General features: G+C 39.7%; 2 long non-coding RNA genes across 2 annotated transcripts; one reads left to right on the top strand and one right to left on the bottom strand.

Moving 5' to 3' along the window:
• The first annotated feature begins 25716 nt into the window (after positions 1–25716).
• LOC143142024 (uncharacterized) lies at positions 25717–33657 on the top strand. The gene is made up of 5 exons (XR_012990858.1): positions 25717–26078; positions 27224–27304; positions 27624–27656; positions 29794–30067; positions 32075–33657. It is a non-coding gene; the product is annotated as an uncharacterized LOC143142024 (long non-coding RNA).
• A 1510-nt stretch (positions 33658–35167) lies between these two features.
• Positions 35168–44718, bottom strand: LOC143142594 (uncharacterized). The gene is made up of 5 exons (XR_012990951.1): positions 44358–44718; positions 43104–43184; positions 42760–42792; positions 40404–40680; positions 35168–38060 (listed from the first exon to the last, which is right to left on the bottom strand). It is a non-coding gene; the product is annotated as an uncharacterized LOC143142594 (long non-coding RNA).
• Between the last annotated feature and the right edge of the window lie 27371 nt (positions 44719–72089).

The following is a 72089-nucleotide window of genomic DNA, read 5'->3' as shown; positions in this document are numbered from 1 at the left end:
AAACTAGACACTCTAACGCACCTTATATGTGATTTTGGGAACTCTGTGATGAATGGAAATGAAATATATGACGATCGAAAACTCATGAAAACTGAGAGCTTAAAGTCTCACCTTTCAAACGAGCCATTGTATGTGTTCATAGCTATAACACAGAATATGCTGTGGCTGTACAAAAATCATCAACAATGGTCTACATTACTGGCACTCTAGGACAAAGCTTCCGAAAACAGCTTGGCATTCAATGAGTTAATGCAGCAATCTGATCATGGCCATCAAATAGTATTTGTCAACCCTGTACCTTGCATCTATCATATGACCTTTAGATGATAAAATTTCCAAATTCTTTGAGGAGCATTTTTCTTATATTGTTATATTATTTGCCGACACAATTTTTATGAATATCTCCACATCTTTACTTTTGAGGGCCTCTTTTTTGCCCTGTTCATAGTTAACCTAATTTGTTGTGAAATGTTCCTCCTTGTGTCCTTCTCCAGACTTTTGTTGCCCCATCCCAACTTGTTGCCCCATCCCAACTTGTTGCCCCATCCCAACATGTTGCTGGTATCAATATTTGTCATTGAATAGTCAAATGTGTCAATTTCTACATTTTATATATTGTCTGTCATCTTTTTGCAAATAAATATGGAAGTAGGGTTGTACTTTTGTACAATCTAAAAGTAAAAGTAAATCATACCGTAAAACAAAACTGAACTCAACCTGTTTATATATAGGACAGACAGCTATATGGGCCCTTTCAGGTCATACTTTTTCCTTGTCGCCGCCATGATGGCACTTTAACGCATACCGAGAATGGGTGAAGACTAAACAAAGAAAGGTCATGAAGCTCTTTGTTTTGTAGCCAGCAAGGTTACAAAAACAAGATTACCCAATGGCATGACAAGAGAAAATATTGTTAAGTGTAGGTCTGTGTTAGTAGGGTAAAGTCTGTTGAATAACAAAGTTATCAGGCAGTCAGCAATGGACTTCACAGGACAATATTCAGAACTTGGTTTTGATTTTTATTAAAAACAATTTGATTCTTTTGATTAGCGAACTAAAGAAATATAAACTAGATGTACCGCAGAGCGGTACAAAATATGACCGCCGCCCAGTCCAGCACATTTTTTCCACAAAAATAAATCACGCTGAAAGGCCTATATGATTCTAACTGTCTCACTAAATTGCATTATCCACACTCAATTCTCACTGATATCTGTACCAAATAAGTACCAAAACATGATTAGTTCATAGATTTCACATGTAAAATTCACTTTATACAACCCCACCTCCATCTTGCCTGTTCATAATTCTGAGAAATTCTTGAATTGTGTGCATGTGTGCATGTACATGTTTATGTTTATGTTGTGTGTGTGTGTGTGTGTGTGTGTGTGTGTGTGTGTGTGTGTGTGTGTGTGTGTGTGTGTGTGCGTGCTTGTGTGTGTGCCTGCGTATGTGCCTGTGCATGCAAGCGTACATATGTCTACTGTGTGAGTATGTGTCATACGCATGATTACTGTGAATGTATGTGTGTGTGTGTGTATCTGTTTGTGCACATGTGTGCACATGAAATGGGTTACCATGACCCCTGGAGGCAAACATACGGAAAAAAATGGTCATCCTAGTCCCTACAGTTCTCAAGATATTCACAGAGAACTGTGTCTGCCCTACCCTCCTTTCGGGGGGTCCAGTCCAGCGGGGGGGCTACAGATCAAAACGAAAAATGACGGTTCCATGCTATCCATGTGGGGGTACATGCCCACCAAGTTTTGTGTACCCCGGTCTTTCAGTGTCCCGGGAATCCTTGTTGGTGTACGTCACTAAATGTACACATAAATTATTTTATTGTAAGGCCCCCCATGAATGAAAGTACACAAAACTTGGCATGCATTCGGAGGGTGTCATAATGATCGTACACTTTTAATTTCTTGCAGTTTTGACCTTGTCAGCCAGAGATATTGTGATGAAAACACCTAATTTTTTGCTTTTTAATTTTTAACTAGGTGGCGCTATACATGAAATAAGTGGTAATGGCATGGGTTGACTTGCCCCCTTAAGACCAAGACACATAAAAAAGTTGGACCTCCTAGGCCCTACGGTTCTCGAGATATTCACAGGAAACTGTCTCCGGCCACCTACAGGCCAGTTGGTGTATAGTAACATAAATTAATTTATTGTGTGGCCCCCCATGAACGGAATTCCACGAAACTTGGCGTGCATACAGAGGGTGTCATAATGATCCTACACTTCCCATTTCGTGCAGTTTTGACTATGTTAGATCACAGATACCTGCGATTACAACACCTAATTTTTACTTGTTTGTGTTTAACTAGGTGGCGCTATACATGAAATGAGTGGTTATGGAATGGGTTGACATGGCCCTTTGAGATCAACATACAAAAAAAAATGGTCCTCCTAAACCCTACGGTTCTCGAGATATTCACAGAAAACTGTGTCTGCCCTACCCTCCTTTCGGGGGGTCCAGTCCAGCGGGGGGGCTACAGATCAAAACGAAAAACGATGGTTCCATGCTATCCATGTGGGGTTACATGCCCACCAAGTTTCGTGTACCCCGGTCTTTCAGTGTCCCAGGAATCATTGACAGAAATTTGGGCATGCGAAAAAGAAAAAAAAAGAAAAAAAAAATTCTGACTAAACCTATATGACCGCCGCTTCGCTGCGCGGCGGTCATAATAATGGAGGAATGGACACATATTCAGATTTTATGGCCACTTTATGTACGATGTAAGCGGCATTGAACTAGCTCAAGTGGGCGATCTGATGGGCTTTAAGAGGTTTTATACAACCAAAAAATACTTCCATAAATAAAAACTAGACGAGGATTCTAATTAACACCTGCCTTTATTTGTCCAAACCTGTAGCTACACCAGTCCTGTAAAAGGGGCCAGCGTTTCATTTGGATTCAGCTTTTAACCAAGGTTTTACAGTATACAAATTAAACTGTAACTGGTGACATTAATAAGTAACACTCTGTTACATAAATGTACCGTTTTCTTTTCAATTAACAAACAAATGGTCCTGATTTCTTGTCTGCAGACATGGTTTTGCTCTCTTGTGAGAGTTACCATCTGGTTCCACATAGCACAAGCCTTTGCATCTCTTGCTGTCAGAGATGGGATGACAGTCTTTTCAGACAGGAAGGGGGAGGGAAGAAATGGCCTGTCTCTTCCTGGGTGCTTTGCACATTGACAGTGGCCTGTGAGAGAACATCTGTGATTGACAGGTTGGGGATCTGTAAGTAAGGGCTGATTGCTTCCATGTCAGTCTTTGAATGCATAAGAGAGCATTCGCCGCAGGGCTTTTGCATGTCACCTTTGTCCTGTGGTATCTTGAAATGAATTTATTCAATGCATAATGCCAATAATGCAGGGGGTTCGATGCATCGCCCTTTGTGTGGCTGCTCTTATCAATTACAATGTAGGCTATACAGTCTGCATGCTTATTCAGTGATATAGACAAATACCCAAAGCACCTTCACTATACTATGATAGATGATAGGATCGTGTGGAATTAATATCCACACTCTTTGCAGTGAGCTCACTAGAGAACCTCAGCATGAAAGATATGCATTCAGTGAGGTTTTATTTCAGCTCAAAACTGAACACATTCAAGGGCTGGAGAACACACTGAAACACAAAATATAGCCGCAAGCGGCAATGGCGGGCCCAAGCACCTGTGGGCCGCAACCCGTGACATTTCAGAATCCAACAAAGCATCGACGTGGTGCATTTGTAAAATGTACATATTTGATGTGTGTGTTATTTGTTTTTGCATGTTATTTTCTGGCACATTTACTTGCTTGGCCAGGTGGGGGCGCAATGCAAGGCAGGCCCATTGTGTGTTATTCATCATAGATTATTCATTTTAAGCAAAGAACATTTCTGATACACCTTTTGGCCAGATGGTGGTGCTATATTAGGCATGCAAATTACACATGTGAATATCATCACAATAATGATATCCAATATTTTGTAAAGTTTCAGATCAATCACTTACGGCATTGTCCATTTCGGGCACATTTCCTACTTGGCCAGGTGGTGGCACTATGCCAGGCAGGCCCATTGGGTGTCTGGATATCATCATAATCATAATATCTATTAACCTGAGAAGTTTCAGACCGTGACCGTGACTTTATGACACATTTCCTGTTTATATGGTGAGATATTAAAATCATGACATATTACAACATATAAAAACTCCTTCACACTTTAACATCAGCATCATCTTGCCATCATATTTGCCAAATTTCACATGAATCTGACAAACCGTCTAGGAGGAGTATGTTCAAATCTATCATGTGACATCAGTGTTCTTGTCATTCTTTTTGTTGCCAGTGGGTGGCGCTATGCCAAATATGGATTATGAGCTTGTGAATCTGTGAAATTTAAAACATTTCAAGCCATGCATGGTGAATTAAGACACATTTATTGTTTATGTGGAAGGGTATTAAAATTCATAGTTTCGCCATTTCGTCAAATTACAACATATCAAAAAAAGCTTCACAATTTAGAATCAGAAGCATATTGGCATCATGTATACCGACTTTCACATGAATCGGATCAACCGTCTAGGAGGAGTACGTTAAAATTGGTCATGTCCACAACGCACAAAATCCCAATTACTTCCTGTGGGCGTGGCTAATGGCATGTGTTTTTGGGAGTTACACACACTCACCAAATTTGGTGTGTGTATCTAAAACTATATGCCAACCACAAGTCAGTGACATAAGGGGGCGCTATGGAGTTCCTGGGCCAAGCCCAGTGCCTGTGTATTCACGGTACCTCTTGATGTGTCTGCCAAATTTCATGCGTTTTTACCAATGGGAAGCACCTTTTTTGGCATCACAATTCATCACATTTCAGTCCGCACAAAATCCCAAATACCTCACTTCCTGCTGGGCGTGGCTAATGCATTGTACTTACGAAAGTTGTTCATCTTGGGGAGATACACATACCTACCAAATTTGGTGTGTCTAGCTGAAAGTATGTGCCAACCACTGGATCAATGACCTAAGGGGGCGCTACTGAGTCCCTGGGCCACGCCCGGGGCCAAGCCTTTGGGCTGTATTTTGGGCACCCGCGCATGGCGTAAAGTTTGTTTTTCACCCGCGCAAAGTTGACTTCGGTATTTTGCACGTTTATTTTTTAAGCATTGCGCCCAGGGGTGTGGCAATTAACAACCTAGGGAGGGTCCTAGCGCGTTGTCTAAAAATCGCTATCATACACCACCTAAACCTGGTCAGAAGTCAATGGCGAGTTGTTCATATGCTATTTTAAGAGCGCATGTCAACAGTCATATTGGCAGGTGCACGCACCATCCTTCTATCATTCATGAACGCACACCAGCGCACGTCTATGCAAAGCATTACAAATTGCACGATTACAATGGGAAACATAATTAGAATAAAGATATTACGAAATACCGTACATCTCATGATGAGTAGTTATTCACCATCATTTGCAAATTGGTAATGATGGTTAAAAGTGATTAGGGGAGAGGCGAGAGACAAGTATGGAGCACAGCTGAAGACGCACTGTCACGAGATATAAGCAACTCCTCTGCAGGATAAATGTTGTTTTATTCAGTCATTTGAGCAATATTAGGGTAAGTGTTGCTTTTTCCAGCCTATGTTTTCGGTGGTAACCTATTATCAGTCAATAGTGAAAGTAACTGCATATATCTGTCTTGTCGTTGACTGACTCCTTGGTGAAGTTAGTTTCACTTTGCCAATGAGTTCAAATAATAGACGAGTGCAAATGCGTGAAGGCTATGCTAGGTTTTAGTAAAGCATGGTTTAAGAATGACTATTCCATACGGTCTCGCAAGCAGCCTCCTTCAAATGCGCCGTTGAATGCCAAAATACCGATGCATTTATTTGACATATCGCGCGTTGCGCCATTAAAGGGAATGACATATGTCATTCTCATTGGTTTAAAATGATGTTACGCCCCAAACACACCCATATGACTGATTAAAAGACCTAGGAACACCTTGTTACGCCATGCGCTCCACTTTTGAGAACGAAACCCCTCCCAATGTGAACTGGACATCCTACTAAATTTGAATAGACTTTTGACGAGTGACGATGCACTTTAGAATGTCATGATAGGGCCCTTAGGGCTATATTTTGGGCCACCAGCGCATGGCGTACAGTTCGTTTTTCAGTCGCGCGAAGTTGAATTCGGTATTTTGCACCTTTATTTTTTAAGCATTGCGCCCAGGGGTGTGGCAATTAACAACCTAGGGCGGGCCCTGGCGCGTTGTCTAAAAATCGCTATCATACACCACCTAAACCTGGTCAGAAGTCAATGGCGAGTTGTTCATATGCTATTTTAAGAGCGCATGTCAACAGTCATATTGGCAGGTGCACGCACCATCCTTCTATCATTCATGAACGCACACCAGCGCACGTCCATGTAAAGCGTTACAAATTGCACGATTACAATGGTAAACATAATTAGAATAAAGATATTACGAAATACTGTACATCTCATGATGAGTAGTTATTCACCATCATTTGCAAATTGGTAATGACGGTTAAAAGTGATTAGGGGAGAGGCGAGAGACACGTATGGAGCACAGCTGAAGACGCACTGTCACGAGATATAAGCAACTCCTCTGCAGGATAAATGTTGTTTTATTCAGTCATTTGAGCAACATTAGGGTAAGTGTTGCTTTTTCCAGCCTATGTTTTCGATGGTAACCCATTGTCAGTCAATAGTGAAAGTAACTGCATATAACTGTCTTGTCGTTGACTGACTCCTTGGTGAAGTTAGTTTCACTTTGCCAATGAGTTCAAATAATAGACGAGTGCAAATGCGTGAAGGCTATGCTAAGTTTTAGTAAAGCATGGTTTAAGAATGACTATTCCATACGGTCTCGCAAGCAGCCTCCTTCAAATGTGCCGTTGAATGCCAAAATACCGATGCATTTATTTGACATATCGCGTGTTGCGCCGTTAAAGGGAATGACAGATGTCATTCTCATTGGTTTAAAATGATGTTACGCCCCAAACACACCCATATGACTGATTAAAAGACCTAGGAACACCTTGTTACGCCATGCCCTCCACTTTTGAGGACGAAAACCCTCCCAATGTGAACTAGACATCCTACTAAATTTGAATAGACTTTTGACGAGTGACGATGCACTTTAGAATGTCATGATAGGGCCCTTGTGTGGGGACATGAAGTACAACTCTATACAGCGCCTTAAGACATATTCATAAGTTATGTCACTACATCAAATCAAATAAAATTGAATTGAATTATGGCTGTTAGCAAACAACGTTATGAGGTTCCACATAATGAAATTTGAGTATGATTTAACATCATGTCCACTCTCCACAGTTAGACTAATACAACTATGCCATACACAAGTCATGGCAAAAGTCATGTCTTTTTAGATGAAGTCCCTCGGAGACAGGCCCACACATCCTATAAAAAAAATGGGCCTTTACTGCATATAGCATCAGTATTGTTTCTCTAATGTGAAGATGCTGACTACATCTTCCCTGTTTTAGGACACTGTTTTAATTGAATGCACTTTTGCAAATGGCCTGTCAGACTATTAACTGCTAATTGTCTCCAGGTGGGGTAATGGGTTAATTGGGCGACACCCACCCTGGTGCCTTACAAAAGGTCCAGGATTTTGGTGTGTGGAGGCAGACTGATGTAGATGTGCAAGTTGTATGTGTAACAGCCATTTTAAAACAGTTTGTTAAATTAAAAAAGACTTTTCAACAAACAAATAGCTGGACAGTGTTTAATCTTTTAAAAATGCAAGATGAAGGTCCATATTTTTCACATTTGGTGGCAGCGGTGGGATTATTCCTCTAGTTGTGTGGAGGGGACCCACATTTCAATTAATTTGGAATACGAAGGTGTACTGCGGAGATGGCAGGCCGATGAAGAGACCTGCTGGGTAAAGAGATCACTGGAGAAGTTGCGTTGCTGTCCTGTTGGGTTGGCCGAAGCCTGAAGGAGGAATAGCTTGGAAACTCCTTGTTGCTGACGTGAGCCTTGTGGGGAGCTATTGCCAAGCCTGGCAGAGCAGTAGTGGCTGAAGATTTCCTGAACATATCCAGTGGCAGACTGGCCTGTGGCCTTGGGAGTAGGCCGGTGCTCAGAGCCTGTTATCTGCTGGGATTGCAGAGGGCTGAGCAGTGTGGCAGGCAGTCTGGAGGCCTGGATGAGGAAGTTTCAGATGGGCTGTGTATGCTGTAAAGAAGAGTGCAGTGTTGAGCCAAGAAGGAGTGATCTTGGAATGAAGACTGGCAGTCACCTGAGACTTTTTGAACTGATGTTTTAAGCACTGTTGACTTGCACATTCTGTTTTTTTTACGCTTCAAACTGTGTTTGTAAGCTTAAAAGAAGGGGAAGGTAATGTGAAGATGCTGACTACATCTTCCCTGTTTTAGGACACTGTTTTAATTGAATGCACTTTTGCAAATGGCCTGTCAGACTATTAACTGCTAATTGTCTCCAGGTGGGGTAATGGGTTAATTGGGCGACACCCACCCTGGTGCCTTACAAAAGGTCCAGGATTTTGGTGTGTGGAGGCAGACTGATGTAGATGTGCAAGTTGTATGTGTAACAGCCATTTTAAAACAGTTTGTTAAATTAAAAAAGACTTTTCAACAAACAAATAGCTGGACAGTGTTTAATCTTTTAAAAATGCAAGATGAAGGTCCATATTTTTCACACTAATAATGCTTCTTGAGGGGTCATGAACTGAACAAACAAGCTATGATTTTTTTTGCTGTGAACTCCTAATGATTCAATAACCTTTCTCCACTATAGACTGTGTCGTTGGTGCTCAGACTAAGTCGTTGCAAAGCTTCAATTAGAATGTGTTCAACTTACAAATTTGCACAAACCTAATGGTTTTCCTAGAACAAGCCTCCATTCATGGACTAAATCCGAGCTGTTAACAGCATGACACATGAGGAAGGCAGTGATTTAGAGAGAGCATGAATGTGTTTCCACATGCTTTACGGTGAAGTGTTTTGAAGGACTACAAACACACCTTGATATGAGATTCAGTGAGGGCTGAGTCTTGAACATGGCCGGTCTGTGTATGATTGATACATGCAGAATATCAATAATACCATCAGAAGTTAGCAGCATACACCGTATGATTGTTGTCAATTCATTTCATGTAGTCTTCACACATATTCTTCCTGGTCAAACATAAGTGCCTATCACAACAAAACATTGGTAAATATGGTTGTTGTTCAATTCGTAAAGCAAAATGACAACAACCCCAAGATTGCATGCTTGATATACAGGGGGCAAACACTCTGAATCTGTATGATGCTGTATATCGATATATCTGCTTATAGATGCTGTAGGGACTTTGGATTAAAAGTGTATTCTAAATGTACACAGTACAAGTAGACTGTTATTTTGTAATCACAGCATGTGCAGTATTCAGAAGGATCCTCTTGCATGTCCCTTATGAACATCAAGAAGCCAATAGTTCTCATTAGTAAGTTCCATTAGGGGTGATATTGATATTTGGACTGCAACGAAAACATCTTAAACCTCAAAACTTTTTGCTGATACATCTCACATAGAGATGAAACATATAGTGAGACTAGTAAACCAAAAGTCTGCAAATGTATTAAAATATGAAACTTGGCCAGGGGCGAATAACATATACTTGATCAAAAGAGTCTATGCTCAGTCATCAGATTCGTTTTATATAATACTTATGTTGTATAGTCTATAGCATTTTCACCATGCAGCTTGAGGTGTATGGGCCCGGTCTAGTGTTATTTTATAGAGATGCTAATCAGGCCGTGTTTAGTGACCCGTTGTGCTTGTGGAAGTCGTTTAATTAGGAGTCTATCTACTGAGAACTTGAATGCAAATTAACTCACAGCCACTTTAAAGTAATTATACTTCCTCACGAGCAGTGCAGTAACTGTAATTTAAGTGTATTCTATGTTCAAATTTGGTCAACTGTTAAAAAAATATGCACATAGTGAATTTGTAAGTCATGCCATGCCAGCAGGTGGTTAGACCGCATCATGCTATCATGCTATCATGTATCATCAGCATCTGATCCTGTTGAATGAAAAAATAAAACCTGTCTTACTGTATAGTGTTATAGGTGAGAATAGTCAGTCAATAGGGCTGGAAGGCACTGTTCAGACTGCAGGCAAATGAGATTTGTTTCTCAAATCAGATGCGTTCAGATGACTGTGCTCATATTTATGCTAGTCATCAAGTTGGATTTGTGTTCAGTCCAAGACATCACCAACCAACTGTAGCCTATGTGCATGAGTTGCTGTGGTAACAGTGTAGGTTCTGCTCTTCGCAACATTCATTCCTGCACTTCCTTCCCACTGGATTTTGGTTGTCACGTTGTGTGGGGTGAGGCAAATGACACTTCTGAAATCTGATTTCCATACGGACTGTCAAAATCTGATTAGAATCAGATTAGAACCAGACTTGAAACCACCTTCAAATGTGCTTTGTTTTGTGTTGCTTTTCACTGTCCAGACTATATATATATATATATATATATATATATATATATATATATATATATATATATATATATATATATATATATATATATATATATATATATATATATATATATATATATATATATATATATATATATATATATACCACATATGTCACATATGTATATATATATATATATATATTAGGGCTGTCATAATAACGGATTAATTTCGATTAATTAATTTGAGAAAAAATAACTGATTAAAAAAAATAGCATATTAATCGATTCTGTATGACCTTTGACCCTAAGCCGTTCTAGTCAGTAACCATTAGACTGTAAAATGAAGGAGAGAGAAGAAAATGTACTGCCCTAATCATTGATTGGAACATTTACTTTTAAAAAACGGCCTGATGGTGTTGATAAAAATAAAGAGTTGATTAAAATAAAGTCCTCTGCAATGTCTGTAGCAAGGAATTTGCATATCACCGGATTTTGTCAACTCTAAAGTCGCACATCAATGCATAGAAATAGTGTTGACATTGAGGGGAGTGTTAATTTATTTTCATTGCGTCCCCTAGGTTATATCTGTGGCCTGAAATGCAATGTATGTGAAAAAAACTTCTTCCCGAAGCACTTTTGAATTTATTTCTTCAGCGTATTTGGTCATACCATAGATTATTATGGCCATTATTTGAAAGGTGAAAATAAAAATAAAAGAGTTTTTGAACTTTAATGCTGATTATTCAATGACTCATTTGAATTTAAATATTTAAAATACTTTCACAGCAAAAAATATATATGTGATTAATTTAGATTAATAAATCACAGAGTATGTAATTAATTTGATTAATTGTTTTAATCGATTGACAGCCCTAATATATACCACGTATGTCAATCTGGATGTGCCAAAACGGATTTGGTCTGGCAGTATGAACAAGGCCTTGTCTTACTTGGTATACATACAGTACATCAATACACTTGGTTAGATGCAGCTGATAAGCCAGCATTCTCCAAGGGCCTCATTCATTTTACATGTGGTGCCTAGCAGGCCTGTGATATCTGCCATTCTGGAGCGAGAGAAAAAAAGAGACAAAAAACAACAATTAGAGAAGAAAGCCTTAATGGGCAGCAGGCTGACTGACAAAAGAAATGGTGTCCATCCCTTTGGAAAGGTTTATTGATTTGTCTGAATGCACACAAACACAATTACACACACACACACACACAAACACACACACACACACACAAACACACACACACACACACGTGACTCGTTTGCTGACAGCTTCTTAAGGTCATTGTGGAGCTTTGTTGCTCGCACTGGCTGAATGCCTAATGCCACATTGCAAGCTTGTCTCTCAGGATAGAAGGCTGTGAAATGTTCCTCAACAAAGCCCAGCCTCATTTCATCCCCCCATTCAAATGTCAAGACAAAGTCCACAGACTATCATTTTGTCCGGCGTGGGGGGGGGAAAGCTTTTGTATTACAAGATTAGTTTCTTGATTTCCTTTTTTTTTTGCTTTTCTGTCTGTGCATCCCTTATGTGTCTCTCTATTCCAATATGCCTAATTTACAGCTTTTCTGTCTTTTTCCTACCTTTTATTCTGGCCTTTCGTCAGAGTAAGGCATTCCTGTGTGGTTTGATTGGTTATGGTTGTTCCCGTCATGCTTGAGTACTCACATAAATTAAGTGTGTTCAAATGGAACATGTCGATTTTAAATGGTTTCTCTTTAAGGGGTTTTGCTGAGGAGACGAGAAATTTGTTTTAAAAAAAAGAATCTTTTGTTACTTTCCATTTAAAAAATCTGTCAGTCCTGTTATTTTTATGTCAGTGCTTGCTTTATATTATATATTCCAGTACAATTTGTTTGTTGTTCTGTTATATACAAACACAATGTGTACATTACTGTCAGTACACCTTCCTTAGTTCATACCTACACCAGACAGGATTATGGTTACGACCCATTGGATGCTTCCTTTCCCTCCTCCAGAATGCCTGCAAAGATGTGTGACTCTCCAGACTCCCCCCCTCATTAAAGATCATTAAGCTTGGGGTGGGATCATTCTAGCCAGATATGATGGCCCCCTTTTTGAAAATGATTTAACCCAGGACCCCCACAATGACGTGATATTAAATACCTGTGTTGCTTCCGGGAGACCTTGTTAATCTCCCTGGTAGAAAATGTCACCTTGAAGGGTCAAGGATTATAACTGGAGGACATTTCAGAAATACAGCAGCCCTAATTGCTCTTTTGAAATGAAAAAAAGTCCCCTATTACCTATGTGTTTCTGACTTTGTTATTAAAATTCTATATGAACATCACTCAAGTAATCGCCGATCATAACTCAGTGGCACACTGGGTTTTTAAACCATCATCCATCACATGAATGTGATACATCTAGACTACCGGTGATCTCCCAGGACTTCTGTGCTCATGCTGTCATTTTATCTAACCCTCGCAGCACCCTGCATCCAGTCCCTCCGCCCCCCCGAGAGCGCCAAAATCAATGGCGGCTAATTAAAAGCGCTTGCATTATTTTCAGCTTGGGACAGATCCATCTATCAGCACTATGGGACTCTGCTGCTCCACTGCTGCTGTGAATCCCTTTTGTGTCGCGCAAACCCCCCACACACACACACCCACCCACATCCCCCTACCAATATCGCAGTGTGGCACTTCTGTGCCCGGGTACCACAACTCTGGAGCAGCCGTCTCCTCCACGGTCAATACGGAGCTCAGATCATCACACAGTCACTCTGGAGCTGGCCTTCCCGGGCAGCATACTGATGAGCGCTGGGGACCAGCTACCGCCGTGCTCAAAATGCCTCTCATACACACTGGGGTCTCACTTTATTTACATCTTCATCCAACGGCGGACTTGGTTGAAACCGGTTTTCACAACAGGGCACAGGACATGGACAGATGGGAATCCATAACAGTGGATGTGGGGAATTCATTGGTTATGCAGTATGTAGGCCTTTGTAGAGAGTCTGTCTATGCCATCTGCATATTTACAGTGCAATTGCATGGCCCAGTAACGTAAGACTACAGTCCAGTCTCCAAAGAAGGATGTTTGATAAGTGAATGGAATGGAAAAGTGTTAAAATGTCATTTAGATTTCCTGACAGATTGCACAGGACAAGAAACGGCTGCGTCGATGCAAAAAATGGTGATAAGCGCTGATGTGGCGAACATCACAGAGGACGACGGCGCGTTCAAAGAGGGCGCTATCACGGCAGTGGGAGGGCTAATCCGACTAAACCAATCAAAGGCATCCATTTCAGGCTGAGCGAAAACATGTCAGTGACTCCAACCCCGACGCTCAAACCATCAATTTGATCTTCCCAGATCAGTCGGTAAGACACAGCCCCAGTCATCTTCCATTCCACCTGCTCGCTTGTCACTCCCACTTCGTTTACGTGATCAAATAAAACACTGCTCTTGCACTCCCGTCTCTGGGTTTGACTCTGTGCACTTGAGCTGTTGTCACCTCCCCTCGGTGATAATAACTAATGCACTAGCTGGCATTAGTGGGTCACACATTTGCATCATCCAATCTGACAGGTGTGTGTGTGTGTGGGGGTCTTTCTGTGGTCTTGGTGAGCAAGCTAACATGACACGTGTCAACGCTGCCTACTTTAGCAGAGCCACTGCCAAGCGTAGCCTCAGAGGACGCCAGGAAGGCTTTCAGAACATGCCGTGTGTGTGTGTGTGTGTGTGTGTGTGTCTGTGTGTCTGTGTTCAGTGTGGCGGGGTGCTGTGCTCTGCTGTGTCGGGGTGAAGAGATGACGTGAGGTGTAAGCATGTGGAACGACTCACACTAGATACACATCAATAGACACATGCATACACAAACACACACACATACACCCCTGCACAAAGAATGAAGACAGAAAGAAAGAAAGAAAGAAAGATAAACAGGTAAGAAAGAAAGAAAGAAAGACAACTATGTCTGAAGCAGTGTGGGTATTACCATACAGAAAGTGAATTTAAATAATTTAGTTTAATAATTCAGTCACTAGACACATGGGATGATGGACATGTGCAATATTCCTTTAAGTGGGCTTTTGTTCTGTTATTGTTTTTCTTCAACCTCCCACTCACTCACCATGCACGGCTACTGAAGCCATGAGTGTGGCACACCCTCTCAGGCTTCTGTGCCATTCCCCCACACCATGACACATGCGGCTTCAATCAGAGTTGCACCGAGAGTGCTGAGCACTCAGTTCACAACCGAGTTACAACACACGCATAACACACAAACAAGGCATGGTCAGCAGGCCTGCACTTGAACTCGTAATTCGAAACACATGTCTCTCATAAATCTGTAAATCTGATCTTTGGGGCTTTCTATGCCAGGATTTCAACTGGAGTCAAGAGTACATGTTATATTGACTGGAAGCAAACATTAATTACATGGTTATATGGTATGTTTCGAGGCTCTGCTCTGTGTTCTTTAAATCAATAGACAGTTGTGCTCCAAGATCGGAATGACATACTTGGAGTCTTTGAGGTTGTTAGAAGCCTAGGTTTCAGTCATATGATGCATTCAAAAAGTGAATGCAATACATCCTGTGGTTTTGACTTTTTATACACAACCAACATAATTATACAGGAAAAACAGCAAAATCTGAATGTCAACATTCCACATTTATCAAAATACATAATGGTAAGGCAGACAATACTTTGTACAAACTGACCTTAAATTAAGAACAACTTGAGGCAATACAGCAACGTCTTCAACTTGGATCTTATAATTCACAATTTTGGACTATTTGTGGTATGAGAGTGCGGAAACGCCATGACCATTTGTTTTCGCCTTTTTTCCTAAGCACATCACAGTATTGACATCCACAAGGTCAGAGATGGTGTTCTCTGGGGGAACAAAACTATGACCTTGCTGTTGTTAGCATGTTACCAATGCGGCTCCAGCCAGCTTAGCATTCTGTGTACTCCCAGAGAATCATTCAATGTGGTGCCTGCAGAGGCTGGCAGAGTCCTCAGCTGCTCTGGGGAAGAGCTCCATCTACTCTATCAGGGGGAGGGAAGGGATGAGAGAAGAAGGGGTCATGGAAAAGGTCACACAACACGAACAAAAAAGAGTCACCGCTGAGTTCTCAGGGAGCACTGATGTGCTAATGTCACATATACCCCCCAAACCTCACCTCCTCTCAACCCCAACCACCTCCTCCATCTGTGATTCCTGATGGTCAGGGAAAGATGACTCACCCCACACATACACACACACACACACACACAATGATTGACCGTGCCCTGAGAAGAGAGTGACAGGACGTTCAAACAGGATTGTTCAACCAGGTCTAGGATGCTGTTGCTGCTCAGTGAAGTGGAGAAGTGCATGGGGGGCCAGTGAGAAGGGTTTTAAGAGCTTGGCTAAGAAACATCCTCAATTACTGGGATTGCAGTCCAATAAGGGGTTGTTCGCATAAAGGCACTGAGTCACTAATGTCACAAGAGGCACAAAGCAAAACAGAGATCACTCTTTAAAGTCCTGAAAATGGGTATGGGTACATCATCACAGTGTGCATGTCAGTCAGTCAGTTGGTCTGTGTTTTTTTTTGTATTATATTTCTCCTCCACAGAGTAAAAAGCCACTCAACTCAATTGCTCCCAGCATTCAAAGCTTGTCAGAGTCCGTACGGATCAAAACCAAGAACACTGAACCAGAACACAACAGCTTAAATCTGTGAGTTCAGGTAAAAGAGAAAAAAGGGGGGGGGGGGGGGGGGGTTGTGTATTTCATGTTTGTCTAAGATGACTTAAATGTGTGTCTTTTTTAAGATGATCTTAACTTAATGGGCTTTCGATGGCCTGAGTTGGAATTAAGTGTAGTTAGAGCAACCACTATTCTTATAAAAGGAACTCAACAAATGGAGACTAGAGGCTCCATCCCAAGTGCTCGCAGAAAGAAGTAATGGAGGCAGTTATAGCATTGGTTATGAGACAGTTTTGACAGGTAAGTGTGAACATATGTTTCCGCTCACATCCCATATGAGACCCCGGGAAGCTCACCTGTTTGAAGCTTTGAAGATTCATATTTAAAAATGGATGCCAGAGCAATAAATATTCAACTGAGTCTTCGCTATTTAGAAAAGGAATTCAGTGAATGCATATTATGATTCATGGCATTCTCTTAGATCATTTATGGAACGGTGAGAGAGGAAGAAAAAAGTTTTCCTTTTGAAGTCTTAACACATCAAACTGACTCTGTATGAAAAAAAATACAGAACTTCGTAAAACTGTTAAGTTCTTTCTTTCTTTTTTGTTTAAGTTAAGAGGCTCTTTAAAAAGCGCCAATGAGCAGAGCTGAAGGGAACTGACAGGGTGTTGATTTTAAGTCCAGACCCTCAAGATGATCCCCCTTGGAAGAGAAGCTGGTTTTAGATGACAGTTCATAGAGAAACCGAAATAATTCAGCACTGATAACAGTGTCACATTCCAATCAATAGTGATTAAGTCGGCCGAGTATGACCATAACCTTCTATTCCCTATTCTTATTAGCTGACATCATTGTGATTCACTCAGTGGGAAGAGATTGAGAATAATGATACATGAGACGGAGTGGTTTGTTTAATTTTAGTCAATTATTGCCAGCAGAGAATGGTCCAGTTAGCCGTGATCACCACTGGCTATTGGAGGAGCATCGATAGTTCTCTCATCCAAGTGGGATTGCAAAATGAATTATACAGACAACAATTTCAAATGATTAATGTGTCATACATACATTTTGATAATGTCTTCCAAATTCTGCCACCCTCCTTCCACTGAGTGTGTCCACAAATCCCCACAGAGAGACTTTGAGACTTCCCACAGTGCTCCAGAACCTAGTGCCCACTTCGGATTGACTAAGTCCTGAAGTCCCTGGGGTGCGGCCACTAATCCCTGCGGACACCAGGCTAATGGCCGGCTTCATCCGTCCACTTTACCTTGGCCCTCCCTGCGCTTGATTAACTCTGTGATCCATTAAAGGGCTCTGGGGACCAAGCAGTGAGGGACAGAGGGAAAGAGGGAGGGAGAGTGAGAGAGAGAGAGAGAGAGAGAAGAGAGAGAGAGAGAAAGAGAGATTTCCTATCACCTCTCTACCGTGTTGTGGGAGTGGATCAAGGAGATTCCACAATTCGACTATCAAACATCATCAAAGCAGCTCAAGGGAGGCAGTTATCTTTGCCAATGAATGACTGAAGCAATGAATAATGAATGTGAATTCAGCGCAGAATGGATAACTACATAGAGAACAAGACAGATATCAGAAGAAATAGGCATTGTTCATTTTCAAGTGTTCATGTAACGTTTCTTGTGTGAATTGTCTCCGAATGACAACTGAGAAACCCTCCTAAAATGTAAAGGGTTTTTGAAGCCAACCCTTGAAATGAATGAATAAATGTGTCTTGGAGGAACAACAAAATCTAACAGGGCCATAAGGTTTTTTTTTTTTAAATAAAAAAATAAAAAAAGCTAAACTATACCTCACTCAAAACCCCACGGGGTGGCATTGAACTAATATCACTTAGCTCCCATTCCATAGCGAGAAAGATAAGAACACACAAATGGCTCCAGATGGAGGGGCGAGGTGAGAGCTTCCGAAAAACAGATGGCGCTCGAAGGTTAACAGGTCTTCTGGGTACTCCGTGCTACACTATCCCTGCCTGACCCAAAGGTTTTTCAGCCACATCAGAGCAGGCCGCATCAGGCATCAGACCCTGGGAGATGGACAATGGGGACTATTTTACCTGGTGTTGGAATATATGCACTCAGTCTCTCAGAGGGCATTGCAAATTGATAGGGGAAGTGCACAGAAAGAGACAACACAGGAAACTAGTCTAAAAGCTTCACTAAAGAAAGGAAGTATTTACCCTTGGATAAGAGATTGAAATTTGGATTTGGAACACTTGTGCATTGATTTATTTTTGTACTTTTTATTTTTTTCTTTAAAACTTCTAATAAGATGTGCTAATCTATTTAGTTCAAAATTCATCTATCAACTCATTAATTACTGAAGTTAATATTCTTTCATAAACATATGATTTATTTATCTAGTTTTTCAGCCCAGTTTTATTTTCTATTTTTTAAATAAGTTTCTTTCTTGGTAAATGACAGTAGCTCATAAACTGTAGTTTGTGTTTTGGCCTGTAGTGTATGTGGTTGTGAGTTTCCTCCTTCACTCAGCAAGTCAACAAATGGTGTTATCACAGATCTGAAGTCTTAAAACTGCCAACAAGGACCCAGACGACCTCTATGCGACTGGCATCGCCTCTCTGCCTCTCTGCCACACTCCTCTCACCACTGTGAAAATGGTGTGACCTCGGAGGCAAAATAAAGCATCTGGAGGAAACAGAGGTGAGAATGAGATGGCAGATCAAGGAGAGCCAAGAGGGTGTGTGTGTGTGTGTGTGTGTATGTGTGTGTATATGTGTGTGTGTGTGTGTGTGTGTGTGTGTGTGCGCGCGTGCGTGTTGGTGTTGGTGTTGGTGTGTACACGAGGAAGCTGGATGAGCCAGCATCACACTTGGAGATGGCGAAGGCCCTCACGCACAACCAAGCCTGTGCTCCTAAATGAGTTTCCTAGTCTGGGCCTGTGATATATAATTAATGCGGCAGAGTTGAGAAGCTTTGGCTCATTTGCTGCGCGTCTCATTCATATTGGATGAGGCAGGAGTGGACTTCTTTGTCACAGCAAACTCGCTACACAGCGGCTGAGAGTTGCGAAATGCCATGTGCGCTCAGATAAAACAAATTCCAAGGCGCACCGTGCACACAAACCCGGGGCATCCTCCCAAAACAAATACAAATAAAAAAAGTGTCAGAAAAGTTCACAACATGCACCAATTCAAGCAGGTCCCTGGCACTGCACAAAGAAGGGATTCATTATGTCTTATTAGTATGAGAAACCCAATGCATCCCTCAACTGTCCCATTTGATAGTTAAGCAATATGGTATGAGTGCGAGTGGGGTCGTTAAAGCACACAAGATCTCCGTCTTACATAGATCTCCGTTTCTCGAGGTCACCGAGTACTGCTGGTACAAAAAAAAAAAACGAATACAGCGCTACACTCTGGGGGCTACATGTCCGTGAGCTCCCATTTACATGCCCACAGAGTGTAGCATTGTAGCTGCCTGGCTGCATTAGCTGCTGGCTGTAGCAACTCGAGCTAGGTAAAACTAATTGATTTCGGGTTTTTTCGTACCGACAGTACTCTGTGACCTTGATAAGTGGAGATCTATCTGAAAACAAGCCGGATTTCTCCTTCAAGGGATAGCCTATACCAGTGGTCCCCAAACTTTTTCTTCCGAGGGCCAGCTCACTATGCCTGGCTCTAAGAGACCTCAGTTGAATATTCCATTACATTTAATCTATAGGCTATTGCAATTTAATACCATTGTTATCTGTGTTTATATTGCCATCATGCCATATCAGTGTAAAATGTAGCTCAAATGAAATAATAATAATAAAACTCAAAACTATAAGCAGGGAGTCCCAAAAGTATATTTTGAACTCTGAACTTTGCATAGGCTACACAGCTCAAGTTGTGTACAAGCAATATCCTACAAATAATTTAAAGTTCTCAAACTATGAGTTTTATGAACTGGTGGCAGAAACATCTGAAATGACCACCATTCTAACTTTCACTCACCTGATGAGAACTTTGTGAACTCTGTATGAACATTTGAACGAGTGAATAAAAAATATAAACTAGATGTACTGCATAGCGGTACAAAATATGACCGCCGCTCAGTCCTGCACATCCATTCCGCGAAAATAAATCATATTAATTAATTTGTCTCCATCTTCTACTCCATCCCCCACTCTTGAAACTTTTGTGTATGCTTGTTTGGAATGTGTGTTTGCACACATTCCGCACACAAAGTAGCCTACTGGCGCTGCAAAGGTGAATAGATTTGTTTCTGGGCCAAAAAATCTGTAGCATTGTTATAAAACCTTTAAAATCTCTAAACAATCACAAGTAGGGCAGTTCATCACAGTCCATCCATTGCAACTGGACTGATGAAAGGTACACCTGTAGGCTACATTGTATTTGGGAAAAGCAGAAGGTAGCAGCATAATGTATGTATTTATTTATTATTAAACAAAACAATCCCTGTCAGTTCCATGCAGTTTTCAACAGCTATCAAGAAGAGAGGTCATGTCATGGATTTTTGTGAATGTTTCTTCTTCTACATATGCATAAGTTTAGTCATCTAGTTCAAATGATATTCAGGGGGTCGTTTCTAGAAAGCATCGTTTGCTAACTTGCATCGCAACCTTGGTAGTACGCTCCATCGTTCTTGGATTTGGTGTTTCTAGAAAGGGTAGTTCGAACTCTCAATCGCAAGGACGCAAAGTTTGGTCGTTTGAACTACTGCCCCTAGGCAGTCGCACTTGTGTCGTTCCTTGGTAGTTCCTGTTGGTGTCCGGAGCGCCTAACCAAAAATCACAACCGCCTAACCAAAATTTGCGAAGTGGATGTTTATCTCGTGACTCAATGATTGATCTATCCTGTAGCTTAATTTTGATTAAGACACTGACTCCCCTACTTGGCTCATTCTTGCTATTTATGTTAATTCAAGTATTGTCTTGCTTTTAGTATTATAATCTTCACAGTCCCTTACATCAGCAGTGATAAATAGTGTAGTGGCTAAAGCAGATTACTTATTATCCCAACGTTGTAGGTTCGATTTTCTTATGATGTGAGATTGTCCTCTTGCTTCTCGCTACCTGCAGGTGAACTAGTGTGACATTCAATTGATTTTGACTGATGTATTATAGGCCTACCTATGGTCTCTCGATGTAGAGTAACTATATACATAAATATGGTAAAAACCTATTGTTGTGTCTCGTAGGCCTACTCTTAGTCAGAGATGAAAAGAAGACATAGGACGCGAACTCCGGCCGAGCGCTCAGTGCACTGACGCGCTGCCGTTAAGCCACGAGACAGTTGATATGCTATGGGATACCCAGACATTTGTCCAGGCTATATATTTTTTCCAACATAGATATTCAACACAAATAATGACTCATATTGGTCTGCTTAAATTAACTGTTTTATATGCTTGCAATAGGTTTAGGTTTTGGCTGATGGCAATGACAATGCCAGTATTAATCACTCGGTTTAGATTAGAAAAGTGTCGACATAGGCCGTGACAGAACATTTCTAGGGGGTGGGGTATTATACGTTGCCACTGTTTCCACCAATGATATGTATCGCTGCATCATCAACAACGTTGTTGGAACTACGGTGTTCGAACGTCGGAGGTAGTGAATTGCGACACAGGTACGATGCTTTCTGGAAACAGGTGTAACAGTGTCGTTGTTTGGTCGCAAGTTGCGTCGTACCATGGTGGTTGAGCAACGTCGTTGCTAACTTTTCTAGAAACGACCCCCAGCTTTATTGTCAATGCACAAATTAAATACCAGTAGTCTAAAACAAAATGCCGTTTTACCCAGTGGTGCAAATAACTGACATGTCCAAAAGGGCCTTCATGAAATGCGTTGCGAGACTGCTCATACACATTTTAACAGGCAAAGTTGAATAGCTACTGTCCATTATTGTTTGTGCAAATAATATGCTGATTCATGTTCCCTTGCATTTTGCAACTATGAGGTCCATGGTTAAGCTCAATCTTTTGACGCAATCTTTTGATTTTCACCCAGCCTAGTCCATGGTAGGCGCCCGATAGAAATACTGTTTAATTTTGCGATTGAGATATCCACGCACTGGCGCCCACCCCCCCCCCCCCCCCCCCCCGCGACGTGTTCGCCCCCCGGTTTTAGAGCTATTCTAAATGCAAAAATGCATAGAGGGAGTTATGACAAAAGACTGTTAACAAACTATAAGCTATATAAGGTAGGCCCTATGCTAGTCCTATTACACAACACAAATTGTCACTAGGCTATGCTGGCGACCCAAATAAAATCTCCTTTGGAACCAATGGCTTACACCTTACAGCAGGGGTCTCAAACACCCGGCCCGCGGTCCAAATCCGGCCCGCGTCCGGCCCAATTCCGGCCCGCGACGTATGTCAAAATAATAATGTAATCCGGCCCTTGAGACTTTTTAATTGTGACAAACAACGATACTGATTAAAATAGACGATAGTTCCAAGTACGGTGACAAATCTCATTTGTACTCTGCTCCACTATGTGCTAGACATCCAGAGCTTCATTCAAACCCAAAATCGCTGCGCAAAGTTTTCAGGAAATACTTGTATTACACGCGAGAAACACAAAGACGTGCATTTGTAATGACGCGGAAGCGATGCAGGCCATAGTGTTGCATAAATTGAAGCAGAAATTAAGCAGAAATAGGCCTATACCAAATGTTGAAAAACGTTTACGTGTGATAAAGTCTTAGGTAGGCTATGTTATTCACCTATTCTAAATCTGAAGGAGAATATCCTTTTGGAGATTATGATCGATCGTCTATTGAATGGAGGTGCATCTGCGTGTATACGACGGTGTCCACTAAGCATACCATGCTTATTTCGACCCTCTGCCCAACATAGCTTGGAGGTTGCAGTGGTAATCGTGATGATAGTGTCCGTAATGGACGTGGTACAGACAGCAGGGCTAGTAGAAATAGGGCTCTAAACTACAAAGTCACCTGCAATATGATGCGAACTTCTGGGTCAGATTACCCGCGATAGGAACTGATTTAACCAGAATACTTTATGGTAGGCCTTGTGGTTTAGAAACCATATACATCTTAGGTGTTGGTATACATCTTAGGTGTTTTCCTGTTAATTTGTTACGTGGGTAATATGAAAAAAGTAAAGTAAACCTGCTCAAATATGTTCATCCAGTATTTATTGAAAGGTGCATAATTTGAGGTGCTTGCCATCCAGTGGCAAATTAGATGGGTAAATTTACCCCCTTCATAAACTTTTTGTTTTACTCAAAGATTTTTACATTTACAGTAGGACTTTATCTCTGACCACTTTCAAGCCATGGCCTTTTGACATTTTGATATAAAAATCCAAAGGTGTTGCTTTCTTAACCCTGACGCAGTTTGCCAGGTTTAAAAAAGTTATGAGAGGAAAATATTTTTATTTGGTGTGAAACACACACATACCTGTTTTTATGCTTTTCATTTATTTTATAATTTGTATTAATATTTATTTTATCATTATTTTATTTATAAGCTAAGGTTGCTAGCACAGGTGTCTAAAACTAGATAAAAACACTTGCACTTGCTGTTTGCAGTTTTGTGTGGTATTTGAAAAAAAGAACATTGCATTTTCAGAAATAGCCGGCCCTCCAATCAGATGACGTTGGCAGAATTGGCCCCCAGATCATTTGAGTTTGAGACCCCTGCCTTACAGTATCAAGCTGCCACCTCTTGGCGAAAAGTTAATAGTTTTGCATATCAGTAGTAATACATTTCAGGTAGCTGTGTGAATCATGGAAAGGGCGAATGAAGTGGACACTTCTAAATGGAACCCAACCCACTGTACAGTAGCTCAAGGTCTGTGGCTAAAGCAGCCATAAGCGTTATCATTGTTTGGATACTTCACACACACGTGTTTTTTAATCGCATAGACTACAACTACCAAGCTGGAATCAAAGCACATCGACTCCCCTCTCACACCCTAAACACGCACTTCGAGCAAACAAAAAGCGCCTCAGTCTCACGGAATAGCCATAGGCAAAACTGTATCTGACCGGTGTAACGTTGGTACTAAATCATCCATCGCCATGTTGCCAACTATTTAAAATGGAAAGTAGCTAAAGCCAGCTCCAAAAGTCGCTAAATGTCGCTAGATGACGTCACATACTAATTTGCATATCAATTACGTCACCATGTCGTGTGCCCCCCCCCAAAAAAAAAAAAAAAAAAAACGGTGATGGCCCTTTAACTCCCTTTTACACCTGTTTGCTTTTGTCCTACTCAAATAGTCAACTTTAAATATATTTCATTTACTATACTTGTATATTAATTGAGACACTTTACACTTCTGTACACTATCTCGTCATAGTCTACACCAGAATGAGCATCAAGTGGCTGAAAAGTCCAACCTATTCCCAACTGCTCCATCTGCTTTGCACTGCTTGAAGTCTGATTATAACTTCACCATAGGCTACACACAATTTAACCTTACTGGCTATATTTTGGATATATTTAGGCTTAATGTCACTAGGACAGACCAACAGATTTTTCCCCCCTCAGCTGACAGTCTGTCCTGCATTGACAACATTGAGGCTACATAGCCTAAACGAATGCTATATTTTCCTAACCTGTATGTTCGATTTTGAACTGCTTGTGAATGTTGTAGCCTAGGCTACTTTCTTTTGTTCAGTGTGGTTGTTGTCCTTGTTTCCCTGTCATCATGTCATTGCTCTCGTCTCGTTGATTGATTCTGGTTGTAATCTCACCCGAAGTTGCGGCCATAGAGTTGCGGCACCTTCCAATAGTTGTCTAAGCTGTTAGATCTATAGAATATCTACTTCCGTGTAATAGGCCAGTCATTACGTTTATAATCATGGGGCAACGCTTCGGGCGAACTCGATGTAATTCACAAATGAAACAGGCATGAGACTTTCACACAGCACGAACTCACTGCTCACACAGAAGAGTAAAAATGGACGTTACATGCCATCACATCAGAGTCTCCAAAAGTCTCCAAGAACGCCAGAAAAAGTAGCTAGATTTGTCGCTAGTCGCTTTTTACAAAAAAAGTCGCTTGGGGGGTCTGAAATCTCGCTAAATATGGCGACAAAGTCGCTAAGTTGGCAACACTGTCCATCGCAAAGAATGATTTTTGTAGCACGTGCAACAAATATGTGTAGGTACAGCCCTGCCCTGAATACATCTCAACGTGCGCTCTAAAACATCTGGTTTAAATGGAGATGTAGATCATCACGGATGCGTTAATAAATCTACATTGCGCGAGTTGACACAAATTATTCACTTTGACGAATTTATGTAGTTTCAGTTACTTTACTTTGAGCCATGCTCTTCCTTACTTGAATCACCTTTGAAAATAGAGGATTTAAGTAGCCTATATGGGTGTTTGGGAATGAACGTTGACTCAGATGCTTTTTGAGACCTTGAGCAGAAATGTCCCAGCCCGTTGTTTAGGATGCATCATAGACAGGTTATCTTTCAGGTAGCCTATATATTTTCCATTTAAAAACCATCACGTAGCGAACGTGTTGTGGCTAACTCACTTAGCTCCTGTTAGTAGCCTAGGTTCAACCCAGTCTCACGTCTGAACGTGTCACTGTCACGTTAATTAATCTATTGGGACGTGTTGTGTAACACGTTTCCTTGTTAAAAAACGTGTTGAGCAAAACGTAATTATCGTGTTACTATCACGTTGTATTTCGCTTTCAACGAGCCAACAGAACTACGTCATCTGTCAAAAAAGCCTGACCTCACAAAATGGGGAGAATGTTATTTGATGCTTTTGACGTGCAGTTTCACACTCTTAAGCCTGTTTTGAGTTGTGGATTAGAAGGAGCCACCTTCTGGCTAGCAGTTTGAGAAGCCTGAACCCCAGAATCCAGAAACAATAACCGAGCAGGGACGGAGAAAAAAGAAGAATCCAAATGGGAAATGAGGTGAGCCTTGCTACTGCCGCTAGCATGATTATTTTGCTAGCAATTGAGCAAAACATTTTAAAGTTGATTTAACATGAAATAGTAGCCTATGCATGGGCAATACTGTGAATTCAGAGTAGGCTTGCACAACTTATAATTTAGCTAACGTGCATGATGTAATGTTACATTAATCTGTAAAACAGCTGTTGTCTGTAAATTAGCGTAATATTGTTAGTGTGGGCTACAGCTAACAGCTGGGCCTATCAGCCAGGCATGTATAATCGATAATCATGATGAACGTGAATAGATTTCGTTGGGAAAACGCGCATTGTTATAGGCCACATATCAGGTATAAAACAATTGTATTCTGATACAGCAGTTCTCCAGATGTTAGATATTCACTTATATTATAATATAATATTGTATTTCTTTAACCTGATTAAGAGAGGGGTTTAATTCAATAGAGAATTGCAATGTGTGTAGTATTATATTAAATAATAATATAGATATTAGATTAGGCTAGATTTAGATTAGATTCAACTTTATTGTAATTTAAAAGAGTAGGCTACAGGTACAGAGCCAATGAAATGCAGTTGACATCCAACCAGAAGTGTAGTTAGATAAATAGGCAAGTTTTCCAGATGACATGTGTACAGAGACAGAAATAGCCTATACAGTGAATATGGAATGTGTGTCTAGCCTATAACAAAACAAATTGATAGTAATACATACAGTAATAATGATAATAGCAGTAATTACAGTAGGCCACTCGCACTGTTGTTGGTGACGTGTCTGTTTCCTATTGTTCCATGCCACTCTCCTACTGTCTCCTTTACTGTCCTGCGCCACTCGCCTACTATATTTTGCCTCTTGCCTACTGTCCAGCACCATTCGTCTACCGTCTCCTATGCTGACCCACGCCACTCACCTACTGTTTCCTAACTGTCCCATGCCACAAACTGTAACATTAAGCTGACACAATCTTGCTGCACGGTTACTTATCTGCATGCAATCACTATTGCCAGCTGTTATGAGTAAACATTATATTGGGACACCAATATATTTCTGATTCATGGGCAGTGTATTTGCTACTGAAGAAAAGGAGAACACATAGTAATTGTTCTTGGATGGGTATTTAGAGTAAGGTTTCTATTGATTTTTTTCAGATAAGGCCTCTTCATTTTCAACTGTGAAGGATCTACATGGACTTGGTCTGGATAGCCTTTCCTGTTTTGATGAGCCAGTCGGTATGTATTAGACATTCTTTAGGATAAAAGGATAAAAGGAGCCATATGTTATCAAAAATTCTACACCCATATGTAGAAAAGCTTTGTTGCTGTTTGTTATTGTTGTTGTTGAAAACTACGTTGAATGCAAAGAGATACATATGTCCCTTGAGAGGAGAGGGATGAGTGTGGATGGTTGAATTGTCCAACAGGCATAAAAATCTGATTGTGTATGATTGTGTTTGTGTCTGTATATGATTTTTTTGTACTTGTTGCATTTTAAGCATGCTTATATACTTTACGCCATGGTGGTCTAAATTGTCTTTATTGCCACTTGCAGGGTCTAGAGGAAAAACCCTATATGAGCCCCAGGGTGAGTAGTGTATAATTACTTTATCCCAAGCTTGATTTTCGTAGAAAGGTGTTCAAACCAAAGTCAAACCAAAATCTTCTAAAATAATAGATAGATAGATAGATAGATAGATAGATTTATTATTTGTCCTTTCGGAAAATTGTTCTGCGCCATACAGTAGACAGTTAGACAAGACTGAATACAAGACGGAATATAGACCAGAATTTCCCTCACCCCAACCGCCCCCACCCTACCACACCCCCACACATACACAACATCTGGGGCCGTATTCACAAAGAATTTTAAGGCTAAAAGTAGCTCCTAAGTGGCGAATTTAGGAGCAACTCCTAAAAATAATGGGCGTGTCACTCCTAACTTTAGGACTCCTAATTTTTTTCACTAAAAGTAATTCACAAAGCATTTTAGACCTAAAAGTAGCACCTAAGTCTGGGACAGCTTAAAAGTAGTCGAGAGGACTCCTAACTCACTAAGACCTATTCACAAACAGCTTTTTGTGGCATTTCACGTTGCGATGTTTTGAAATGCGTCGCCTATGCGGCAACAGGAGCTTCCAATCGCGAGGGAACAATTTTGCATTCATAAAAGGGATGCAATAACGCCACCAACAACAACCAAAACTACTCATTGTTAACATGTAAATTAAATGTAACGTTTCATTGTGAATCAAATTAAAATGGTCTCTTCTTTGCAAACGTAGGCATATGTGACATTCAATAATGTTGCAAAAGATACTGCATCAGTCCGTATGTTTCATTAGGCTACTACTGTAGGCTATTTGTTTTGCCTTACTCTTTATTCATTTAGGCTAGGCCTTTTTATTCAATTATTCATCATCTTCCGTCCTTCGAGCTACTTGTGTAGCGCACGCATTCTCAGACCTGTCACCTGTCACTCATCATCGTAAGGGAGGTGTTTGGAATCATTCCCGCGTTACAATCATCAGCCAATCAAGGTGGTCACTTCAGTCAAGCTCGTGCATGAGTAATGACGTCATCCATAGCAACGAAGACTCACTCTTAGTTTAGGAGTTGCCATTTTTCCTTACTAAGAGTAGGTCTGAAAGGCTTTGTGAATAACTTTTAAGAGAAAACTCCTAGCTAAAATCTTTTAGTGCGATTTAGGAGTACTCCTAGTGGTAAGATAAAAGGCTTTGTGAATACGGCCCCAGGACAGAAGACATAGACTCCACTACACATGTATAGAATGATAAAGTGCAGTTGTGCATACTGTGATAGTCCAGCTGGAAAAAAAGTGCATGGTCCTGCAGGTAACGTCTTGTTCAACAATGTAATGCTAGTTGGAATGAATTACCTACTGGCTCAATTTGTTTGGAAAGAAGGTAGCCTGAACTTCCCTGATGGCAACACCTCATATGCCTGGTGTATGGGATGTGACATATCTCTATTAATTGCATGACCTTTCTTCAACACCCTTCTTTCACAGGTCGTAGCAATACTGTCTAGTTTTTTCCCCTCAACATTGCTGGCCATGTTAACTATCTTGTTTTTTTTTGTCACTGACAAAGAGAAATACCAGGTAACACAACAAAAAAGTAGCATGCTCTCCACGTTATGGTTAAATTATCGGAATGAGTGCGATGGTGATGCAATCCTGCTTTTCAATTAGTTGAGATGGTGTTTGACATTAAATTATAAGCAGGTCAGTTTCACATAATAAGCTATTTGTTTCTTTGGGTCTGGGTAATTCATGTGACAAAAAATTCTGTTATAGGCTTCTACCGTTTTTCTGAAAAACAAAGCAGTACAACAACATTTCTATCTCCAAAATAATGCATTGTACGCATGTGTGTACTACGTAGTGCATGCAGCTTTTAATGTCCAAAGTAGCCTATACTGATTTTCCTGCATAAGAACTACAAATACTCCTCCAAAACTACAGTCTTGACACTTGAAGTTGTGGAGTAATATTTTAGTAGCCTATTCTATAATAGAATAAATACCCACATCAGTTTTACCCTTGTCTCACCTGTATACAACATATGTCTATGAATTGCAGTAGTGATCAAATGAAAAAGGAAAGAAAGGTGTCCTGATGTGTTGTTTAGGGATGGTCCTGCAATGTTTTCTCGACATATTTTTATGTCTTTTTTTTCTCCCCTCTACTTATGTTTTCACAGATCCTTGCTCCTATCCTGATGTATGGGTTGCACTTCATTATATGACTCTAACAGAACACTCACAGAAAGGAGAGTGGTGTCAAACTACAAGACAGCCAGCATGTAAGCAAGGCCTTGTTTGTCCTTGTTTGGCTACTCATTTGTCTACTTCCTGAAGAGGCTGAAGCATGATGGCCTTGACACCTCAGTCCTTGCTTCCATTAACAGCTGTGTTATGGAGTGCATCCTCACATCATGGTCTACTGCAGCGGTGGATACAGAGGACAATTGGCAGGTATTTTACGTCACTTTTACATTACTTTTACTGTGATTTTGCTAGATATGGTTGTCGCTGTGCTGAATATAGGCCCATATTGTAGATCGAGAAACCGACTGTACAACTGATACATCTTGGGCTATACTATTAAGGGACAGCTGAATTGACCACCTAAACCATATATTTTCTGAAAGCAAATAGCCTCTAGAAGTCAATTAATATACATTAAGACATGTCCCACCTTCCTACTGACTTTGGTGCATCATAAGGCGTACATAGGCCCATATTGTAGATCGAGAAACGCATTGTACAGCGGATACATCTTGGGCTATACCATTAAAGGACAGCTGAATTGACCACCTAAACCATATATTTTCTGAAAGCCTATAGCCTCTAGATGTCAATTAATATACATTAAGACATGCTCCACCTTCTTACTGACTTTGGTGCATCATAAGGCGTACATAGGCCTATATTGTAGATCGAGAAACCGACTGTACAACTGATACATCTTGGGCTATACTATTAAGGGACAGCTGAATTGACCACCTAAACCATATATTTTCTGAAAGCCTATAGCCTCTAGATGTCTATTAATATACATTAAGACATGTCCCACCTTCCTACTGACTTTGGTGCATCATAAGGTGTACATAGGCCCATATTGTAGATCGAGAAACTGACTGTACAACTGATACATCTTGGGCTATACTATTAAGGGACAGCTGAATTGACCACCTAAACCATATATTTTCTGAAAGCCTATAGCCTCTAGATGTCAATTAATATACATTAAGACATGTCCCACCTTCCTACTGACTTTGACATATAATAAGGTGTACATAGGCCCATATTGTAGATCGAGAAACGCATTGTACAGCGGATACATCTTGGGCTATACTATTAAGGGACAGCTGAATTGACCACCTAAACCATATATTTTCTGAAAGCCTATAGCCTCTAGATGTCAATTAATATACATTAAGACATGTCCCACCTTCCTACTGACTTTGACATATCATAAGGTGTACATAGGCCCATATTGTAGATCGAGAAACGCATTGTACAGCTGATACATCTTGGGCTGTACTATTAAGGGACAGCTTAGTTGACCACCTAAAGCATATATTTTCTGAAAGCCTATAGCCTCTAGATGTCAATTAATATATATTAAGACATGTCCCACCTTCCTACTGACTTTGACATATCATAAGGTGTACATAGGCCCATATTGTAGATCGAGAAACGCATTATACAGCGGATACATCTCGGGCTATACTATTAAGGGACAGCTGAATTGACCACCTTAATCATATATTTTCTGAAAGCCTATAGCCTCTAGATGTCAATTAATATACATTAAGACATGTCCCACCTTCCTACTGACTTTGGTGCATCATAAGGCGTTTGCAGGAAGGTGGACCATGTGCTAATGTATTATGTTAACTCACATGTATAAGTGACAAGCTTTAAGAAAATATATGGTTTGCATGGCTGAAACTGCTTTGCCTTTATGTTGGAGCTCAAAACCTATCATATGCCCCATTCATTTGCCAATATACAAAATAGTGCCATGTATTCATTTATGTCCTCCAACGTTTGCAGGAAGGTGGGCCATGTGCTAGTGTATTAAGGGACAGCTGAATTGACCACCTAAACCACATATTTTGTGAAAACCCATAGCCTCTAGATGTCAATTAATATTAATTAAGACATTTCCCACCTTCCTACTTACTCTGGCATATCATAAAGCATACATAGGCCCATATTGTAGATTGAGAAACAAATTGTTCAGTTAATACAATTTGGCGTACACTATTAAGGGACAGCTGATTCAACCACCTAAACCATACTAGGACTTGGTCCACCCTCTTTAAATACTTTTGCGCACTATATTAAAGGCATAGACCTGCATTTTATAAGTGGACTTTATAGTCATCAGTATGTTTGAACATGTCAAGAGAAACACTGAGATTGTAGTTTCTTTCTTTGTACACTTGTTTTATCTCTATTTCTAATTTCCAGGTTGTCAGCTGTTATCAGGCTCATCACCAAAGCAGAAAGACATGCCAGGAAGGAGCAAGGCACAGGCCAGGAAGGAGCAAGGCAAAGCCCGGGGATTTTTCTGCAGTTGTTGCTGCCCGTTATAGAAGGACTGCTCCTGAGAATAGATGGGTGTCTACATCGTTTTGCAAAATGGGTCTTCTACACATGATGTTTGTCAAGCACTGCTCATTGACTGGACAGGTGTCCTCTGTATTGTGACCATTGGTCATAGGCGCCACATGACTGTCTCAAAGTCCTCTACATCATTCCGGTGACGGGACTTCTGGCCTAGTCTGACAGGATGGGTCTTGTGTTACTGTAACCAGACGGCTCAACAATGCATCATTCTCGTCCATGCCCTCATCGCCTCAAGACTGGAGTACTGCAACAGCATTCTCTATGGTCTTGAAAAATATTATTGTCTTTATTATTATTATTATTATTATTATTATTTACAGGTCTCTCTGCACCCGAACCAGCAGGTTCAGAGGAAGCTTCTTTTCTGTGGCTGTCACCCGACTGGACTGTAGCTCTGTATCCCGGTGACAACCAATCAACTAAGCCCCCAAATACCCTATTCCACCCATAGTGTTATTTATTTACAAATGCACATACTGTAATTACAATTATACATAACCATATTCTACTTCTCTTCATGCTATCCATCCTGAACATACACTTCTTACTACTCTTATAATGTTACTGTTTCTGCACTACAATGGTACTGTTACCACACTGCACATATCTGTCTATATGGTTCATACTGAATATCCATATTTATTCTGTTTTTCTCATATGTTCTGTTAATACACTGCCCATATTTATATCTAATTTATATTACTCTAAACCACTTTCTGTAAACCAACTGCATATTACTGTCTACACGACACTATACAGTATTTCTTGTCCTGCCTATGCACCATCTGTCTATACTTTGTATATCACATTGCACTTTTGCTTTGTACAGGGTTCCCACGGGTCATAGAATTTCTGGAATATCATGGAATTTTAGAAAGTCTATTCCAGACATGGAAAGTCAGGGAATTTTTATCATTTTGGGGGCAAGGTCATGGAATATCAGGGAATTTTGTCGTAGTGGTTTATGATGTACTAGCCAAAATGCATATTTCCACACAGTATTGGTGTATATCTGGTTATTAGCTTTACAGCTTGCTTGAGTAGCCCAACTGCCAATGCCTATTTATTCATCTCTCGCTCTAAAAAAGTAAAAGACTCTTGATGCGGGTGCTCTGAAATCATTGGTCGGTATATTGTAAGTCATGGAAATTCAGGTGTTTTGTCAGGGAAAAGTCATAGAATTTTACATTTGACTTAGAGTGGGAACTCTGTACTTTTACTCTGCACAATGACAATAAAGGTGAATCTGATCAAATGTAAATTATTATTTAGTGCCTGTAGTGCTGCTTTGTATTAGCATACCTTTGCTGTTTGTTTTATGTGTATTGGACAACCCCCTGTTTAAAGCAATCACAAACTTACAGATTTTGATTGATCTTGATACACAGATGTGTGTTGTGCTGAAATAAACCCAATTTCACTTATCTTAGGTGCTGTGAGACTTTTGATGCACAAGAAATCTTAAGAAATGGCCGTTCAGAGAGCATTGTTTTGACAGATGTTGACCAACAAAGTTCTTAAATCATACACAAATCATTAAAACATCCATATTTTGATTGAATATGATGCACAGAAGTGTGTTGTGCTGAAATAAACCCAATTTCACTTATCTTAGGTGCGGTGGGAATTTTGATGCACAAGAAATCTTTAGAAATGGCCGTTCAGAGAGCATTTTTTGACAGATGTTGACCAACAAAAGTTATTAAATCATACACAAACCATTAAAACATCCATATTTTGATTGAATATGATGCACAGAAGTGTGTTGTGCTGAAATAAACCCAATTTCACTTATCTTAGGTGCGGTGGGAATTTTGATGCACAAGAAATCTTTAGAAATGGCCGTTCAGAGAGCATTTTTTGACAGATGTTGACCAACAAAAGTTATTAAATCATACACAAACCATTAAAACATCCATATTTTGATTGAATATGATACACAGAGGTGTGCTGTGCTGAAATAAACCCAATTTCACTTATCTTAGGTGCTGTGGGACTTTTGATGCACAAGAAATCTTAAGAAATGGCTGTTCAGAGAGCATTGTTTTGACCAACAAAAGTTCTTAAATCATACACAAACCATTAAAACATCCATATTTTGATTGAATATGATACACAGAGGTGTGCTGTGCTGAAATAAACCCAATTTAACTTATCTTAGGTGCTGTGGGAATTTTGATGCACAAGAAATCTTCAGAAATGGCCGTTCAGAGAGCATTTTTTGACAGATGTTGACCAACAAAAGTTCTTAAATCATACACAAACCATTAAAACATCCATATTTTTATTGAATATGATACACAGAGGTGTGCTGTGCTGAAATAAACCCAATTTCACTTATCTTAGGTGTTGTGGGACTTTTGATGCACAAGAAATCTTCAGAAATAACTGTTTAGAGAGCATATTTGACAGATATTGACCAACAAAAGTTCTTAAATCATAAACAAACCATTAAAACATCCATATTTTGATTGAATATGATACACAGAGGTGTGCTGCGCTAAAATAACCCCAATTTCACTGATCTTACCTGCCATGGCAAGTTTGATGCACCGGGCATACTCAGAAACTACAATTGAGACACCCATATGGCCAGACAGGCCTAGGTAAGTGTCACACCCATTATTTCATGAAATGTCAACATGTGGCACATATTTTGATACAGGGAATGATAACAAACGTGTTTGTCAAATTTGAGACCTCTAGCTGCTTGTATGTTGTCAGGAGGCGGAGCCAAAGATTGGAAAATGTAGATTTCTAGGGGGCGCTATAGAGTCTATGAATGTGTGAGGTGTGATTTTACATATCTCGTATATTTTATGTCATAGATAGATGTCACCTGCCAAATGTAGTCTGTTTATGAGGTATGCAAGTTAGAAATGCTAACCCTAGGTTTAAAAGGCCATAATTTTCATAGGTCAGACAGGCCTTGATAGGATTACACCAGTTAATTCAAGATAGTACCAACATGTGGCACATATTTTGATACAGGTAATGATAACAAACTTGTTTGTCAAATTTGAGACCTCCAGCTGCTTGTATGTTGTCAGGAGGCGGAGCCAAAGATTGGAAAATGTAGATTTCTAGGGGGCGCTATAGAGTCTATGAATGTGTGAGGTGTGATTTTACATATCTCGTATATTTTATGTCATAGATAGATGTCACATGCCAAATTTAGTCTGTTTATGAGGTATGCAAGTTAGAAATGCTAACCCTAGGTTTAGATGGCCATAATTTGCATAGGTCAGACAGGCCTAGATAGGATTACACCAGTTAATTCAAGATAGTACCAACATATGGCACATATTTTGATATACGGGATGATAACAAACTAGTTTGTCAAATTTAGGACATCTAATGACTTGTGTGTTGCCAGGAGGCGGAGCCAAATATAGGAAATATTGGATTTCTAGGGGGTGCTATAGAGTCTGTGAATATGTGAGATGCGATTTAACTACACACTCAAATATAGCTGCTTGTGTGTTGTCAGGAGGCGGAGCCAAAGATTGAAAAAAAAAAGGATTTGTAGGGGGTGCTACAGAGTCTGAATATGTGAGGGTTGAGTCCATTTCACTATATTTTGTGTCATCCAAGGATGTTACATGTCAAATTTAATCAGTCATATTCTAGTTAGAAATGCGAAACCAATGTGTACATGTCCATAAATTGCAAAGGTCAGACAGGTCAGATAAACTTACACCAGTAATTTTCAACTAATAACATGTAGCACAAATTGATATAAAGGGCATAGAAATTGGCAACTGGTTTGCCGTATTTGAGACCAGTAGCTGAGTTTGTATTGCTGTAGCTTCCTGGATGTGTGAGGTCATTTCACTTTGAGGTTTCTGAATGTGTGAGGTAATTTCACTCCGATCCCATATTTACTAACCCTAGGTTAATAGGTCATAGGTTAGACAGGCCTTTGTAGGGTCACACCAATTACTTCACAACATTAGCACATATAATGCATGGGATGAAAACAGACTTATCTGAGGTTAATTTAAGCCTTGACCTTGCTGATGAAAACCAGAGTGCAGTCAATCAGTGGTCCAAACATATAGAACCAGTACAAGTGAAAGACAATTCAAGTAATTATTTACATGGAGAGTCCTTTACTATCAAAGATGCTTTAATGTACATTGATACATGAAGGGGATATTGAAGTACTCCCTAAGTCCCAAAGAAGGATGACAATACAATAGTATTATAGTCAATTAACATTATTCAATAAAGAATATGGTTACAATTTCAATCATGATTTAAGGAAATTGACTTTCAAAAACTATTGTAATCAGTTAGCGTTTTTAAAGTGATTATGGATTTTTATAGTCTAAGAGCAAAAATAGTAGTACTGCTTAAGCCTATATGATGCACCAAAGTAAATAGGAATGTTGGACATGTCTTAATTCATATTAATTGACATCTACAGACTATAGGCTTTAAGGAAATATATGGTTTAGATGGTCAATTCAGCTGTCCCTTAATAGTGTAGGCCAAAATGTATTAGCTGAACAAAATTCTTCTAAGTTACCCTAGCAACAACCTAGCAACCAACATAAGAACCATAGCAACAACCTAGCAACCATATTAATTACCCTACCAACAACCTCACAACTACCACCACAATGTCAACCGAGCAACCACCATTGCAACCAACATGATTAACCTTGCAACCAGCATAGCAACCACTTTATTTGGAATAGCAACCACCATATCTACTCTAGCAACATCCTAGCAACCACCTGTACAATGCCAACCTAGCAACCACTTTGATAGTCAACCAACATGACTAACCTCGCAACCATCTCAATTACCCTAGCAACCAGCCTAGCAATCACTTAATTTAGTATAGGCACCACCATATCTACTCTAGCAACACCCTAGCAACCTTCTCAGTTACTCTATCACCAACCTAGCAACCAACATGATTGCCCTATAAACCTGCATAGCAACCACCATATATCCCGTAGCAACACCATAGCAACCTTCTCAGTTACCCTAGCAATAGCTTAGCAACCACTACCATAGCAACCCCTATGTTTCACAAAATACCTTTAGAAAGCATCCAGGGTTTCCCGCAGAAAATTGGTTAGTCAAAGTGGTATGGTGGGGTGGGGTGTTCTTGTTTGTGCGATACAATAAAGACTCCACCATACAAACTATACCACACTATACACATTTTTACAAATACGAACAGTGAATTAATGTGTGCAACTTTAACAAACATTATACAAACTATACAACAATGAAGTGGAAAATAATGCAAAAGAAAGAAAAACAACATTTTCAAAATGTGCAAACATAATCACAGTCACTGCTTATGGCAGAGCTGACAGCATCGCTACAGCCATACTCCTTGGTTTAAAAAAACACAATTCAAGGGCCCTTTGATAATTGCACTTTTTAACAAGTGCGGACCATTTATGCTTTCATGCAGGCTATCAGACTGTTGCCCTGCAGCCTGTTCTGCAAGTCTATCTTGATCTATACATGGAGAGTGAATGAAGTTTAGATTATTTTAGACTTTTGTGTAAGATGTGTAAGATTTACACAAACAATGATAAATAAAGCGATGACACCACCCGCTGCAGACCATAGGATGTGAGAATGCGCTCCACAACACAGCTGTAAATGGAAGCAAGGACTGAGGTGTCAAGGCCAGCATGCTTCAGCCCCTTCAGGAAGTGGACAAACAAGGCCTTGTTTACATGCTCGCTGTCTTGTTGTTTGAAGAAAGACACTGCTTTAACAGCTCCTTTGTGTAGGTGTCCTGTTGGAGTCATATAATGAAATGGAATGCATACATCAGGATATCAGGAGCGAGGATCTGTGAAAACATAAGTAGTAGAGAGAAATTTAAGATATGTTTAGAACATTTTGAGCTCCAACACAAAGGCAAAGCAGTTTCAGCCATGCAAACCATATATTTTCTTAAAGCCTGTCACTTGTACATGTGAGTTAACAGACTAGTACATGGCCCACCTTCCTGCAAACTTTGGAGGACATAAATGTATACATGACACTATTTTGTATTGTCAAAGTCAGTAGAAAGGTGGGACATGTCTTAATGTATATTAATTGACATCTAGAGGCTATAGGCTTTCAGAAAATACAGTATATGGTTTAGGTGGTCAATTCAGCTGTCCCTTAATATTATAGCCCTAGATGTTTCAACTGTAAAATGCGTTTCTCGATCTACATTATGGGCCTATGTACGCCTTATGATGCACCAAAGTCAGTAGGAAGGTGGGGCATGTCTTAATGTATATTAATTGACATCTAGAGGCTATAGGCTTTCAGAAAATATATGGTTTAGGTGGTCATTTCAGCTGTCCCTTAATAGTATAGCCCAAGATGTATCAGCTGTACAATGCGTTTCTCGATCTACAATATGGGCCTATGTACGCCTTATGATGCACCAAAGTCAGTAGGAAGGTGGGACATGTCTTAATGTATATTAATTGACATCTAGAGGCTATTTGCGTTCAGAAAATATGTGGTTTAGGTGGTCAATTCAGCTGTTCCTTAACAGTATAGCCCAAGATGTATCAGCTGTACAATGCGTTTCTCGATCTACAATATGGGCCTATGTACGCCTTATGATGCACCAAAGTCAGTAGGAAGGTGGGACATGTCTTAATGTATATTAATTGACATCTAGAGGCTATTTGCTTTCAGAAAATATATGGTTTAGGTGGTCAATTCAGCTGTCCCTTAATAGTATAGCCTAAGATGGATCAGCTGTACAATGCGTTTCTCGATCTACAATATGGGCCTATGTACACCTTATGATGCACCAAAGTCAGTAGGAAGGTGGGGCATGTCTTAATGTATATTAATTGACATCTAGAGGCTATAGGCTTTCAGAAAATATATGGTTTAGGTGGTCAATTCAGCTGTCCCTTAATAGTATAGCCCAAGATGTATCAGCTGTACAATGCGTTTCTCGATCTACAATATGGGCCTATGTACGCCTTATGATGCACCAAAGTCAGTAGGAAGGTGGGACATGTCTTAATGTATATTAATTGACATCTAGAGGCTATTTGCTTTCAGAAAATATATGGTTTAGGTGGTCAATTCAGCTGTTCCTTAACAGTATAGCCCAAGATGTATCAGCTGTACAATGCGTTTCTCGATCTACAATATGGGCCTATGTATGCCTTATGATGCACCAAAGTCAGTAGGAAGTTGGGGCATGTCTTAATGTATATTAATTGACATCTAGAGGCTATAGGCTTTCAGAAAATATATGATTTAGGTGGTCAATTCAGCTGTCCCTTAATAGTATAGCCCAAGATGTATCCGCTGTACAATGCGTTTCTCGATCTACAATATGGGCCTATGTACGCCTTATGATGCACCAAAGTCAGTAGGAAGGTGGGACATGTCTTAATGTATATTAATTGACATCTAGAGGCTATTTGCTTTCAGAAAATATATGGTTTAGGTGGTCAATTCAGCTGTCCCTTAATAGTATAGCCTAAGATGGATCAGCTGTACAATGCGTTTCTCGATCTACAATATGGGCCTATGTACACCTTATGATGCACCAAAGTCAGTAGGAAGGTGGGGCATGTCTTAATGTATATTAATTGACATCTAGAGGCTATAGGCTTTCAGAAAATATATGGTTTAGGTGGTCAATTCAGCTGTCCCTTAATAGTATAGCCCAAGATGTATCAGCTGTACAATGCGTTTCTCGATCTACAATATGGGCCTATGTACGCCTTATGATGCACCAAAGTCAGTAGGAAGGTGGGACATGTCTTAATGTATATTAATTGACATCTAGAGGCTATTTGCTTTCAGAAAATATATGGTTTAGGTGGTCAATTCAGCTGTCCCTTAACAGTATAGCCCAAGATGTATCAGCTGTACAATGCGTTTCTCGATCTACAATATTGGCCTATGTACGCCTTATGATGCACCAAAGTCAGTAGGAAGTTTGGGCATGTCTTAATGTATATTAATTGACATCTAGAGGCTATAGGCTTTCAGAAAATATATGATTTAGGTGGTCAATTCAGCTGTCCCTTAATAGTATAGCCCAAGATGTATCAGCTGTACAATGCGTTTCTCGATCTACAATATGGGCCTATATTTAGCACAGCGACAACCATATCTAGCAAAATCACAGTAAAAGTAATGTAAAAGTGATGTAAAATACCTGCCAATTGTCCTCTGTATCCACCGCTGCAGTAGACCATGATGTGAGGATGCACTCCATAACACAGCTGTTAATGGAAGCAAGGACTGAGGTGTCAAGGCCAGCATGCTTCAGCCTCTTCAGGAAGTAGACAAATGAGTAGCCAAACAAGGACAATCAAGGCCTTGCTTACATGCTGGCTGTCTTGTAGTTTGACACCACTCTCCTTTCTGTGAGTGTTCTGTTGGAGTCATATAATGAAGTGCAATCCATACATCAGGATATCAGGAGCAAGGATCTGTGAAAACATAAGTAGAGGGGAGAAAAAAAGACATAAAGATATGTCGAGAAAACATTGCAGGACCATCCCTAAACAACACATCAGGACACCTTTCTTTCCTTTTTCATTTGATCACTACTGCAATTCATAGACATATGCTATGTATACAGGTGAGACAAGGGTAATACCGATGTGGGTATTTATGCAATTATAGAATAGGCTACTAAAATATAACTCCACAACTTCAAGTGTCAAGACTGTAGTATTTGTAGTTCTTATGCAGGAAAATCAGTATAGGCTACTTTGGACATTAAAAGCTGCATGCACTACGTAGTACACACATGCGTACAATGCATTATTTTGGAGATAGAAATGTTGTACTGCTTTGTTTTTCTGAAAAACGGTAGTAGCCTATAACAGAATTTTTTGTCACATGAATTACCCAGACCCAAAGAAACAAATAGCTTATTACGTGAAACTGACCTGCTTATAATTTAATGTCAAAGACCATCTCAACTAATTGAAAAGCAGGATTGTATCACCATCACACTCATTCTGATAATTTAACCATAACGTGTCGTGAACAATGATTTATTTGGCTAATTATCACGTATTTGTCCACGTCTTTTACCATTATAAGACATTGAATTGTACTAAGAAATTGCTCATTTCAATTACCCAGACCCAAAGAAACAAATAGCTTATTACATGAAACTGACCTCATTATAATTTAATGTCAAACACCATGTCAACTAATTGAAAAGCAGGATTGTATCACCATCGCATTCATTTCGATAAGACATTGACTAAGAAATTGCACTAATTTCGCGTGATTCTAGTTGTTTTACAGCATAAAGGAGTTTTAGTCAGGATAACTATCTCTATATTTTGTTCGAAACAACAAAAAACAACAACATTATTATTATTATTTACTAAATTTACGTAGTTTAACTTACCTTACCCCACACGGCCAGCTCTACGATGCGTTTCCACTTTCTTGTGGTGGCGTGTGTCACATGACAGCAACCAGCCTATCACACTGGGGCTCTTATACGGGGCTCTTCGGCGTTTTTCGAGCGTTTTCATACCTCATAAAATCTGCAGATGACACAGCAATAGTGGGGTTAATACAGAATAGCGAGGAGACCAACTACAGGGCCTGGGTGGATCAATTCGCGAAATGGTGTAGGTCCAGCTGTCTTCTTCTAAATATACAGAAAACAAAGCAAATAATAATAGACTACAGTACAGAACTGGGAGCCAGCCCCCCCAGTGTATGGTTAAAAATGGTGAGGATGTTGTGATTGTAGTCGAGTACAAGTACTTAGGCACAATAATAGATAATAAGTTGCAATGGGACAGTAATACCAACACCATCTATAAAAAGGGGCTGCAGAGGCTGCATTTTATGTGCAAACTAAGACAATTTAGAGTGGATAGAGATATGTTACTTTTCTATCATTCATTTGTGGAGAGCATGCTATTTTTTTGTTGTGTTACCTGGTATTTCTCTTTGTCAGTGACCAAAAAGAAAACAAACTGAGCAAGATAGTTAACATGGCCAGCAAGGTTGAGGGGCAAAAACTAGACAGTATTGCTACGACCTGTGAAAGAAGGGTGTTGATGAAAGGTCATGCAATTAATAGAGATATGTCACATCCCATACACCAGGTTCAGGCTACCTTCTTTCCAAACAAATTGAGCCAGTTGGTAATTCATTCCAACTAGCATTATATTGATGAACAAGACGTTACCTGCAGGACCATGCACTTTCTTTCCAGCTGGACTATCACAGTATGCACAACTGCACTTTATCATTCTATACATGTGTAGTGGGGTCTGTGCCTTCTGCCCTGATGTTGAGTATGTGTGGGGGTGTGGTAGGGTGGGGGCGGTTGCGGTGAGGGAAATTCTGGTCTATATTCCGTCTTGTATTCAGTCTTGTCTAACTGTCTACTGTATGGCGCAGAACAATTTTCTGAAAGGACAAATAATAAATCTATCTATCTATTATTTTAGAAGATTTTGGTTTGATTTTGGTTTGAACACCTTTCTACGAAAATCAAGCTTGGGATAAAATAATTATACACTACTCACCCTGGGGCTCATATAGGGTTTTTCCTCTAGACCCTGCAAGTGGCAATAAAGACAATTTAGACCACCATGGCGTAAAGTATATAAGCATACTTAAAATGGAACAAGTACAAAAAATCATATACAGACATAAACACAATCATACACAATCATAAATTTTTCGCCTGTTGGACAATTCAACCATCCACACTCATCCCTCTCCTCCCAAGGGACATATGTATCTCTTTGCATTCAACGTAGTTTTCAACAACAACAATAACAAACAGCAACAAAGCTTTTCTACATATGGGTGTAGAATTTTTGATAACATATGGCTCCTTTTATCCTAAAGAATGTCTAATACATACCGACTGGCTCATCAAAACAGGAAAGGCTATCCAGACCAAGTCCATGTAGATCCTTCACAGTTGAAAATGAAGAGGCCTTATCTGAAAAAGATCAATAGAAACCTTACTCTAAATACCCATCCAAGAACAATTACTATGTGTTCTCCTTTTCTTCAGTAGCAAATACACTGCCCATGAATCAGAAATATATTGGTGTCCCAATATAATGTTTACTCATAACAGCTGGCAATAGTGATTGCATGCAGATAAGTAACCGTGCAGCAAGATTGTGTCAGCTTAATGTTACAGTTTGTGGCATGGGACAGTTATGAAACAGTAGGTGAGTGGCGTGGGTCAGCATAGGAGACGGTAGACGAATGGTGCTGGACAGTAGGCAAGAGGCAAAATATAGTAGGCGAGTGGCGCAGGACAGTAAAGGAGACAGTAGGAGAGTGGCATGGAACAATAGGAAACAGACACGTCACCAACAACAGTGCGAGTGGCCTACTGTAATTACTGCTATTATCATTATTATGTATTATTATCAATTTGTTTTGTTATAGGCTAGACACACATTCCATATTCACTGTATAGGCTATTTCTGTCACTGTACACGTCATCTGGAAAACTTGCCTATGTATTTAACTGTTGTACATAATTAATCTTGATCGTCTACATAACTGCTTCTTTGCACTTCTGGTTGGATGTCAACTGCATTTCATTGGCTCTGTACTTGTAGCCTACTCTTTTAAATTACAATAAAGTTGAATCTAATCTAAATCTAGCTTAATCTAATCTCTAATATTATGGGCCACACACATTGCAATTCTACATTGAATTAAACCCCTCTCTTAATCAGGTTAAAGAAATACAATATTATATTATAAGTGAATATCTAACATCCGGAGAACTGCTGTATCAAAATACAATTGTTTTATACCTGATATGTGGCCTAAAACAATGCCCGTTTCGCAACGAAATCTATTCACGTTCATCATGATTATCGATTATACATGCCTGGCTGATAGGCTACCTCCCAGCTGTTAGCTGTAGCCCACACTAACAATATTACGCTAATTTACACAGACAACAGCTGTTTTACAGATTAATGTAACATTACATCATGCACGTTAGCTAAATTATAAGTTGTGCAAGCCTACTCTGAATTCACAGTATTGCCCATGCATAGGCTACTATTTCATGTTAAATCAACTTTAAAATGTTTTGCTCAATTGCTAGCAAAATAATCATGCTAGCGGCAGTAGCAAGGCTCACCTCATTTCCCATTTGGATTCTTCTTTTTTCTCCGTCCCTGCTCGGTTATTGTTTCTGGATTCTGGGGTTCAGGCTTCTCAAACTGCTAGCCAGAAGGTGGCTCCTTCTAATCCACAACTCAAAACAGGCTTAAGAGTGTGAAACTGCACGTCAAAAGCATCAAATAACATTCTCCCCATTTTGTGAGGTCAGGCTTTTTTGACAGATGACGTGGTTCTGTTGGCTCGTTGAAAGCGAAATACAACGTGATAGTAACACGATAATTACGTTTTGCTCAACACGTTTTTTAACAAGGAAACGTGTTACACAACACGTCCCAATAGATTAATTAACGTGACAGTGACACGTTCAGACGTGAGACTGGGTTGCCTAGGTTATGGTCATAAGCAAATGAGATGACAGTCGAAAGATACAATTAGTGCTGTTATCGATTTGCTTGGTAGCCTATAAACGCATTTATGGTTTTCTACAAATACATCAATAATCAAATTGGCCTCCATCACTCAACCATGCTAACGGTAACATTATTTTACCTACGTTCTGCTATTGATTGGATTAACGTAGCCTACCTGCAGTAAAAAACAAGCATGTCCGATAAACATTCTCAGATTTATTTTGGCTTCAAGAGGAAATGGGAATTACATGTCATGCAGAAATCATCCTACCCTTAGACGTTCTCTGTGGTAAACTACTGTAGCCTACAGTCTTGTCCTTGTAGGAAGCGTAGTGTCTTTCCAACCCACTTTAGATTAACTTCCAACAAAATTACGTCTCACTGCAACGATGCGCCATCTAGTGGACAAACGACTACTTATCGCCAATACTCAAGTAACCCTGGCTGCAGCTTGCAGATCGGGGCTGGGCTCAATGTGGGGCGGAGTGCAACGTTGAGCTCAGCCCAAAATCAGCTCGTCATTATACCCGTTGACCTCTCTGTGTCCGTCTGTTTACCCGGACTTGGAGTTCAAGTTTTCTCAAGGAAGAAAAGCGTATCCTCCTTGAACTACTGCCCACGTTAATCATATCCCTTCCCCCTATAGCGTTCTAGAATCTGCTACACCATCGGCGTTAAGTAGGCCTAGGCTATAAAGATCATTACATCCAGTCTGCATAGATCTATGCTATAGGCTAGCAAAACATTATCAATGCATTTTATCTCTAGCCTATAGGTATTTCTTTATAGAATACTTTATAAGGTCTGCTAAGAGTAGAGAACATAATATTGGCCTCTATAGCCTATCGTTTATAGGCTACATAAATTTAATTGGGTGTGATCGCGGCAAAAAAATCATATAACTCGCTATCAGAAGTGTTCGCGCGATAAAATCAGTTAATTTTGCCATAGAGACGGATGTAAACTGTTATTTTCATCATGTTAAATTGAAACAGAGGGACTGAAGATATGAATGACATGTGATTGAAAGACTCAATGCGATTGAAAGGATAAATAAATCAATCGATGCTTGAATTTTGCACCTTTTTCTTAATATCTCTGGTCTTATTTAAGTAGACCATTCATATTTGGATGTCTGAGAGATTCTACATAATTACATGATATGTATTTACGTTTCCGTAGCTGGGTATTTCCCAGAATTGGGGCCTATTTCTGTCCACAGGGTGTAATTCTATTAAAAACACATTAAATCCAATAATGTTTAGCATCACTAATTAGTATAAAGAAAAACAAGCCTAGACTTTTTTAATGGTTGCTCCTACTCATGATTTAGACACATTTTATTGGTGTTTTATGGTACAATATCAGTGTTTTGGTGTTGTCCGCAACCAGAGTTTTCACATATTGTGCCATATCTCAAACATTATTTATCAAAAATTAATTTAAAAAATCATGCATATGAATTAAATGTTATCTGAACTAATGAACTGCATGCACACATTATGCATATATATGCATTTCCTGCTTTATTTTGCTTAATGTATACCTGTCCCATGGTTTAGCCGTCATTACCAGCACACTCTACATAAAAGCACTTTGCTACTGTTTTTTCATCAAAAAAATATTTGGTAACCATGGTCACCTAATATCACAGTGGAATACATGGGTGTCAAGCAGAAAGATTGATGCCTTGATGTCCAGAAACATAAGAAAATCTACTCTTTATCCCTCGTTTTGGGCATGTACACTTATTATGTGTCATTACCATACGCATTGTATTTCTGTATTTTTGAATATTCCTGAAATTGTAAAATTATTTTAATAGTTTAAATGATGTACATTACATGTAGAAAGCTAGCTACACTTGCATGGTGATAATTTTTGCTTCTCAGGGTAGTTTTTCGGTATAAATGTCATCACCAGCACAGTCATTACCAGCACATTATAGCTTGAAATGTAGTGGTAATGACGACTGTGTTGGTGATGACATTTTTGCAGATACATTTAAAGTACTCTTTTTAAAAGAAATACGTTTTTTTTTTTCACAAAGTCAGTTCAACTTGGGTTTCTAAATTATAAACATTTAATTGCAATAGATTACGATCAGTGATTTGTCATCACCGCAACAAATGTCATTACCAGAACTGCAATGTCATCACCATCACCATGCATATTTTTGCCAATAGATTATGTATAAATTACAATAAATTACATTAATTAGATATTTTTGACAATGTTGGACAGTCTAAATTGCCACTGGATGAAAACAGATATGATATATGGCATTTATTTCAAATAAATGAAATTCCAAGCCAGGGTCGAGTGAAAAAATCAAAAAATAAGATACTTAAACGACTATAATTCATGTTGTAAGTAAAATTCAACAATTCTAATAAGTTCAAGATAAAATAGACTTCATGTGAAACCATAATTGATCATTGATTGATCATTGATTGACCATTTCATCTTTAAAATGTACATATTAGATGATGTGATGGTAATGACATTTACCTGAAAAATGACAAAAAATCATAAATTCCCTTATATTGTGGTCTCAACCAAGCTCACAAGGTTACTCCTATCAAAATGACTGATAACTTGATGCATACCAATTAGTAAAATTTAGAATTTTATTTTTCAAAATTTCAGTTACCCAAATAGGCCCGAAATCTGAGAAATGCCCAGCTACACCATATCTTGAGAATAAAACCCCAGCTAACAATTTATGGTTTCCAAAACGTTCTAGGAACCATAGTTTTTGGTTTCGGAAACGTTAGTTTTTGGTTCCCAAACGTTACCCTAAGGTTAGTTTTTGAGCAAGTTTTGGTTCCCATGGAAAGTTTGCTGAACGTTCCGGAAACGTTAGTTCTTGGTTATATAAAAAAAACGTTCCCTGAACGTTCCCCTAACGTTATCTAAAGGTTACAAACTTTAGAGAACCTTCCCCTAACGTTCCCCAACCGTTGCAAACTTTAAAAAACCTTCCCCTAACGTTCCCTAACCGTTGCAAACTTTAGAAACCTTCCCCTAACGTTCCCTAACTGTTCCCATAACGTTCCCTAACATTTAGGGAACGTTCCCTTCCCTAAATATTGCAACCTTTAGGCGGTACATTTGTACCGCTGTACCTCTCCCCTACGCATTATAGGCTACCCCAGTTAGCCTGCAGCGAGAGTCTAACCTCCGTGTTTTGAGTCAAGGAAATGCTTTTATAGATTTAAGCATTCTTTCTAGAGATGATGTTGAGAAATATAACTTGGACAGTAGGAAACAAGGTAGGCCCTACGGACATGCGTGAGAAGACGTGCTGAAGGTGGGCTGAGCTCAACGTTGCGCTCCGCCCCACATTGAGCCCAGCCCCGATCTGCAAGCTGCAGCCAGGGGCTTCTCCCAATACTGGAAATGCAGCCATGATGATGATGATGAATATTATTTTGGCTTTCTTTTAATCCTACTGAATTTGTAATTATGTATCGGCCTTTCTAATACCGATAGTATGTGGGTGCCTGTTTGTGTGTGTGCATGTGTATATGTGTGCACCACCATCTACAGGCCAATGAGTGTACAGTCACTAAATGTACACATAACTTAATTTTTTAGACCCCCCCATGGATGAAATTCTACGAAACTTGGCATACCCCCAGGGAATGTCAGGTTAATCATACACATACAATTTGGTGCAGTTCTGAACGTCTTTACTGAAGAGAGGGGCGATTAAAGCAGAATGATATTGCATTTTCATTTTTTACCGGGGGGGTGCAAATCACAAATGAGTGATTATGGGCTAGGTTGATGTGGGCCCTTGAGACCAACATACCATAAAAATTTCTTCATCCTCGGTGCCACGGTTCAGGTAGTTATTTAGGAAAAACTGCATTTTTTGGGTTTCGGGGGGCCAAGCGTGGAGGGGGAGTGGCCCCCGGGGACCAAACAAAAATTTTCCGTAAAAGTCTAGTGGGGCTACATACCCACCAAATTTCATGTGCCCCGGTGTTTCGTGCCCCGGGTATCGTTGACCAAAATTTCAGGAAAAAAAAAAAAAAAAAAAACTTTGACAATCCCTGTATGACCGCTTCGCTAGCGGCGGTCATAATAATTATACCAGAAAGTTCCAGAATTATGACTTGAATAGAAGTTAGTTAGTTATAAACAATTAATTGATACATTTTTAGAATACTTTGAGCACTGATGCAGTCAGCAGAGGCCTCTTACATTGTTTGCAGGTAGGCCTACTATACATTTCATTCCGTTTTCGATGGCAAACGCGAAACAGCGCCAAAACAACCACCAGTGGACAAAAAGAGTATTACATGTGTACTGTTAAGACCCGCCAAAGAGAATGAATGGGGAAAATTACGGAGGTTATAGTTTGACGATGTCGTACTCCCGTGCGGGCCGGATCCTATATACCACGGACATGTTTTGGGGGGCCACCTAAAATGAGGTGGCGGGGCCGTAGTTTGGGGACCACTGGCCTATACCCTCGGCTGTGGTTCAGCTATAAGCACGATGCTGGATTTCTGTTCATTCTTCCTCCACCCTCAAAAAAATAGTTCCAATCAATAGTTTTGCCATCGACTGTTACTAGGCAACGGAACAAAAATGTCACTGCAGCCCAGTTGAGTGAGGCTAGTATGTTCACAATAATTTGTATACTTACTTGTCCTCATATTAAATGTTCATTTCAACAATCACCCAACTCCATTTACGTAATTTTCTCACTCGATTACTGTCAAATGTGACATTATGAAATTACTCTCTCGCTTTCAATGAATGGAATGCTGAGGTCGGACTATTGAATGCAAAAATGCAGCGTGATTTCCAGCAGTAAAGTGTCTGAGTGGAGATGACTCGAGATATTGTCAGTCATCATGACTCAAGGAATGCCTCTCGTCCAGTCAGAAATTAATAAACAGTTTGACCGGACCTAACTATTGTATAAATCAAGTTTTGCCATATGACAGCTACCTAAGGGTGTCTTATGTGGCACAACTTGGGAAATAACATGGCACATGTAAGAATCCTAACTACCAGGCTGATGGTAATCTTTTCAATGTGGACTCTTGATCAACTACTAAGTGTCAGCCTATTGCTATTGCTTCCTGGGAGCCTCTGTAGCCAGAACTCCCACACCCCATGTGTGTAGCCATCATCCTCTGAGCTGGGTATGTTCATTCTCTGATTGTTTTGTAGGCCTACGATTTAAATATTCCTTTAACCTGTTTTCGTAACTTTCATATAATTCATTTAGATAGAAATGTATTGGATGAGTAGCTTATACCTGACCTATTGTTATGCTCTGATCCGCATAGCCTACGATGTACTTATTGACCGGGAGAGCCAGAGAAATAATCGCTGGAAGTGGCATATAGACGAACTGACTATTGTATTATGCAGCGGTGGGCACTTTGCCAGTGATGGTCTAGATTGGTCGAGAAAACCTAGCACAGCCTGAACCCTCTGTAGTAGCCTATAGGAATTTGCTTGACTGTCTAACACGCTGGTGAGTATAGCAGTCCGAGTCAGCATATACCGTAAAACTCCAAATAATAGCCCGGGCTTTTATTTTCCCAAATCGCCAAACTGCACCGGCTAGTATTAGAGACAGGCGTCTATATGAGACAGGCCTTTAATTCCCTTTACACAAAACTTCCTCTGCAAAGATGGAAAATATTATCGAATTAATTATTTCAAACACACTGAATGTCTACCTATATGACTAGGCTATCTGATGACAATTACGGATCATCATTCATTTAGTGTTGAGATGTTGTTCATTGAGTGAGATACAGTAAGATCCAAATAGCGGGGATAGCCAGAACAGATGAAACACGTTTTAATTAAACGCAATTTACAAAGAGATCGTATCACACTGAAAGCTCATATTTTGTCACTAGCAAATAGCCTATATCTGTCCTTTGTCAAATACAGTTGCATTATCAGCCCTGACCAAAACCGTTCAGGAATTATTTATGCTAAAGTGGAACGTGCTTTTTCATTCTCCCTCCTTTTCGGCACAAATGAAACAGCATGAGAGAGCATGAACCATATTGTTTCTCCCGTTTTGTATTTGCCAAATTTGACAACTGTCTACATTCAAATCATAGCCTATAGGCTAGCCTACTTCCAGGCGCGTGGGAGCATAATTTTGACCAGGGGTGCTGAATAACAAAATAATCATGAATGTCCGCCAATTTCTCCCTCAGCATATGATTCGAATTTAGACAGCTAAATGCGCCATTTCAGCGCCGTGTATGAGTAGGTGTAAGAGTGAGAAGTTTTATAATGCCCTGGGCAGCCACATTCCACTGCAACTATGCGCAGCACTTGCCACTCCGACTCATCAATAAAAACTGTGCGCGCACACACCAGTCCCATAGAAGCGCACTTGACTTTACATCATTAACCTATTTCAGTATATAGCCAGAGAATGTCCGTAGACGGGCTCGGATATAGCCTAGACTGGTAAATTCCTTTTCTGACTTCTTTCTCTTTATCGCCATGGCATTTAGAATAAAGAATAACGTTCGCGAACCGTTCTGGTTTTGTTGCCAGCATAAAAACAAGCTTACCATCGGCCTATCCGCAAATTTAAACACAAGGGGTGAATTGAACGATGACGAAGTCGGACATATAGGCATAGTTCATATTGAAAAATGTATACAATTTGGAGCTTTTCCCCACCGCAGTCTCATAACGTGCGCAGTCTGCGCCATACTTAAGCCCAAATCACACCCAAGAATCGCGACGAGATGAGCAGCAACTTGATGCAACATTCTAAAACCTTGCAACTGTGACCAGACATGGTGAATGCTTTGCGAATGCTTGCAACGACGTGCAACATCTAATTCACACTGCTGTAACCTCCTTTCTGTAACGATTTCGTGTCATTGCGAATCTTTAAACAGACGATCTGACGGGTTTTAGATTAAATACATTACAACCCGAAACTAAAAAACAGACCAGGCCTCTGGAGACCGGCCTTTAACCCAAACCTGTAGCCACGCCAGGCGTTTAAAAGAGACAGGCGTCTCTTAGGGACTCGGCGATTATTATGACCGCTGCGCAGCGAAGCGGCAAGATGGAGGTGGGGTTGTATAAAATTAATTTTACATGTGAAATCTAGAGCCCGACCGATTTATCGGCGAGCCGATATTATCGGCTGATATTAGGCATTTTCCAAACTATCGGTATCGGCATTTATAATGGCCGATAAATGACTATTTTAAAAATAAAATAAAAACGGACGAAACACCCTTCAACCGTCATGAGTGTTGGCGTTGTATAGTTTGTCCACCAGAGGGCACTCTACACCGTCCCTGCTGGCAACACTCGTTTATAACGCGCCACACATCCTCCACTGATCCAGCCAGAGTCTGGCAGAGAGAACCAGTTATCCGCGAGTGAGATCATCAGTTAAGTGTGTTCATGGTGATTTGGTATAACAATTGAAAAGAACATCCCCATCAGTTCTCTTAACTCAAGTAAGCATGACAAAATTCGTGAAAACAATGTCCAGTTTTGCTGCTGTTAAATAAGCCGAGCGAAGCGGAATTAGCTAGTAATTAAGTTACGTTGTTACAGTGTAGTTGACTGTCTGTCCTTTTAACTTTTGACAATGTGACTGAATATGACTGTATTTCTTTAATAGCGTGACAGTTATAGCAGTGAGACGTATCATCTCTCCCCGGCCTGTTATTTTGAAAGCGTATGTTTTACAATTTGCAGTATGACGTTATCCATTGCTAAATTATGGCTCATCATAGACTAGCTAACCACAAAGCTAGCTAATGCCATGAATATCAGTGGAAGACCGCTAACGTTAACATTAAGCGCTTTCAGACATACGTGTAAGACCGGAGGTTCTGCCGATGTTAAACGGTGGGGCCGTATATCTGAACGACATAACCGGTCATATGGAAGTCCGAATTCACCCGGTGTTTATACTACCCCCGACCTAGTATTTCCTCCGGACATTATGTAAATGTGCTGTGTCTGAACGAGGCGTAGAACATGCGGTTAAAATCACACCTAGTGAGAGGGCATGTTGGTGACGTTTCTTTTGTGCGTCCATGTGGTTAAATCTGACTTAAATGCCAGTGTTATGATGGAGTGGCATAGTGCTGTCCAGAAAATCTCCGACATGGAAAGATGCAGACATCATGGAGCTACTGTCCATGAGGGCATACAACATTTTGATAAAACACATGAAGGGAATGGCACATTGTAGCCTACAACTGCATGGCAAGGCCAAACGAATTCAAAAGACTGAATCATCATAAGCAGAAGGCGCTGAAAAGGCAGTAGCCTACAGCGACGTTGTTGACGGACGACAATAACAGGAGTATTTAATAAATTGTTAGCCAACACGGTTTTCTGTTCATTGATAACCTTAGGCAGAATTAGGCTACAGAAAAGAATACAGGATTTTTTTTCTCTCCCGGCAGTAAAGACAGTAGATTCGTGTTTAAAATTAAATGAAAACTAAAGGTAGGCTATAGGCTAATTATGCATATGACCATCCAGAGGAGGCTGGTGATCTGTCAAGAATGATGAAGATCGTAAGATACAGATGGTTTTATTGTTGCTGTCATTATTACCACAAACACGAATTGACAACGAAACCATGGCGATCGTGGGTTATATCTTGCCTGCTTATTGGGCCATGCACAGCCCTGTCAGAACTCCGTGTAGCATGCATACTGCAGTTTTCATAAACCATCACCAACTAGTTCGCACTTTGGATATATCGTTGGATTGTGAAAAGCCCAATTTCGAATAACTACAGTACAACAGATGAGGTAGGATGCATCTTTTGCAATTACAATTTCGTGTTGGTGAGACCTGTAGACATGTCATCTCGAGTTCCACGACAGCTTAGCTAGTGCCACCGAAATATGACACTGAAATCCTTTCACTATTGGAGTCGCTCAGATAGAAACAGCTGTAACGTGGTTAGGACACTTTTGCTGTGGAGTGGAGACGCCATAAGTTAGGTGTGGTTTTGACAATCAGAAAAGCAATATACTGAAATAGTTTAATGATGTAAAGTCAAGTGCTGGTCTGGTGTGTGTGCACGCAGTTTTTATTGATGAGTCGGAGTGGCAAGGGCATTATAAAACTTCTCGCTCTTAGGCCTACTCATACATCGCGTTGAAATGGCGTAGCTGTCTAAATTCAAATCATATCATGCTAGGGGAGAAATCGTTGGACATCCATTATTTTGTTATTCAGCACCCATGGTCAAAAATATGTCCCAGCGCGCCTGCATGGGGATAGTATGCTTTTGGAAAAAAATAAATCATGAAAAAACTTCACTGTTATGTAGTATTTTGTTTGTTGCTTAAAAACGTTGTATGATGGCCTTGAAGTCTTGAGTTAGCCTACTGAATTGGCTGGTAGCCTACCATAAAGTGTGTGCATGCTCTCTCTCTCCAACGCAAACCAGATTCTGGCACATAACGTTGAAAACAGATAAATGTGTTTACTCGAAGCACACATACAAATACTGTATGTGCGCACTTACGTGACTATCCTACTTCAAGTATTAGCCTACGCACAATATATTTCTCTTTAGCCTATAATGCATAGGCTACACTTTGTAAAAAGCAGCTGTGACAGGCAGCGGCCGCATATATTTTGCGTCATATATCTCGCATCTTGTGAACTCTAAGCCCCCACCCCTCACTCGACAACCACACGGAGATTCTGTAATGTGCGTGTATGTCGTTCACACATACGTCCGTATAAGGTCAGTATTAGGTCCGCAGGTTAGCATCATATCTGAATCATCCGAAGGGTAGGACCTCCGTTTGACAAACCTCCGCATGTACTCCGGAGGTTATATCTGAAAGCGCTTATTAATGAGCTTGGAAACCACAACGAACTTATTCTGCCTAATAAAGTAATGATTACTGTATTTATAACTAGTATATCTGTAGTTACAGTCCCTGCATTGTAAAATGTAAGTTAGACGTGCGAGGAGTGAACATTTAGACATAGAGAAAAAGTATCAAACGTAGCTTGTGCATAAAAGTTAGCTTTTCTTTTAAACGTGTGTGAAATCCAATGACGCCAAGTGTGCGTTTCAGACTGTCGTTCAGCCGCAGCAGTAACAAGTTACATAATGGATTTAGATCACTAAATAGTAGGTTTTAGAAGGCAGGCAGCAACTGATGATTGAAAATGGTTTGATGTAGCTTGATGGAAATAATTTTAAAAGTGCAGGTAAAGGGATAAGCAAGCTGACATTGTAATTATAAGGTAGCTTATAAGGCAATAGGGACTAATTATTACACACGCAAACATTTAGGAGTGACCTTTATCTTGTTTAATGATAATACAAATGATGATGATAGTAATAATGTCATCATTATTTTTTGTAATTAAGTCTTAGTTCAAAGTTATATTTATGAAGCTTACCAAGTCTTTTAATACTGGTAACTTTGATTTGGTTGTTGTTGTTATTGTGTTTTTGTTCAAAAGACTAAGTCTAATATCTTAAGTTTCTATTTTTATACATTTTATTTATCAGAATTATATTTCGATGTTCCACTTTGACAATATTATTTAAAAATAAACAAGTTTGTTTTTAAAATGCATTATCATATTATTTTAGTTAATACTCATAAGTAACTACAAATAACTAATGTTAGGGAAATCTGTTAATGTTTTGTTTCGCGTTTCTGAAAAAAAATATATATATCGGCCGATATATCGGAATATCGGGTTTTTAAATCAACAAATATTTGTATCGGTATCAGCCTTCAAAATCCTTTATCGGTCGGGCTCTAGTGAAATCTATGAACTAATCATGTTTTGGTACTTGTTGTCTAGCAGATACCAGTGAGAATTGAGTGTGGATAATGCAATTTAGTGAGACAGTTAGAATCATATAGGCCTTTCAGCGTGATTTCTTTTTGTGGAAAAAATGTGCTGGACTGGGCGGCGGTCATATTTTGTACCGCTCTGCGGTACATCTAGTTTGAAGTTTTATGGTAGCCTCTGACCTACTCCCAGACTAGTAACAGGATTGTGTTCAGGAACCGCCCGATTCTGTGGAGGAGAATAGGACCTACAGCATTATTCCTAGATTTGCGGAGTTGTAAGAAAACAAGTAGGCATTCTCATTAACAGTATATTGTGGGTATACCAACCTACTATGGTTCTTCATATTATATTGAACTGACATTTTTCCATATTAAAGGGGTGGTTCAGGATTTTGGACATAAGACCTCATTTCCAAGTAAGCAAGTGTGATATTTATCAGTGGAGACCGTTTTCAACACGTTTCATCCAGTCCTTGTAATTGCAGAGTTCGCAGGTGCTAGGCTAGCGCAAGTCAACGGTATGTGCTAGCCTGCCACTAAAGACAGTCTTACCCACTCCAAAGTACACCCGAGGCAAATTCCAGACAATCGATGTAAATGTCTGTGTTGATAGAATAGTGTAAGAAATACAACTACCCTCGCATCGCGTTGCAATAGTTATACTTTGGTCCCTGAAGTTGGTAGTAGTCATTTTGCATCTCAGCAGCGGACTGATATTACCAAGGCTACTACTAAGTATCCCCATTGGAGTGCGCTTTACTGTTTACTTTTCGGCGCAGTACTACTAACCGGAGCAAGTATAATTCCGTCGTAAGAAACAAGTCCCTCAAAATGTAATGCGATCGTTGAAATGCAAGGATAGAATAGGGGTGTAACGGTTCATGTATTCGTATTGAGCCGAAACGGTACGGGCGTCACGGTTCGGTGCATGAATTTACACGGAGAATACACGGTATAAAAATACATAAAACTCGTGTGCGGATTAATTAATGTCATGCGCAATTACTGTTAAGTAGCGAGAGTTACGGGAGTTCTTTAGCGACACCTAACGCTAATCTGTAGCCTCGCCTTAGCTCTGAAGCTCTGATTGGCGCCTATGTTTTTTTTTGTCAGGTCGTCAGTCGAGTCCGTCAGTCATTAGCAGCACTAAGGTTAGACCCACAAGAGTTAGAGGATCCGCTGGTCTATTTAAGATCGCAAGTTTGAGAACTTCAGTTACAGTAACGTTAGTACAGGCGAAAGAGTGGTGGATAAGATGAAACTGTGTGTCAGCGTTGTTCAGCAGTTATTGGGTATGTGAGTGGAATAAATGCTACACATATTCGAAGCCATCACCCAGATGATGTAGGCTACCAATCACTGAAACGAGGGGAAAAAAACTTCCCCTGCGCTTCAGCAGCCTTTGGATACACATACAAATAGGGCCAAAACCTATGGCTTAAATTAAATGATTTCGTAATGACAGAAAGCTATGTAAATCGCATGGTAATTACCTTTATGTTGGGGTAACTTGTAACTTCTCACATGAGGAGCTGGTAGTGTTAAGTGCATAGACAGTAAAATAAAGTGACAACGCTAACCAGGCTAATAAACAAACCATGCTAGTACGGTGAGTTAACGTCAAAGGGCAAAGTCACGTGACTTCTAGTTGTAGTCTGTTTATGAAATGAAAGGAGCAATTTTGTTTTTAAAAAAAAGGCAAAATAGTGTGATATTTTCACAGTTAGTAGGCTAGATTATTACTTTACACACAATGAAAAATATTGAGGCAAATTGTAGACCCTTCCATATACAACTAAACACAGATGTTGAAGGTCTTGCTTAAGTGGATTTTTAAAAATCATTTTTCTATGTAATTTGCACTTTCATAAATAAGAGATGCTGTAGGCCTATTTTCAGTTTTATAGCTGATTGTCTTAATTTGTTTACAAGTTACAGATGGAGTCTGGGTACTTATTGTACTGTTTAGCCTATATCTTACACACTTCAGGCTGTTGCAGATAGCTCAGGGAAGAGACTGTATGACACTAGGTGGTACAGCCTGAGACATGCACAATAAAAAAAATGCTTTCTGCATTTTTGTTTTGCTTTTCCCTCCATTGTACCGAACTCGTACCGAACCGTGATGTCCGAACCGAGGTATGAACCGAACCGTGACTTCTGTGTACCGTTACACCCCTAGGATAGAATAACGTTAGAAATAACAGTATCAATACAGACATTTACATCGATAGTCTGGCGTTATAATTGATTTGCCTCGGGTGTACTGTGGAGTGGATAAGACTGTTTTTAGTGGCAGGCTAGGACATACCGTTGACTTGCGCTAGCCTAGCACCTGCGAACTCTGCAATTAGAAGGACTGGATGAAACGTGTTGAAAACGGTCTCCACTGATAAATATCACACTTGCTTACTTGGAAATGAGGTCTTATGTCCAAAATCCTGAACCACCCCTTTAAGCGGAGTCAGATTTATTAACAGGTGTTCTATAATCAATTGTTATATTTCCATCAGCGCGGAAGGCTTCACGATATCCGACCACTCTCAGTTCCCTCATTGGTCGTGAAAAGTGACGTCTTACACATATAATTTTCCACTAAAATATTTAGTTTTGGAATGGGGTAAAAGGATGAGACTGATTTCATTTGACAGTGAATCTGTGTTATTTATCATGCTACTCCATATGCAGGTCCATTGTCATTACTTCTGAAATCAATATACTTTCTCTGCTGTCAGTAACAGAAAATAACAAAGCCTTTTGAGAGAATGACAAAACCTTTTCAGAGAATAACAAAAACCTTGTGGTCTGAACATTTTTTTTAAATGATGCTATCGACACTTACTCCATATAATTCTCCACATAATGGCATTCCAATTTTACACAACCTGGTTTTGACAGTTTGACAGTAGTGTTACTCTTTTTTGTTGTTGAGTACTCCAGAAATGGCAAAAAACATAATAGCATACGGTAGGCTTATGGTTGTTGCAAGCCTTCATTCATAATATTCAAATGTACTGCTACAGCTGTTTTTTTGCACATATTCCCTCCATCCAAAGGCTCTTTCACCCCCCCCCCCCCCCCCCACATTCTCCCGTTTCTCTGTCCATTTACCCAGCCATTTGTTTGACTTTTAAGTAGAAATGTAGATAATTCCCCTCTCTCTAATTATTCCCCGATAAAAACATAAGTGAAAAGTGAAAACCCTTAAAGATGATGTCTGTAATTCTGGCAAAAATGATATATGATACGTTCAATATACCCCTTCACAAATGTCAACTCGTTCAGACTCGACAGTGCACACATTGACAACAAGACAGCACCTTTTACTGTAACAGAGAGAGTGAAAGAGGGGTGGGAGGGAGACAGAGAGAGTGTGTCAGTGACAGTGACAGTGACGAATTAACGGGTCATAATCTACAGAATGAAGAAGCCATCCCTGAGCCCCATATCCAAGTCAGATCGATTAGGACGCTGCGAGCGTGAAATTGTTACCAAGGATCAATGTCCAACTAATCAGGAACAGGGATGGCTCAAGATGGCGCAGTGGTGCTGATCAATGGGTGTTCGTTTTCAGTTAACGTGTTTCCTACATCGGCACACTTAATATTGTCTGATTAGGTAATTACTACCTTGAATCACCGCTCTGTTTTTGGATCAGATAGATGAACTTCTTCCCTTCACAACACAGAAATACTTCTCACTTAGCCAACTTTGTGTATACCTCACTAATGTTTGGGCTTCTTATACTAGATAAAACAATATTAGCAGCACTGAATGTCAATAATTATATAGGCCTAGTTCACACATTATGATGATTTAGTAAGTCAAGTGGGATTGTATAAGATGTGAATCTGTTTGGGCTGTAAAGTGGATGTTAGGCCAGAACAGCATTATGACAAAAGAGATTTGATGATGTTGGATTAGAGTTTATGTCAGCATGACTTGGCAGTTTGAACTCATTCAAATTCAAAAGGATATACAGAATATAAGACATTTTTGCCATCAAGGTCTAAGAAATCAGCTGATCTGGTGCCACAATGTGGTTTATTTAAGAAAAGTGCTGAAGTTATCAAAAAGTGTGTCTTACTGGCAGTGCAAACACCTTACATTGATTTTCTGCTGAGCAATACAATAGAAGGGAAGTTGAGGTCCCCTTTGGTGAGCTGTTATTAATGAATAGACTGTCTGAGAGGATTATAGCCTCAGGTCTCATAGCTACTGGTCATGAAGGGTAAGGCAAGACACACTACACCAGATTGATGGGAGATATTTATTTATCATGTTTTACTTTAGCAATTTTGATTTAGCATGCATGAAGCAAAGTTGGAAGTTAGAACAAGTCATTTTCATGTAGATAATTGTCTTCTTTTTACCAGTTGCTGTTAACAATTGCAACAAATATAACAAATGTAAATTGAGGTTACATATATAAAATACTGACCCATTATTACAGTTTTTTACAATAGTTTACACACGTTTTCAAAACTCTGTGTCTATTTTTCAAAACTCCACACACAAAACCCACAACTGCTCACTCAAAATGCAAAATGCCCCAAATCTCCAGCAAAATGACACACAACATTCAAAATGTCAAAAACACATGTTTAAAGCAAACATTCGCCTCACATTACAAACACTTTTGTCATAATATGACATTTTGGATACATCATGTACACACTGTTGCTCAAAACCTAAAGCTCTTCTGTCTTAGGCTTTCTATATGTATTTCCATACAAGAGTGAAAGTTACGGTATCAACAAAGAGAAGTTGAAATACACAGTAAAAATGCAAGCAATATTGAAACCAAAAATAGTGATTTTTCCCAAATAATTTGCTGTTGTGAATACAGTATTTTACAGCAAACAAGAAAAAAAGCAAAGAAGAATACAGTGACCACCAGATGTACATGGAGTTTTGAAAACACTGATTTTGTTTTTTTCTAAAGACAAGTGTGTGTGTGTGTGTGTGTGTGTGTGTGGGAGGGGGGAGGGGTCGTGTACAGTATGTATTCATAGGCCTATAGACCCTTTCAACTGCAGAAACAAACAATTCTACAGTAAGCGTTCCTAAGGCATTTCTGGAGGCACCGAAAATTGTATTGAGCTAATGGTACTGTAACATGGGGACAAACAAAAATAGAGTAAAAAGACAACTTTTTGTAGAACTTTACTGTAAGCTAAAGTCCGATTACTGTATTTTCTCTATTTTCAAAGTATCTGCATTGGTTCTGAATATTTCAACCGGAAATCCTCTAGGAGCAGATTGAAAGGGTCTATACCTATATAGAGAGTATATCTATTCATAGACCTATACTAAGGCAATGATTGGATGGTGTTCAGTAAAGTAAAGAGTGTTTGCACATGTGAAGAGAAAGAGTGAAGCACTGGTGATTTAGTGTGGCATTTTGATGGGTTGTGTTTGAAGAACGAAATCAAGTTACTTCCTGTTAGATTTTTGTGTGTTAGGTAGAAAATTGTGTGTGGTGTTTTGCAAAATGTGTTTTAGTCAATTGAAAACTGAGTCAAACACTGAGAATTAGTGTATGGTTTTGCAGATTTGGTGTCGGGTTATGATGTTTGGAAGAAATGTTTAGAAAATTGTGTGACAAGCAAAGATTTAGTGTGTAAGCAGTTGAAAAAAACTGTAAGGCACTTGGGGTCCTTAATTAGCCTGGACAAATCCAAACTGTGTACTTCTTGTAGTTGGCTGTGTTGCACTTAAGCACCTATGGTTAACATGATTTAATTGTAATATTACGTGGTTGCATATGCTGCATCATGTGGTAAATTTATTATTTATTACATAATTAAGTGTAAAGTGGCTCAAGGGCACTTCAAGAAAAGTGGGACTGACTGACTCATCAGATAAGACAGGGTGTCCCTGCAGTGCCTACTTTAGATCGAAGAATCTTTACTGGGGCCTTCAGAGCAGCCTCTTTCCATTCTGTGCATTGTTTTTTCATGGTTATCTCCAACAGGTGCTTGAGTTGCTTTTTATGTTTCACCAGCAGAGCTTGTGTTGGCCCTGGTGATGATGTAACATCTCTCCTTTGAAGCTGTTTCCATGGCAGTCCACTGATGTGCCCCAGCCGTTTCGATTCCCATTGGATCCCACTTTTCCATGTCTATAGTCAACTATTTTTATATGTGAATGTAGCAGCCGTTCTTGCCCCAGAATTTGCTATAGGTGTTTAATACAGATGGATGGCTTCTCCAACATGGCTACATTAGGCTGTGTGTGTTTTGCAGCCGCAGCTGAAAGGTGAATTGTTCAGTTGACTGCTGCTTTGGTGACTAGATGGAGGTCACAGTGCTCAATAACCCTTTCCCCAGCTAGCCAACAGAAATCCAGGCCCTCTAGGTATTGTGCTTCTCTGTTGATGTTGACTCACTGGGAGAGGATGGCATCACAGTGTTTGACAGACTTTAGAGTTGGGAACAAATCCCTAGTGACAGTAGAGATAGAGGACAGAGGGCTGCAGTCTGCAGGCTGATTTTTTCTGTTGAGTTGGAGTCCTGTCTGTCACTATATAACCACAAGTAGAAGTATGTACCACGATAAAGCAGCCTCATAATGACGCCACAATATTTCAGATCAGGGCTCAGAAACATATGTGCACTAACTCTTATAGCAACAAACATATTCTTTCCTCACATCAACTTGGAGAATATGACAAATACATTATTGGTGCTTATAAACATTAAAAGAGCCATAATGCTTTACTATCTACACACATATAATAACATAGTTGATATGTAACTTTCACAACACTAAGTAACCAATGAAATTAATTTGGTAAAGTATGAATACTCATGCTTAGAAACTGCATTACCATGTCTTAAGAAGATCTGGTTAAGCTTGAAGTTTATGACTATATGTATGGTGGGACTCTTATGAATGTTGAATTTTCTATAGCTGATTTACCCAATATTTGATAGAGGCTGTAGAATCTGATTTAGGCAACAGGAGGATCTGTCCATGGCCATGGTCCTAATTACGAGCTAAAATTAGACCCAATTCTCCAGGCAATAAAGAAGAGCATAGCAAATTGCACATAATTCAGGGTGCTAAAATCAAATCGTAATGTTTACAAATCAGGATCCAACAATGGCAAAACAAGATTATTAAGACTCACATGCAAAGCAAACAACAAAAACATTCTATTCGTGGTCCTTTGAAAGCAAAGTGGCTCAGATTTGCAAGCTGCCCAAGGTGAACATTCCTCCACTTTGAGAACACCTGCTCCTCAAAGAACAACAACCTGTAGTGACTATAAATTGGATAATGGGTATTGCTACTGTTTCAAGGCCACATCAGAAACAGCACAGCCCATCTACTGGTCTCAGGTCTGCAGCACAGTACAGCCAGTTACAGATATTTGGGGGCCGACTCAAGGGGTCTCATTAACTGGACTGCTTTTACAGTTTTTTTCAACTGCTTACACACTAAATCTTTTCTTGTCACACAATTTTCTAAACATGTCTTCCAAATATCATAACCCCACACCAAATCTGCAAAACCATACACTAATTCTCAGTGTTTGACTCAGTTTTCAATTGACTAAAACACATTTTGCAAAACACCACACACAATTTTCTACTTAACACACAAAAATCGAACAGGAAGTAACTTGATTTCGTTCTTCAAACACAACCCATCAAAATGCCACACTAAATCACCAGTGCTTCACTCTTTCTCTTCACATGTGCAAACACTCTTTACTTTACTGAACACCATCCAATCATTGCCTTAGTATAGGTCTATGAATAGATATACTCTCTATATAGGTATAGACCCTTTCAATCTGATCCTAGAGGATTTCCGGTTGAAATATTCAGAACCAATGCAGATACTTTGAAAATTACAGTAATCGGACTTTAGCTTACAGTAATGTTCTACAAAAAGTTGACTTTATGTAAAATTTGTCTTTTTACTCTATTTTTGTTTGTCCCCATGTTACAGTACCATTAGCTCAATAAATGTTTCTGTGCCTCCAGAAATGCCTTAGGAACGCTTACTGTAGAATTGTTTGTTTCTGCAGTTGAAAGGGTCTATAGGCCTATGAATACATACTGTACACGACCCCCCCCCCCCACCTCCCACACACACACACACACACACACACACACACACACACACACACACACACTTGTCTTTAGAAGAAAAAAAAAATCAGTGTTTTCAAAACTCCATGTACATCTGGTGGTCACTGTATTCTTCTTTGCTTTTTTCTTGTTTGCTGTAAAATACTGTATTCACAACAGCAAATTATTTGGGAAAAATCACTATTTTTGGTTTCAATATTGCTTGCATTTTTACTGTGTATTTCAACTTCTCTTTGTTGATACCGTAACTTTCACTCTTGTATGGAAATACATATAGAAAGCCTAAGACAGAAGAGCTTTAGGTTTTGAGCAACAGTGCGTACATGATGTATCCAAAATGTCATATTATGACAAAAGTGTTTGTAATGTTAGGCGAATGTTTGCTTTAAACATGTGTTTTTGACATTTTGAATGTTGTGTGTCATTTTGCTGGAGATATGAGGCATTTTGCATTTTGTGTGAGCAGTTGTGGGTTTTGTGTGTGGAGTTTTGAAAAATAGACACAGAGTTTTGAAAACGTGTGTAAACAATTGTAAAAAACTGTATTTGAGAAAAATCACTATTTTTGGTTTCAAAATGTATGTGTATTTCAACTTCTCTCTGTAGATACCGTAACTTTCACTCTTGTATGGAAATACATAAAGCCTATGAAAGACAGAAGAGCATTAGGTTTTGAGCAACAGTGTGTACATAATGTATCCAAAATGTAATATTATGACAAAAGTGTTTGTAATGTGAGGCGAATGTTTGATTTAAATATGTGTTTTTGACATTTTGAATGTTGAATGTCATTTTGCTGGAGATTTGAGGCATTTTGCATTTTGTGTGAGCAATTGTTGGTTTTGTGTGTGGAGTTTTGAAAAATAGACACAGAGTTTTGAAAACATGTGTAAACAGTTGTAAAAAACTGTAATCTTAGTGATATCATTGGTGTTATTAAAAAAACATAACATTCTCTCAGTAGATATGTTCTTTATCTGTGGCAAAAAATTACCATTTCATCACACACATGCATGCAGTGTATATAGCCTACTGTGCTTACACATTGAGCTTTTCTCTGTTGCCAAGCAACATGTAAATAGCCTGCTATATAAAGCAGAATGGTGCAATACGATACAATGTTGTGGTGCACTTATTGAAAAGATTCTTGATCAATTATATTATTTATCAATGATTCATGTTCGTGTCATCACTTATTTTGAAAAAAAATGCTTACACTGTCTAAAGTGTCAATTACAAGTGAGTTTTAAGTCTTTAAATCTGTTATTTTCATTCATATACGTAGGCTTAGTACATAATACACTATGTTACATCATTAAAACTCAGACTTACTCCACCATTAAAAGTGTGTTTGTCTGCAAATCTTATCTACTCCAAGTCTCAGTCACATTCAGATGATTGGTCCTTGTGCTCTTCTAGCTCCAGGATTCATACACTTTCCCACTTCACTTTGTAAATAGAAACAAACATGGACATTGTCAGCCAATCAACATGTTCCATGAGGACCATTTAAGAAAGAGGAGGGATTTAATAGATGGACCACAATAGCAGACTCATTATAAGCTCATTATGAGTCAGAATTATGATTCTGAGGATTCTCCCCGGATCCTTTTACTTGACTAAAGAAAAGGGCTTTTCCCTGCATGACAAGATATTTATCACAGTTTGCATTGCAACAAGCAGTGTCTTTCAAATGAATGGAGCTTAACGTAAACATGTGAGGTAGAGGGACTAAGCCTTGTTTGCAGGTCATGCAGACTTTCACAAGGAATTTCACAACTTGTTCTGAGTATACTCAAAAGAACAGATGGTTTAACACAGATGTTACATAAAGCTTCATGTTAAATTCATTTAGCTGTCATCATCAACATCTATTACTTTGACATGTTGCTCCTATTAAAAACAGTTTGAATAAGTATGATTTCATGCAATGCACATTTGGCTTCCCAGCATCATGAAAAGTAAACACTTCTGCACATGGAAAACTATGTCATATTTGGTGAAATTCAGTCAGCTCTGATAATGGAGACGTAAGCTAATGGCTAGACACAGTGATGACATAGCCAAACATAAGGAAATATCTTCTAATCAGTGCAGTTGTGTAGATGGCTACCGAGTTCCTGAGGCTTCCTTTTAGATGTGGTGTTGCTGAAGAGGTGTGACAGCTTGACAGTGCGAAAAGAGAGCTTCATCATGAGGTGATGATCCATCTCAACAACCCTGCAAGGCTTTCAAAAATTGGGGTCAGCAGCAATTAATCCCCCAGGGTAAGAATCAGAGAAGCTGGAGAAATGCTAGAAGATATGAACCACAGAGAGAGAAAAGAATGACCCACCTCTACCACTAAGTAAATTAATTGTTTGACTTTATTACTATCCTCATGATGAATAGATTTGGTTTTAATAATCAAACATTACGATGTAATTTAAAGTAGAATATAGAGCCAGAGTGTAGAATTGAGCAAATTGTAGTGATTTTTGAACAGCTATAAGGCGTCGTCACTGTAGGTACATCACAAAGGGAAGTCATGCTTGTGTTTTACAATGGCAATGAACATGATTGAGCCAATCATAATGAACAACCAGTACTATTCACTTTAAAATATAATCTTCTTCCCTTTCCTGATATCATGCACTGATTACAGCATTGTTTTTTAATCATGAGCAGAATAGAGAGGTACATTTGCTGAATGACTTGAATGAGGCAGAAACGAAACGAAACATAACACACAAAAAAAACAAGATGCATGTCATTGGTGCAGGGGCAAAGAAATTAATAAAAATGTGTGGTCAAATGATGTATTGATGTTCACTAAAGAAGTAATATTATTATGACCGCCGCGCAGCGAAGCGGCGGTCATATAGGTTTAGTCAGATTTTTTTTTTATTTATTTTTTTTATTTATTTATTTATTTTTTTCGCATGCCCAAATTTCTGTCAATGATTCCCGGGACACTGAAAGACCGGGGTACACGAAACTTGGTGGGCATGTAACCCCACATGGATAGCATGGAACCATCGTTTTTCGTTTTGATCTGTAGCCCCCCCGCTGGACTGGACCCCCCGAAAGGAGGGTAGGGCAGACACAGTTTTCTGTGAATATCTCGAAAACCGTAGGGTTTAGGAGGACCATTTTTTTTTTGTATGTTGATCTCAAGGGGCCATGTCAACCCATTCCATAACCACTCATTTCATGTATAGCGCCACCTAGTTAAACACAAAAAAGTAAAAATGAGGTGTTGTAATTGAAGGTATCTGTGACCTAACAAAGTCAAAACTGTACAAAATTGGAAGTGTAGGATCATTATGACACCCTCTGTATGCACGCCAAGTTTCGTGGAATTCCGTTCATGGGGGGCCACACAATAAATTCATTTATGTTACTATACACCAACTGGCCTGTAGGTGGCCGGAGACAGTTTTCTGTGAATATCTCGATAACCGTAGGGCCTAGGAGGTCCACCTTTTTTATGTATGTTGGTCTTAAGGGGGCATGTCAACCCATCCCATTACCACTTATTTTATGTATAGCGCCACCTAGTTAGAAATGAAAAAGCAAAAAATTAGGTGTTTTCATCACAATATCTCTGGCTGACAAGGTCAAAACTGCACGAAATTAAAAGTGTAGGATCATTATGACACCCTCCGAATGCATGCCAAGTTTTGTGTACTTTCGTTCATGGGGGGCCTTACAATAAAATAATTTATGTGTACATTTAGTGACGTACACCAACAAGGATTCCCGGGACACTGAAAGACCGGGGTACACAAAACTTGGTGGGCATGTACCCCCACATGGATAGCATGGAACCGTCATTTTTCGTTTTGATCTGTAGCCCCCCCGCTGGACTGGACCCCCCGAAAGGAGGGTAGGGCAGACACAGTTCTCTGTGAATATCTTGAGAACTGTAGGGCCTAGGATGACCATTTTTTTCTGTATGTTTGCCTCCAGGGGTCATGTTAACCCATTTCATGTGCACACATGTGCACAGATACACACACACACACACATACATTCACAGTAATCATACGTATGACACATACTCACACAGTAGACATATGTACGCTTGCATGCACAGGCACATACGCAGGCACAAACACAAGCACGCACGCACACACACACACACACACACACACACTCACACACACACACACACACATAACATAAACATAACACAAACAATCAAGAATTTCTCAGAATTATAAACAGGCAAGATGGAGGTGGGGTTGTATAAAATGAATTTTACATGTGAAATCTATGAACTAATCATGTTTTGGTACTTGTTGTCTAGCAGATACCAGTGAGAATTGAGTGTGGATAATGCAATTTAGTGAGACAGTTAGAATCATATAGGCCTTTCAGCGTGATTTCTTTTTGTGGAAAAAATGTGCTGGACTGGGCGGCGGTCATATTTTGTACCGCTCTGCAGTACATCTAGTTGAATATATTGTAACGATTTGATAGCGACACTCTCAGTTGTCCAATCAAAAGGTTTATTCACTGAGAACGAGAGCACAGACACAGACCAAGACACAGAACACAATACACACGGGGCAGGTCAAGCAGACACACACACTACACATACAGGGGAGGACGCAGCCCCCCACACAAAAAGGATCACACATGAGGGAAAACTAAAAGGGAAACATGTTACACTAAAGACGCTTTATTATAACATTACACTCAAAACTAAGGAGAATTAACGACATAAACCCCCCAAATGTTCGCTCTCGTATCCCAGGATCCCCTGCGCAGGAGAACACTAACACAGTCTTTTTGCGCCGACGCTACAATATGTTGTAGTAACATTCGGGCAGTAAAGTTTTATGTTTTGTACATTTGGACGAATAACATATGAGCTAAAATGGATTCAATATTGCCTTGAGTGAGACAGATGAATAACCCGAAACCTATTTAATCAAATAAAGATGTTGCAGGAATCCAGAGCCTTGGTAAAAGCATTTGTTTCTCTGTTTCTTTTTTGTATTTAGCAATGCCTCGCAGGCTTTCGCACTAGGTGATAATCTTTTAATATAACTGTCTCAGAAGCTTGCATTTTGGTACGGCTTAAAGTTGTTCTGCCCTCCAACCAAGTATTGAAGCGCATATAAAAACAACAAAAATGGCCTCTAGGGTGTCTGGGCATAATCACCACCAGCATTTTAAACTGGATGTTTTTACACAATTCAAATAGCCAAGTCAGAGCAAGCGTAGTTCTCAGGAAAGGCCATCTTTGTCTTAATCTTATTTCCGAACTGCTGCTCAGTGACATATTTAAAGTGAGCATGGTCTGGCAGTAAGCTGTGTTTCCTTCCTATTACCTGACTGGTTTCTTGCATCTGCTCAGGGACGTAGCACAAGATCCTGGACCCTATGCAGGCAGTTTTGATGGGCCCCCATAATAAATATAATAAAATATATTCCAGACTATTCAAGGGCCCTCCCTCCCCTTGGGGTCCTAGTAATCAGTACTGGGTTTACCCCCAGCATCTGCTTCATATTCATATTGTCATGATACTGTGTGTTGTGTCATTCTGACAGAAGCATTTCATAAGTATACAAAGCCTTACACCTGCATTATGGACAGATTAGAGTATTCCTTTAAAGGGGCTATTCCCCCATGGAAAAGAGAAATTAAAAGTGTTACACAAGACATTTTGCGTTATTTCCAGCAAACAAATCCCTCTGTTCAGAGTAAGCAGCCAGTACACTGCCTGCCGCCTGCACCCTGCAGACCCTATATGGCTGCTTTACTTCACTGACCCTTGTAGGAGAGCCTGGAGCTTGTAGGATTTACAGTTATCAGTTCTCCACGCTAAAGTGAATTTTCTCATATCTGTGGGGCGGCCACAGTGTCCCCTGAATGTGAATCAGACAAGAGTCTCTTCTGCTCGCTGGCTATACTGTTCCTTCCAGTTGATTGACTGCCCAAGGTTATTTTTTTCCCCCCTCACAATTAAAGTTTCCTTGTGAGCACCTCCAAGATCTCTACTTTTCTGATGTATCAATTTAAGATAGTGCCCTGGGAGAGTGGGCTGTTGGACGTGGTCTCACATATTATGAGTGCAATCATAATGCAAGGCTTCTTCCTTTAACAAGCAGCCTTGAAATGTTCTTTTTTCCCTCCTCACCACACTACTATGAAACATCATAATCTTTCAAGTGAGACGTTGGAGCTATTCATTTCCCTGACTTAAATCGATTTTGTGACGAACGTGTGGAGGATGTATGTGGGGTGTTGAGAAATAGGAACTTTACATTTAAGCGCCTGAATTCTATTCTCCAGAGCAGTAAGAGAGAGCAGACTGCAGACTGAGACGTGAAACTCTTAAATTCCCCACTGAATGCTAAACAATCCTGGAGAACAAAAAAATTACTGTCACGGCAAACATCTCTATAGGCTTTAAAGAGAAAGTCCTGCATCTGAATCACGCTGTGCGCTAGTGTAGCTTACGAGGTGAATATTGGTTTGCTTGACCCTTTGTTATACTGGCAATGTACTGTATACACATATTTCCCTCTGTAGGCCTACTACAGATCTAATCAATATAGTGAACATATGTAAATAGCTGAAGGGCCACTTAATTCCTCTTAACATTGTATATCTCCATTTCAAGTTTAGACTTTTGGAGTGCTGAAGTAGTCAGTGATGCTGTCATGTGCAGTATCTATGCACCTCATTTGCCTGCTTATCTTCAATGAGAGTGAGTGTGTGAGTTCACAAACAGAGAAAGTGCATTTCAGGAGGCATTAAGATTGAGTGAACCCAGACAAACATGTTAGCAAATTTGAATCCTTGGTTTTTGGTGATTCAGAAACTGCATGGGACTGCTTTCTAAACAGACCTGCAAAGCAAAATCAAATTTGCTAAAAGGTTCATCTGGGTTCACCCAGGCTAGCATTAAGATACATCCTTATGTCTTCCTTTGTATTTCTGACAGCTGTGTGTTGTTTGTTGACAGCCTACAATTAAGATAAGTAAAATTCATTATTTCCATAAATGCAATGCATGATTTGCTTTTCACAAACATTTCAGACTTCCAATAGAGGAAAGCTGTTTTGAAGTTAAACAGTACACTTACCAGCAAATTCTAGAGGTGCTCTGTAGAAAAATTACATGTAAAGTACTTGCCTATAAGTTAATTGAATCATGACTAAAATTATGGAGCAATTTTAATTCCAAGCTCCTCTGAGCAGTTCCAGTGATACCACTCTGACAATGGTCTTTTCAAGCTGGATTTTTCAGGTTCTTGGAAGTAGCAGATGGATAATTTTGCCCAGTCACAGAGAGCCTTGAGTCAAAATTGAACATCTCTAGGGGATGAGAGTACTCTTGTACAGGATGAATAAAAGTTTAGAATGTACATTATTTCTTAACCTGAACTCTGAATGACCTGACAGATATTACTGCAGAATAGCCACTATGTACTTTTATTATATTTTTATATTTTTCCATTCCATTAATTACATACTGTGCGGTGTAGAAGTCTTCAGCACTGGGGGGGGGGGGGGGGTCACTATGTCTGGACCGATTGCCACCTAACAAGGAGGCAACACCGGGCACGTAACTGAAGTGTTCCTTTCTGCTGCAACAATCAGATTCCACCGTAATCAGTGGAACTGGCTACACCAGAATTGATAGTGTCGCTTAAGTTCGGCCAGTCTTCTGAACCTATTTTTACGCTCCGTGAACGGAACGCTTTACTTGCAGACCCAGTGTAGCCTGTGCCTAAGTGTCCCACAGTTAATGCTTGAATATCATTACACTTCTGTGCTACTGTGGAGAGGGTCCCTGCAGACAAACCAAAGTATTTTAACTTTGTAAGTGTAGGGTATAAAAAAGGACTGTTTGTGCATTACCTTACTATTATTCTCATCGCCGCCATCTTGTGAGAAGGAGGTACATACAAGTTGATTACAGAACTCTCCTCCTTTTGTGTCCATTGACAGTAGCTTGGGCGCCATTCGGTAATCAACTTGTATGGACTTCTCTTAGCAAGATGGCAGCAACTGGAAAAAGAATTCAGGTAATACACTGACTGCCCATGCCATTTTGATCTGTAAATGTAATGTGAAATGCAATGATGATTAAATTATGCTTACTGAATGTCTGTTAAAAACATTATTGGGTGCTTAGTTGGAATAATGTCTTTTTTTCCATTAATCATCCCATTTAAACAACTGACATCCTTGTGCCTACCTCTCACTCTGAGACTATTAAAATGATATTTAACATGTTGTGATCCATGTTGGATATGTTATTATCTCTTATTTACATTTCAACCTTGAGGTGTGGTTTGGATATGGCTCTGAGAACCCTGATGGAGTAGAATGGGTGATGGCTTCTCACTTCATACACATAGGGAAGAAGCACATTAAATGTAAAAGGTGTCCCCCGTTTGGT

Source organism: Alosa pseudoharengus, unplaced genomic scaffold, assembly GCF_046254945.1.
Source record: "Alosa pseudoharengus isolate Yale_2024_CS ecotype anadromous, Long Island Sound unplaced genomic scaffold, YU_APseudo_1.1 YU_APseudo_1.1_scf_24, whole genome shotgun sequence".
NCBI classification, from domain to species: Eukaryota; Metazoa; Chordata; class Actinopteri; order Clupeiformes; family Clupeidae; genus Alosa; species Alosa pseudoharengus.
This window is presented reverse-complemented; position numbering and strand designations above follow the sequence as displayed.